This window comes from Triticum urartu, chromosome 6 (genome assembly GCF_003073215.2).
Source record: "Triticum urartu cultivar G1812 chromosome 6, Tu2.1, whole genome shotgun sequence".
Lineage (NCBI taxonomy): Eukaryota > Viridiplantae > Streptophyta > Magnoliopsida > Poales > Poaceae > Triticum > Triticum urartu.
In genome coordinates, this window is record NC_053027.1 from 179,375,449 (window position 1) to 179,447,004 (window position 71,556).

At 45.5% G+C, this 71,556-nt stretch overlaps 3 protein-coding genes and 1 long non-coding RNA gene across 9 annotated transcripts; 1 reads left to right on the forward strand and 3 right to left on the reverse strand.

Annotated features, from left to right (window-relative positions):
* Positions 1-11,105: 11,105 nt before the first annotated feature.
* On the reverse strand, positions 11,106-14,344 carry LOC125512176 (ultraviolet-B receptor UVR8). The gene is made up of 4 exons (XM_048677255.1): positions 13,724-14,344; positions 12,885-13,101; positions 12,492-12,804; positions 11,106-11,969 (listed from the first exon to the last, which is right to left on the reverse strand). Exons 1-4 carry the CDS (start codon positions 14,041-14,043, stop codon positions 11,485-11,487), a joined length of 1,335 nt encoding a protein of 444 aa, XP_048533212.1. The 5' UTR covers positions 14,044-14,344; the 3' UTR covers positions 11,106-11,484.
* Positions 14,345-14,499: 155 nt separating this feature from the next.
* LOC125512178 (chlorophyll a-b binding protein 8, chloroplastic) lies at positions 14,500-15,823 on the reverse strand. The gene is made up of 3 exons (XM_048677260.1): positions 15,556-15,823; positions 15,399-15,460; positions 14,500-15,301 (listed from the first exon to the last, which is right to left on the reverse strand). Exons 1-3 carry the CDS (start codon positions 15,682-15,684, stop codon positions 14,683-14,685), a joined length of 810 nt encoding a protein of 269 aa, XP_048533217.1. The 5' UTR covers positions 15,685-15,823; the 3' UTR covers positions 14,500-14,682.
* A 148-nt stretch (positions 15,824-15,971) lies between these two features.
* On the reverse strand, positions 15,972-34,562 carry LOC125512177 (dehydrodolichyl diphosphate synthase complex subunit NUS1-like). Of its 6 annotated transcripts, none has more exons than XR_007285236.1 (8): positions 34,134-34,556; positions 33,374-33,701; positions 18,555-18,622; positions 18,242-18,422; positions 18,027-18,123; positions 17,752-17,847; positions 16,349-16,507; positions 15,972-16,112 (listed from the first exon to the last, which is right to left on the reverse strand). XR_007285236.1 is itself a non-coding variant. In XM_048677257.1 (7 exons), exons 2-7 carry the CDS (start codon positions 33,678-33,680, stop codon positions 16,426-16,428), a joined length of 831 nt encoding a protein of 276 aa, XP_048533214.1. In that variant the 5' UTR covers positions 33,681-33,701; positions 34,134-34,555; the 3' UTR covers positions 16,250-16,425. The 6 variants fall into 6 exon arrangements, 4 of the variants coding, with proteins under 4 accessions (XP_048533214.1, XP_048533215.1, XP_048533216.1 ...); XR_007285237.1 differs by having other exon boundaries at positions 15,976-16,095; XM_048677257.1 differs by lacking the exon at positions 15,972-16,112 and having other exon boundaries at positions 16,250-16,507; positions 34,134-34,555.
* Positions 34,563-35,326: 764 nt separating this feature from the next.
* On the forward strand, positions 35,327-38,804 carry LOC125512179. Its single transcript, XR_007285238.1, has 4 exons — positions 35,327-35,521; positions 36,937-37,043; positions 38,163-38,261; positions 38,423-38,804. It is a non-coding gene; the product is annotated as an uncharacterized LOC125512179 (long non-coding RNA).
* The last annotated feature ends 32,752 nt before the right edge of the window (positions 38,805-71,556 follow it).

Sequence of the window (71,556 nt, forward strand, 5' to 3'; positions counted from 1 at the left end):
GCATTAAAATTAATAAACATTGGATGCAAGCATGAGCAGGATATAATCCACCATGAACATAAATATCGTGAAGGCTATGTTGATTTTGTTTCAACTACATGCTTGAACATGTGCCAAGTCAAGTCACTTAAATCATTCAAAGGAGGATACCACCCCATCATACCACATCATAATCATCTCAATAGCATGTTGGCACACAAGGTAAACCATTATAACTCATAGCTAATCAAGCATGGCACAAGCAACTATGATCTCTAATTGTCATTGCAAACATGTTTATTCATAATAAGCTGAATCAAGAACGAGAGACTCATCATATTTACAAAAACAAAAGAGATCGAGTTCATACCAGCTTTTCTCATCTCAGTCAGTCCATCATATATCATCATAATTATCTTTCACTTGCACGACCGAACGGTGTGAATCATAATAAGAGTGTACGTGCATTGGACTAAGCTGGAATCTGCGAGCATTCAATAAACAGGAGAAGACAAGGCAATATGGGCTCTTGGTTAAATCAACAATAATGCATATAAGAGCCACTTCGACAATTTAATTATGGTCTTCTCCTACTGACCCCCAAAGAAAAGAAAAGAAATAAAACTATTTACACGGGAAAGCTCTCAATAAGCAAAAGAAGAACGGGAAATATTTTTGGGTTTTCTTTTTAATTATTACTACTACATCAGAAAAATAAACTACTATTAATTTTTTTGGTTTTTCTTAAGGTTTAACAAACACACAAAAAAAGCAGGAAAAAGAAACTAAACTAGCATGGATATTACAGTGAAAGAGTATGAGCACCGACATCTAGCAATGAGTGTGTGTGAACATAAATGATGTCGGTGAGAAATACGTACTCCCCCAAGCTTAGGCTTTTGGCCTAAGTTGGTCTATGCCCACGGCTGGCCTGGCAGATATCCATAATAATAATTATTGGGGTCGTATTGTGATGAGTAAGAATAGTTGGGATCATACTGATGTGCAGCGGTTATCGCCTGCTGAGCTGCAGCGTGGAGTCGAGCTGCCTCCGCTCTCCTCTCGTACTCTTCTGCTTCCTCTCTGGTAATAACATATCTTCTTTTTGTCTGTGAATCAAAGAAGGCAGGAGCAGGGAGAGTAATACGGAAAACACGTTGTTTATCAAAAATCAAACAATATAAGAGAGGTGATTCAGGCCTCTCGACAAACTGGTGCGAAGCCATAGAGTCATAATCTAAATATGCAGGAGGCAACTCCGTATCACCCTCACGAATGTCTATCTCAAGAAAATGAGCTAAGCGGGTTGCATAAATTCCTCCAAAGAAATCTCCATTATGTCTATTATGATGCAAGCTACGAGGTACAATGGCTCCCATATGATAAGATTGGTCTCCTAACACATCACTCCTAAGAATGCTAAGATCAGGGACACATATGTGACATGCTTCATCCTTAGCATTTATGCATCTACCGATGAAAAGAGCAAAATAATGTATAGCAGGAAAGTGAATGCTCCCTATGGTAGCCTGCGTTATATCTCTAGATTCCCCCATAGCTATACTAGCAAGAAAGTTTCTAAATTCAGATTTAGGGGGATCCCTAACACTACCCCATGATGGAAGTTTGCAAGAAGAAGTGAAATCCTCTAAGTCCATGGTATAAGATTTGTCATAGAGATCAAACATGACTGAAGGAGAATTACGCGAAGATGAATACTCAAACCTCCTCACAAATGAACTTGTGAGATCATGATACTGGGGGCATTTGTTAGCCTCAAAATCCTCAAGACCGGCATTGCGCAAATATGCTTTGGATTCTTCTTTAATTCCCGCACGGTCCATAAAATTTTCTGACGGCCATTCGCAAGGCCGTACCAGAGCGTCTCTTGGTGGATCCTCGTCAGCATCGCGCATAGCAATCCTGGGTCCTTGCTTCTTAGAGGAACCACCTTGGAACATCTTCCTAAGCATAATGTCTTTCTTTGAGAAATTCTGAAATTTTTAGTAACTTCAAACAAAAGTGAACCAACTTCAATAAAACTGATAGCAACTACTCCTACAAGTGCCTAGAGCCTATATCAAGCATTAGAACTACTTGGAACCATATAAATTTGACATGCAAGCTCACGAACATGGTCACCTATGCAGCACAAATTTGCAAAGAATAAAGCACTAGAACAAAAACTAATTGGACCAATGGAGGAGTCACATACCAAGGAACAATCTCCCCAAGCAGTTTTGCGAGAGGTGCTTTGAGCAAGGAGATCGAAAATCACAGCAAAAGTGGCTGGAACTCGTGCTTGAGTTGGTTTTTCGGGTTTGTGTGAGACAGAGGAAGAAGATGGGTGCTGGGATAAGTGGAGGAGGGCCACCGTGGGCCCACGAGGCAGGGGGCGCGCCCTAGAGGGGGGGCGCCCACCACCCTCGTGGCCAGGTGGCAGCTCCTCCCGCGGTAATTTTTCCACAGTAAATCCTCAAATATTCCCGAAAAATCATATTAAATTGGCATGGCATTCTGAGGACTTTTATTTTCGGGATATTTTTATATTGCACGGATAAGCCACGAAACAGACTGAAAATACTATTTTTACTTTATTTAATATAAATAACAGAAAGTAAAAGTGGGGTACAGAAGTTTGTGCTTCTAGTTTCATCCATCTCATGCTCATCAAAAATAATCCACTAACAAGGTTGATCAAGTCTTGTTAACAAACTCATTCCGATAATCATGAAGCCGGAGAAATTTCGAATAACACTAAGTTACCTCAATGGGGATATGCACATCCCCAATAATAAGAATATCATATTTCTTCTTGACAGTAGGAAGAGGAAATTCAAAACCTCCAAATATAATCGATGGAATTTTTCCAATAGAGTTGATACTATGAACTTGAGGTTGTTTCCTCGGGAAGTGTACCGTATGCTCATTACCATTAACATGAAAAGTGACATTGCCTTTGTTGCAATCAATAACAGCCCCTGCAGTATTAAGAAAAGGTCTTCCAAGAATAAAAGACATACTATCATCCTCGGGAATATCAAGTATAACAAAGTCCGTTAAAATAGTAACGTTTGCAACCACAATAGGCACATCCTCACAAATACCGACATGTATAGTAGTTGATTTATCAGCCATTTGCAAAGATATTTCAGTAGGTGTCAACTTATTCAAGTCAAGTCTACGATATAAAGAGAGAGGCATAACACTAACACCAGCTCCAAGATCACATAAAGCAGTTTTAATATAATTTCTTTTAATGGAGCAAGGTATAATAGGTACTCCGGGGTCTCCAAGTTTCTTTGGTATTCCACCTTTAAAAGTATAATTAGCAAGCATGGTGGAAATTTCAGCTTCCGGTATCTTTCTTTTATTAGTAATGATATCCTTCATATATTTAGCATAAGGATTTGTTTTGAGCACATCAGTTAATCTCATACGCAAAAAGATAGGCCTAATCATTTCAGCAAAGCGCTCAAAATCCTCGTCATCCTTTTTCTTGGATGGTTTCGGAGGAAAAGGCATGGGTTTCTGAACCCAAGGTTCCCTTTCTTTACCATGTTTCCTAGCAACAAAGTCTCTTTTATCATAACGTTGATTCTTCGATTGTGGGTTATCAAGATCAACAGCAGGTTCAACTTCTACATCTTTATCATTACTAGGTTGAGCATCATCATGAACATCATCATTAATATTTTCATTAGGTTCATGTTCATTACCAGATTATGTTTCAGCATCAGACATAAATATATCATTTGGATTATCAGGTGGTTCAGCAATAGGTTCACTAGAAGTTTGCACAGTTCTATCATTTTTCTTCTTCTTCTTTTTAGAAGAACTAGGAACATCAATATTATTCCTTTGAGAATCTTGCTCGATTCTCTTAGGGTGGCCTTCAGGATACAAAGGTTCCTGAGTCATTCTACCAGTTCTAGTAGCCACTCTAACAACATAATCATTTTTCTTACTATTCATTTCATCAAGCACTTCTTTTTGAGCCTTAAGTACTTGTTCTACTTGAGTGGTAACCATAGAAGCATGTTTGCTAACAAGTTTAAGTTCACCTTTAATATTAGCCATATAATCACCCAAGCGTCTAATCATATAAGCATTTTCTTTTAATTGTCTACCAAAATAAGCATTGAAGTCGTCTTGCTTAAACATAAAGTTATCAAACTCATCCAAGCACTAACTAGCAATTTTAGTAGGAGGAACTTCAGCTTTATCATATCTATAGAGAGAATTTACCTTTACTACCTGTGTCGGGATATCGGGATCAGGAGGTTCTTCAGTAAATAAAGAATTAAGATCATATGTTTCTTCAACAGGCGGTGAATTAAGACCATGTATTTCTTCAATAGGAGGTAAATTATTAACGTCTTCAGCTTTAATACCTTTTTCTTTCATAGATTTCTTTGCCTCTTGCATATCTTCGGGACTGAGAAATAGAACACCTCTCTTCTTCGGAGTTGGTTTAGGAATAGGTTCAGTAATTGGAGCAGGAGTTGGCTTAGGAGCTGGCTCAGGAGGTGCCCAATTATTTTCATTTGTCAACATATTATTCAATAGGATTTCAGCTTCATCCGATGTTCTTTCCCTGAAAAGAGAACCAGCACAACTATCCAGGTAATATCTGGAAGCATCGGTTAGTCCATTATAAAAGATATCAAGTATTTCAGGTTTTTTAAGAGGATGATCAGGCAAAGCATTAAGTAACTTGAGAAGCCTCCCCAAGCTTGTGGGAGACTCTCTTCTTTAATTTGCATGAAGTTGTATATTTCCCTCAAAGCAGCTTGTTTCTTATGAGCAGGGAAATATTTAGCAGAGAAGTAATAAATCATATCCTGGGGACTACGCACACAACCAGGATCAAGAGAATTAAACCATATCTTAGCATCGCCCTTTAATGAGACGGGAAATATTTTGAGTATATAAAAGTAACGTGATCTCTCATCATTAGTGAACATGGCAACTATATCATTTAACTTAGTAAGATGTGCCACAACAGTTTTAGATTCATAGCCATAAAATGGATCAGATTCAACCAAAGTAATTATATCAGGATCAACAGAGAATTCATAATCCTTATCAGGAACACATATAGGTGAAGTAGCAAAAGCAGGGTCGGGTTTCATTTTATCTCTAAGTGATTCTTTGTTTCATTTAGTTAATAACCTCTTAAGCTCATATCTATCTTTGCAAGCTAAAATAGCGGCAGAAGATTCCATATCAAAAAGATAGCCCTCAGGAATAACAGGCATATTTTCATCATCACTATCATCATCATATTCAGATTCAATAATTTCTTTTTCTCTAGCCCTAGCAATTTGTTCATCAAGAAATTCACTAAGGGGCACGGTAGTATCAGGCATAGAAGCAGTTTCATCATAAGTATCATGCATAGCAGAAGTGGCATCATCAATAACATGTGACATATCAGAACGAATATCAGAAGCAGGTGTAGGTGTCGCAAACTTACTCATAACAGAAGGTGAATCAAGTATAGAGCTAGATGGCAGTTCCTTACCTCCCCTCGTAGTTGAGGGATAGATCTTGGTTTTTGGATCTCTCAAGTTCTTCATAGTGATAAGCAGATATAAATCCCAAGTGACTCAAAGAATAGAGCTATGCTCCCCGGCAACTGCGCCCGAAATTAGTCTTGATAACCCGCAAGTATAGGGGATCGCAACAGCTTTCGAGGGTAGAGTATTCAACCCAAATTTATTGATTCGACACAAGGGGAGCCAAAGAATATTCTCAAGTATTAGCAGCTGAGTTGTCAATTCAACCACACCTGGAAACTTAGTATCTGCAGGAAAGTGTTTAGTAGCAAAGTAATATGATAGTGGTGGTAGCGGCAACAAAAGTAAAGATAGAAAAAGTAATGTTTTTGGTATTTTGTAGTGATTGTAACAGTAGCAGCGGGAAAGTAAATAAGCGAGAACCAGTATATGGAAAACTCGTAGGCACCGGATCAGTGATGGATAATTATGCCGGATGCGGTTCATCATGTAACAGTCATAACATAGGGTGACACAGAACTAGCACCAATTCATCAATGTAATGTAGGCATGTATTCCGAATATAGTCATACGTGCTTATGGACAAGAACTTGCATGACATATTTTGTCCTACCCTCCCGTGGCAGCGGGGTCCTATTGGAAACTAAGGGATATTAAGGCCTCCTTTTAATAGAGAACCGGAACAAAGCATTGGCACATAGTGAATACATGAACTCCTCAAACTATGGTCATCACCGGGAGTGGTCCCGATTATTGTCACTTCGGGGTTGCCGGATCATAACACATAGTAGGTGACTATAGACTTGCAAGATAGGATCAAGAACTCACATATATTCATGGAAACATAATAGGTTCAGATCTGAAATCATGGCACTCGGGCCCTAGTGACAAGCATTAAGCATAGCAAAGTCATAGCAACATCAATCTCAGAACATAATGGATACTAGGGATCAAACCCTAACAAAACTAACTCGATTACATGATAAATCTCATCCAACCCATCACCGTCCAGCAAGCCTACGATGGAATTACTCACACACGGCGGTGAGCATCATGAAATTGGTGATGGAGGATGGTTGATGATGACGACGGCGACGAATCCCCCTCTCCGGAGCCCCGAACGGACTCCAGATCAGCCCTCCCGAGAGGTTTTAGGGCTTGGTGGCGGCTCCGTATCATAAAACGCGATGATTTCTTCTCCCTGATTTTTTCTCTCCGAAAGCAAATATATAGAGTTGGAGTTGGCGTCGGAGGGCATTCAGGGGGCCCACGAGGTAGGGGGCGCGCCCTAGGGGGGGCCCACCCTCATGAGAAGGGTGTGGGCCCCCTGGTCTTCATCTTTGGTGAGGATTTTTTATTATTTTTTCTAAGATGTTCCGTGGAGTTTCAGGTCATTCCGAGAATATTTGTTTTCTGCACATAAAACAACACCATGGCAATTCTGCTGAAAACAGCGTCAGTCCGGGTTAGTTCCATTCAAATCATACAAGTTAGAGTCCAAAACAAGGGAAAAGTGTTTGGAAAAGTAGATACGACGGAGACGTATCAGGGCGCAACCCTAGGCCTGAGGATCGTGCTACTTACACTCCAGGCATGTCCTCTACTGCACGGATCCCTTGTGGTAAGGCCCAGTCTATTGGCTCTGAGGCCATCTTTTCCAAGGGAGAGAAGAAGTCATTGTTCAAGACCTTGAGCAACATGTTCAAGATGTGTTAGTCAATTCAGCGTCGTCAGATCAAGGAAATCAACAAGGAGAAGCTTGTTCGGCGTGAGCAGAAGGCAGCACGGGCTGCTGCTGGTGAGGAGGTCGGTCCAGGTTCTGAGGACGTCGACAGTGAGGCCACTTCTCGGTCTTTCCCAATGGCCGGGTGGCATTTTGATGATGATGATGATGCCTCGAGTGCTCCTCCTCTTGTCTAGTGGGTCTTGTGTCGCCATTTGTCTCCTTTTTGTTGTCTTGATGACAAAGGGGGAGAAGTGGTGTCGTGTTTCTCGCTGTTGGTTGGTTTTAGTTGGCTTGAGATACTCTTATTTCCTTTCCGTCTGTGTGGTTGTGAGCCTCTAGCGTTATTGTGAGACTCTAGCTTTATTATTGAACCGTGCTATTATCCTCGTATGCTTATTGGGCCTCACATTATTTTCTCACCATACTGTGTCATGAGATCTAGGCACCGTTATAGGTTTATTTTGATGAATCTCATGACTTATCAATAATGATCTTGGTCGAACCTCCTATGGGTGTACTAGATGCATTCTTGTTTTCGGGCACACATATAGGGGGAGCTATCATGATCATTATTTATTCCATGGCCTTCTATCTGTTTATCCTCTTTGCCATGCTCTAACCACGTTGTCATCAATGCACCAAAAAGGGGAAGATTGAAAGTGCTAATGGCACTTAAGCTATTTTGGTGTGATGAAAATGTGGTTAGTTGAACTAATATTGGTTGCTAAAGTTTATCTCAGGTTATTGGTTCTAAACGCCCGCGATGGAGATGTGTGACCCCTCATTTCAAAAAGGACAAAGACGTGGTCTTTCGACGCTTCGAAGGTTTAGTTTTGGTTTGCTTCGAGTCGTAGGAAATACCGCACTATTAAGAGGGGTCTGTGTGGACAAATGTTGTGTGGGAATGCCTTTGCCGAGCCTTACTCTCTTACCCTTCCCACTCCAACCACCTCATATGAACCTAGTGTGTGTGCTGTGGTACTCAGAAAGTTGCAACAGTAAGTTACTGGGACCCCCGTGCGCACGGGGTACTGGGTAACTCTCTGGGTACCCCGTGCGCACGGGGTCTTTTGACCCCCGCGCGCACGGGGTGGTGCGATTGTCTCTGGATACCCCGTGCGCACGGGGCTGACTTAGCCCGTGCGTACGGGATCCAATGGGCAGAAATCCCCACCCTCACATGAACACTATAAAAAGGGCCTTCTTCCTCCTCCAACCCTTAACCCTAATGTCTTGTTGAGCTCCACCATTGCTACACCCCATTTTGCTCAATACTCTCAATCCCTCCACCCAAACTTGTTGAAACTTTGGGGATTGGGAGAGCAAGACCCGATCTACAACTTGACCAAACCAAATCGCGTTCCCCGCAACATTTCTTCCCCATTGACTTATTACTCTTGGAGCTTGGGCTCCTAGGCGGTTAGAGGTTCCTCCGGAAGCTTCCTTACTTGTGGTGTGCTCCGGAGAAGTTTGTAAAGATGTGGTGGTCGCCTTCAAGACCAACCCCGAGTGGTTCGAGGCTCATCCGTTGGGGGTGACTCGAAGGAGAATACAGTGAGCCTTTGGTGGCATTCCGCAAGCTTTGGCTCCGGCACCGCTCCAAACGGAGATTAGCTCTTCCCCAAGGAAGAGTGAACTTTGGGTTAAAATCCGCGTCCTCGTCTCACTTGTGGTTAATCCTTTCCCGCACCTTTCTTTGTTGTTGTATGCTTGTTGGCTTGCTAAGTAGTTTGTTGCCTAGCTTTTCTTCTTGGAGCTTGCTTGTCATATAGGTTGCATTCACCTAGTTGCATATCTAGTGAACTCTTTTATCCGCTAAGCCTTAAAATCCACAAGAAAGATTAAAATTTGTAGTCTCCTATTTACCCCCCCTTCCTCTAGTCGACCGTATCGATCCTTTCATACGTATTATATAGTTCTAGTTGGCGGTGGCAACAAACGGAGTTGCACATAGTCTGCTAGGCAGTTGGCCGGGGCAACATACGAAGTTGCACATCTCACATACCAGGATAGATGGATGGTGAAAACTCCACATTCATGAGGGTAGTGAAAAGTTGCATATAGACAGGGTGGTAAAGTTGCACATCCGACTAGTAGGGGATGGTGTGGATCGGGTGCTAGCAGAAAAACTACACATCCATAAGGAATACAAAAGAAAGTTGCACATCACTGTTAGATAGTTGGCCATCACAGCATATGAAGTTGCACATCTACTGCTAGGCAGTTGGCTGATGTAGTAAATAGTGAAAGCACATCCACGGCTAGGAGGAAAGTTGCACGTCAACTACTAGCCAGTTAGCCTCGGCAAGAGACGAAGTTGCACATCTCACTCCAAGAGGGTAGTTGGGGGGTGGAGGTGCCATCAGTAAAAACTGCATGTCCACAGGATAGGTGCGAAGTTACACATCCACTGCTAGATGGTTGCACAAAATAGGTATTAAAATTTCATAAAAAAAATTATCGAAACATACCCATGCGGGATATAGTTTCGAAGAGCACGTCGCAATGATTTCAATGGTGGAAACGGATCTTAATTCGGATTCGTGGTTTAAAAGTTATGGCTTTTTAAAATCCATAAATCGTGAATTAAATGCTAGAAAGTCATCCAAGCCATGCAGTAAAAAAAGTCACAACCGAATGCATGTGGATCATTTAATGAACTGTTGATGAGTCGATTTCGTTTAGCCAGTTGAGACCATAAAAATATTTCCTAATCAGATGGAGGAGACAAATACTTTTCAAAAAGTCTGGCTGCTGGGAAGCGTTAGCGAGCCAACGGCTGCTCGCTAAACGCGTCTTTCTTTCTTTCCTTTTTTATTTCTTCTCAACCTCAGGCGCTCAAAAAAAAACTCTTCTCAACCTTTGCTAAAAAGAATAATCTCTTTTCAACCTTTGTTTTACTTCTGTTTTCAACCATGTGATATTGGATCTTAAATGTCTTTTTTTTTTGCAGGAAAATCTCTTCCTATTATAAAAATGAAAAGGAGATAAGTATTGTAATCATTGGTGGTGATACTTACGTTTACCCCCAACAACAGGCAGTGGTGCCAACAGAAAGTTGGGGACGGCTGATGAGACTGCTTTGAAGTAGGGATCTAGCTACCCGGCTTGTTGGGCCTTATCGTTGCCAAGAACCCCTATTTCCCTATGAGAAACTTAGGTTACTTCTTTTCTAGAGCATACAGATTGCACTTTGTTTACTCCTTTGTTCAAAAGTACAAGCACATTTTTATTGGTCAAGTTTAAAGTTTGATCATGAATTCGTTTTTCAAATACATTGCTAGTCGTCGCAAACAAGAAAAGAATGCAGTGCTAGCAGTTACAAATCGCAACTAGAAAAGAAAACACTATTGAATACAAACGCTATTGTATCGATGTTTTGTGAAGTAACATGCATATCATTTCCTTATGTTTGTCAAAACTTGAAGTTGGACAGTCAAAATTATGCAATATACTCCCTTTGTTTCAATGTAAGACGTTTTTTGACACCGCATTTTGAGACAGAGAAAGTATTTATTAATGGTGGGAGTACTATGCATGGCAAGTAGTAAATCTCCATGGTCTTTGAATTGAGCTAATGGCTATGCTCTCAAATTTTGATGGACATCACTAGCTATGGCAATATGTTCAAAAATAATTACACGAACAACAACAATGTAAAAAAGATACCAAAGTTCAAAATTTATCACTATACAACACCACCTTGTAAAAATGTTTTCTTATGGTAAGAAAGTGCTTATTACACCATTCAAAACACAATTTTCTGGATATCAAAGAGTTTGCTTACTTAAAGCTTTTGAATGTAGAACAATTACATGATAAGATTTTTTTTAACAAACCAACGGTACTACTTTTACTAGTCCATTGGAGAGCCGAGATGTTAGCAATAGAACATTCACAACAGGATTTAAAAGTATGTACATGTAAACAGACAAGCTACAGAATTGCACAGGAGGAAGCCTGGGAATGCACATGAACTATCTCAACATTTTCCCTTCAAGACCAAAAAACCCGTCAAACTCCAGTATCACCACCAGAGATGATGCTAACACAAATATTTACCATGATGGACGAGCATAAATACATGGGAAACATTACATGGAAGTGAAAGGTGACAGACACAATTCTGAAAGCGTGTGAGTACTAGTTAGCATCATAAGTTCATAACTATGTTTGAAGATCGCATCCAGTTGATAGCAAAACTGTTCCAGTGACTACTGCAACAATCAATATCCTTCCCTAAAGAAGCAGCCCAGCCTATTCTTTAACCAATATGAGATTATGGTCCATCCCTGTGGCGACTTGTAAGACCTCTACTCCTTCCAAGGTATCGATGAGACAAGGCTCTGCCTCATCCATTGAACTGCCCAAACCAAGTCTGCCATTTCGGCCAGATCCCCAAGCCCAAACTTCTCCGTTCGACATGAGAACAATGGAATGAACACGGCCAGCTGCAGCTGTTATTGGGTTCTCACCAACCAGATAGTTGACTAGTGCTGGGGCATCCTCTTGACCAGGTCGTCCAAGCTGGGAGCTGCAGTTCCATCCCCATGATAGAATACCAGTTTTAACATTGTCAGTGCCTTTGGTTGATATATGGCACAGAGCAAGCGAGTGGCCAGCACTCGCTGACACAGAGAATGGGATGTAGCTTATGTCGACGGGAAGCAATTTGGCCCAGCCTGACTTCCTACCAAGTTGTCCATAAGTGTTGTCTCCACCACTCAGTACGGTGCAATTAGCTGGTTAATACGTAAATCACATGAGAGGAATATAAATATAACGGAACTGAAAACTCTGACACCCCCCAAAAGGTACAGTTTTAGATGATTGTTGTTCATTTGTCCAAAGCTGTGCACTCCTAATATAATATCTCTGTTTTGGTGCTCATGCATTAAAAAAATCTCCGTCATACTACATGCCCAAGACTTTATGCTTTCACAGCAGCCCAGCTCCTAGTTTTCTATGTTAATACAATGAACGAATCAAATAAGAATAGTCAGAAAGAATGCTGGTGCTTGAAAAACCTGATGCAAATTGGCAATATATATTTACTATTCATTTCTGAAAATATAAAGCTGCTATTTCCAAGTTTGAACTCATTATGAATACTAAAAAAAACAAATATTGCAGATGCAACAATGCCCTACGTCTTATTAAACACTACTGCCTTCAGAGAGAGAGAGAAATAAGTACAGCAGAAACATTATGCATAGCAAGTGCGCATAAGAGCTTCAATTTTGTAGGTGAAAAGAAATACTCACAGCAGAGAATCAGGGAATGATCAAGCCCACAGGAAACATCAGACACGTCAAGATGAGTCACTTCATGAACAAGAGAAGGTTCCCAGATGATGGGCATATTGTCCTCGCTCCGAATTTTGTCGACAACCATCTTTTCAACAGCCTCCAACATTGAACTTGAATAGTTATCCTCTGTTTTCCCAACGTATTCTTGTGGAGAAGGTGCTTCGGTACTTTGACCCATATCTCCTAACCTTCCATTTTCTGAAAACCCCCAACCGAACAGCCCTCCATCCTTTGTCAGTGCCATGGCATGCCCCCATCCAAATGATACCTACCATTTTCGCTTCATTAAAACATTGCCTCACTAGTAAGTAGCATCCAATTAGTTCATTTCAGGGCAAAAGTTATCACCTTAACAACATCGTAACCAGCAAGGGCCTCCACTCTAGAAGGCATTGTGGCCTCCACAATGTCTTTGCCAAGCCCAAGTTGGCCACGCTTTGATCTCCCCCATACCCATAACGAGCCATCGCACCCAATTGCTGCGGAAACAACACCTGAAGCGGATACAGCTCGAACTTGAACATTCTCCAATCCTCTCACCTGTTCTGGATTGCTCCAAGTATTCCTGTCATTTAGCAGAATGGTAAAGCATTGCACCTATACACTTGGTAAGTGTTAAATAACACCTATGAATAACACAAATAATAGGTTGAGGTTTTGAGCTACAATTTTAACTCATGCCATTGGCTAGTATTTTATTTAAGGCTAGCATGGGCAAGAAAAATATGGGTGCATCATATCAGTTTGGTTGATGTATGCTTTCCATGTTAAGGTTTGAATGCTCTGATCAGAATATACTCAATATGAAAGCTGAAAGCAGTGCAAGGTGTGCGCGTGCGGCATACATCAGCAAGTGGCCACGTTATTATATTTCAATAAAGAAGTGACCACGTTATGTGAGCCATTCTTCAGCATCTTTGTTATGCTGGTAGCACTGAACAAGCACATCACTGTTGCTCATTATCTGGGCCAGAAAGAAATGGTGCTGCATATACTGGAATAAATAATTCATCGCTTTGGCATGAACTCATACTGGCATACATAACCCCTATCATGATACTCTGCAGACTTCAGTAAAATTGCAATGGGTATAATTGATTTAGGTAAGTGACACCAACTCATTTAGTTCAATTCATATACTGATTCGCCCCGAAGGGCAGAGGAGATGGGGAGGAGGGTTAGATCACCTCGGGGCCTGGAGCCCGCGGCCGAGCTGGCCCTCTTGGTTGCGCCCCCACGCCCAGACCTCCGCGGCAGAGGATACGGCGAGGGAGTGGTAGTGTCCGGCTGCGACCGCATCGACGGACGGCGGGAGGGAGGGCACGGGCGTGGGGACGTAGACGTCCGCGGCCGGCGCAGGCTGGCCCACGGCCCCGTGGCTGTTGTCACCGAACGCGTACACTACGCCGGAGCGCAGCGGCGGAGGTGTCCCGCCCGCTGCAAGCGCGGATAGGAGGCAGCGGCGGAGGCGGGAAGCGCAGGGGCGCGCGCGGAGGAGGGGAAGCATCTGGGCAGGGCAGCCGTCGAAGGGAGGCGAAAGAAGACGGCGACGGCTGAGTCGCGGATGATCTAACCGTGGACCGGTGAAAAGCTGGCCCTATTCCAACGCGTTTCTTGGCCCGGCCCAATTTAAGAACTTCATCACTGTAAGCATAGAGCCACGGAGTTTATTTGTTTTTTCTGCGGGAAGAGCCACAGAGATTTGCATACTGTGATAAGCCTTTTCCCAAAATGCACGTGTATTTTCTTACAGCAACAATTAACTTTATTTTGTCAGAAAAATCACATATACTACTCAGTACTCGTAGTTTTTTTTGTAAAATAACCCTTTTTTTCATGAGAATTATAAAGAAGATGCAATAAGGCCGCTGTCATCATAATCCAGCCGCCCAATTGCACGTACGATATGATCAGATGAGGGCCAGGGAAAGAAAGGCGCAGAAGTTGGTTGGTGAAGATGATGAGAGATGCAATGCACTAATTTTCATAGCACGATATAAATATTACAAGCATGCACGCAGCACGCGTACAAATTTACATTTTACACCCACCCTCGCATATATACCTCTCGCACGCTCACGTTTCCCACGACGACGGGTACCATGCACAGGACGACGATGCTCGGATCGGATCGGATCGATTTCGCCTAGTGGAACTTGAGGCTGGTGAGGATGTTGTTGTTGACGGGGTCGGAGAGGTGGTCGAGGAGGTTCTGGAAGGGCCCGACGCCGGTGAAGATGGCCTGCAGGGACATGCCGAGGAAGGCGAGCATGGCGAGGCGGCCGTTCTTGATCTCCTTGAGCTTGAGCTCCTTCATCTCCTTCTCGCTCTTGGTGCCGAACCCGAGCGGGTTGAAGATGGGCCCGCCGGGGTAGGCGGGGTCGCCGGAGCCACCGAGGTACTTCTCGAGGCCCAGGAAGTACTGCTTCCCCATGGAGCCCGGGTTGTACCAGTCCTGGAGCCGCCGGTGCTCCGCGAAGCCGATGAGCGCCATCTCGAACACGAAGAGCGTGTAGGGGTCGGCCCAGTACTGGTAGGTGCCTGCCGGCGGGATCGCGCCTGCCTGGAACCACGGGATCGCCGTCTCCGGGGGCACCAGACCCACCTTGCCCAGGGCCTCCGGGGCGATCATGCCCACCACCCCCATCATCGCCGTCCGGCCGTTGAAGATCTCGCCGTAGGCCAGCCACCTGGGCTCGATGAACCCGCCGGTGCCCTCTGGGTCGGACAGCCCCAAGGGGTCGAAGCCAAAGTCACCGGGCAGCCTGCAAAGCACAAAACCCAACACCTCCTAAATCAGCTTCTCTCTACCACACTGCCAATACACATACACCAGGTGTAATATGTTGCCCCGCGACTTACGTGCCGTCGAGGTAGGTGAGGGACTGCTTGGACGCAAACCACAGCTGCCTGTTGTCATTTTGCTGAAAGAGAAGAAGAAGAAGAAAGTTAGGAACTACTCCAGCTAGCTCTCATCAGATCAAAAGAGAACATGCAGCATGGCTAGAGTCGAACTGACCTTGGCAGGGGGGCTGGAAGATGCCCTGACGACGAAGGGGGACTTCCGGGAGGAAGACGACCTGGAGATGGAAGACTGCAGAGGCCTCCCCAGCAGCTGCCTCCCAGAGAGAAGACCCTGGGCCGCCATTGTTCCTGCAAGCTCCTCCTCCTCCTGCTCCGAGAGATGAGGCAGGCGTGGTGTGTGGTACAGACTGAGATGAAAGTGTGTGCTCCAAAACTCACCCACTGCTACAAAAGGAGAGAGGAACGTGCGCCTGAGGCTGGGCGGGGGTGGGGCCAGGGCAATCTTATTCCGATGTGAGGTGGAGCCTCAGCGGATGAGGGCATCTGTGGACCCAGTAGAAGCCCGCCATGTGGCGGGTGCGCTGGGATAAGGAGGCTGCCACCTGGCCTCTCATCAGCTGAGGCTGCTTAACTGCATTCCCTTGGCTCAGATTTTTCAGCAGCTTGTGGACAGCACAGACAGTTGCAATTTTTGTGTCTGGCTAGAGAGTATGCATTCCGTGGGATACGAGATATCATGGTTGCCCATATGAGCCTATCATGTATCACCATCTGGATAAGGGGATCTTTCGGATTACTAAATCACCAAATTTCTTCAATAAATTAATACAAATATATATATATATATATATACTTTGGCGGTTAATATTGTGTGCGGTGATACGAGACCAAAGTGAATTTTCACAAGGTAAAGACAATTGGATCTTTAATTCTCCACAAAACAATCACTGTGCTGCCAGTCTGTTACATTCTGATGAAAAGATAAATATGTTGGATGAGGTTTGTACCTGTATGTTCTACAGGTAACCCATTTGATCCAAACAAAAAGGAAGCACAGTGTATCCGCCAAGACTACATATTGTAGTTAATAAACTTCAGCCCGCTCCAGAAGTACACATTTTACATAACAAAATGGGTGGCTTTCTTGTCTCCTCTCATTTACCTGATAGACAAAAGGTTATAGTTAGTTAAGGTGATAATACAATTTACTAAAAACGGACCAGATTCTGATACTTATGCATGGCACTGTTGTTTAATCAGATCTGAAGACCACTAATACAAGAAATTCCCATGAAAAACTATGACAGTGCAATGCCTCCAAAAAAAGAGATATCAGAACTTGGTATGGAGTATCTTTGCAAATTAGAGGCACAAACACTTTGGTGTGTTTGCTTTATGCCTAAGGTTGCCCTGCCAAACATTGGATGGCTAGCCAATTTATTTTTTTCAGATTTTGCTTCCCCATTTGTTGGCCAACATTGGCTAAAAATTGATCTGGAATTGGCAAAGGAGCATTGGCATGCCAAAATGTTGGTAACTGTCCAAAAATAGATTAAAAAAATCATGGGCAAACAATGTATACGGTATGCTTTGGTCACAAAATCCAAACATTACCCTTCGGGACATGTAATCAACCATTCAGACTGTGACAGGTTGATGGATTTTGTTGGAAATTGGCGGCACGGGAGGATGTCAAGATCATTTGGTCTATCTGTAGTATGTACGGAGTTATGGAGGATGAGAAATTATATGATTTTTTGGAGGAAGATTTTGTCAGATTTTATAACTCTAGTATATATAGGATTAAGCCAATGATGTGGTGATGTGAAAAATTACTGAAGAATACAAAGACAATGTTGGTGGCAGTGATAAGCTAAAATACTAGTAGAACCTGAATCATCTGAACAGACTTCATTGAGGCATGTTGCCTTCGAAGTGTGGATTTGCGGGTTGATATGTTCTGGTAGTTTTCCTTTTCTTGTCATCTTTGTTTCTGCCGATGGGTTTCTTGATACAAACTATTTGGTTTGTTTTAGTCATCGAACTTGAGTTCTGCCTGATGTAGCTTCTAGTTTCTCCTGTTTAAGCTTGATGGCTAAGCTGATGTCCACAGTTTCTAATTACACTTGTGCGTTTGTGTATTTCCAAACCCCTGGAAATGACACTAAACATTTCTATGTATATTTGTTTGACAGGGCTGGCAGAAATATAACAAAAAAAAAGGTATGGAGCACTGATCAATTTCACCAGTTCCTATTATGTAAGCATCTTATGGAACATGTACAAAATGTTACAAACTGAATCTTGCTAACATGCCTGTACACTTCAAGTACAGAAAATTTTGTGTAACCTACGGTGAAGGTAAAAACTAAAGAGCTTTGCTGCAGTACAGTCGAAATTGCCAAGCTGAAATATGGGGTTACCATAATTTTGATATTTGTGTGAGAATCGATGCAAAGCTTTCACAATAGAACCGTATTTCATTGATTTCAACGAGCCCATATGCCTGCACACACAACAAAAAATAATATTTCAGTAGTAAAATAAAATAAGTAACTTCAGTAATGTGCAATAAGCATAAACCAGTGAGCGCACATGATCCCCTCACCCTCAGGTGGAATGATTTTTGAATGTGATTTGAGCATGGAAACTAGTGAGAATTGTATAAATGGAAGAAAAATTTACATAATCTCTGTGAAACGTAATCTCCATGCAGGAAATCCTAAATGACATCTAACAGGACCGTACACAAGAAGAAGATCAGGTTCTGGCCCACCACTACCTAACGAAAAGATTGGAACAGTAAGTGTTCTTCCAGAATTGCAATGTACAAATTCCTAACTGAGAAATGAATATGGTAAAATGCAATAACTGGGAGGAGATAATTTTTCCAAACTTACCTACTTCTCTCAGTGCACAAACCATGTCAGCTTCTGTAAATGCATTGTCAAGTTTATTATGCCCATGAGTGTTGCGATTGCAGAAGTCTGAGCACAGTAAGTTTGCTGCTTTAGCAATGCCTTCCTTGCCATCAGAACCAGAAAGACACTCTATAGCCATCCCCCCATGTGCACTAAGATCCTACAGGCTCACATGAATGACATAATAGTTATAAGAGTGATAAATATACTAATCAAAGAACAGACAAAGATTACCATAGTCCATATCTTAGACAGCAAATGGGCCAACAGAATTCTGCATTAAGCAACTTACTAAATTAGTTCTTGAGTTCTCATCTCTTGGGGTTTTGATACCAGGTTTAAGCCATTCCTTCAGTACTCCTGTAGAGCATTGTCGAATGGTCAGACATATCTCTCTGCACCGTTGATTGTGCAATAGTAAGTGCGAGGAAACTGAGAAGTAACAGGAAACATGGTACTCATCTTGGCTTTTTTATGTTATACCAAAATGATCTAATATGTTTGGAGACATGTTTCCTTTCCTTTTTAGTTGGATGTTAAAAAGGTTCCAGGTTTAGTTATTTTCTCCTTTCAGTATCTGATGCACAACTCAAATTGTCCAAAGTAGTTTCATGCACAACAACAACAACAAAGCTGTTATGGCGCTGCTAGAAGGAGAGCGCGAGAGGGCCCGCTGGGGGCCTTTTGCCCACGGCCGGGCAAGATGGAAGGGATTTCCTTCTTAATTCTTGCTTGATTAGATTGATACATCTCCTCCTCTTATATAGAGAGGTTTACTTGACTCCCCAGCAAAGCTTACTTGACCCCTAAGCAAGTGACCCTTATCTCTAATTAACCCTAAGACTAACGGGCTATACCGCCAGCCCAGGCCCATTAGGCCCATTACGGACTCTAACACTACACCCCATCTGGGGAGTCAAAAGGGCCCCCGGCCGGCCCTCTTGCGCCCTCCTTCTAGCAGCCACATAACAATCTAGTGTTAGAGTACATAATGGGCCTAATGGGCCTGGGCTGGCAGTCGTTAGTCTTAGGGTTAATTAGAGATAAGGGTCGCTTGCTTAGGGGTCATGTAAGCCTTGCTTGGGAGTCAAGTAAACCTCTCTATATAAAGAGAGGAGATGTATCAATCTAATCAAGCAAGAATTAAGAAGGAAATCCCTTCCCTCTTGCCCGGCCGTGAGCAAAAGGCCCCCGGCCGGCCCTCTCGCGCCCTCCTTCTAGCAGCGCCATAACAATTTGGTATCAGCTAGCTTCGGTTCGATCATGTCTTCACCGCTGCCGAACCCGTCTCTTCTGCTGCCGGTGCCGGGATCCTCCATCGCACCCGCCCCCGCCGTCCTCACTCCGGAGGAGGTGTCCGGGACGCTGCGGGACCTAACCCAGGCGGTTCAGGAGATCCGCCTGTTCTTGGCCGGGTCCTACGGGCTGCGCCGCCCATCGCCGCCACCGCGCTCGCTGGGCCGCTGCAGCCTGCAGCTGCCATCCACCGCCACCACTGCCCCGCCCTGGTTGTAGTGGCAGTCGCCGCTCCTGGCGGCCTCAGCCGCGCCCGGCGCTTCGCCACAGCAGCCGCCGCTACTGCCCCAGGGCGTCCCGCCGCGCTCGCCGGGCCGCTGCAGCTGCCATCCACCGCCACCACCGCCCCGCCCTGGCTGCAGTGGCAGCCGCCGCTCCTGGCGGCCTCCGCTGCGCCCGGCGCTCTGCTACAGCAGCCATCGCCGGTCAGCTCCAGCCTCACATCGACCGCGCCGGCGGGAGTCCTGATCCACCAGATCAAGTTCCCGCCGTTGCCATCACCGCTTTCCCAGGATGTCCCCATCCGACAGATCAAGTTTCCGCCGTCGCCGTCACCGCTTCCGGCTTGGATCACTACCCGCCACGTGTCGGCGGCGGTGAGGCTGCAGGCTGCTGCGCGTCGGCGTGTGCGGGAGATGCGTGGTCTGCAGCTGCCGCTCCTCCAAATTGCCCTTCGCTGCGCAAAGGACCTTGATCTCGTCCGCAGCGTCGGGGATCTTGGGCATGCGGTTTCCCCCACAAGCGGCGGGCATGTTGTTTTTCCCGCGGGCAGCGACCTCAAAGTCTGCGACATCGGCGGTTGGGGGGGGGGCGCACCCCTCCTCGTCATTCTCCATCGCAAGCCCTCCACTCTTCCCTGTGCGATGCAGACCAACAGCCGTCCGGCGGGGAGAAGACAGTGTGTCACCGACAGGAGCACACCACGTAGCACCACTGCATTCCGTCGCCGGCTGCCACGACGGCGCCTCTGCTGGTCGCTCTTGCGACCACTTCCAGGTGGCCATACACATGCACTCCTTTTGTTCAGGTGGTGTCCATGGGATCTAGGTGGCTGTACACGTGCATGTCCATGTGCGGATGGTGTCCACTTTTTGTTAAGGGGTCCAAAATAAAGCGTCCCAATCCATTTCAGGTTGAGAGTAATAAAACAAGCCAAGATGAGTAATAAAACAAGCCAAGATGTAAAAGGCTTGTTTTTAGGCTGCAGCTTGAGGACAAACTGCATGTCCAGGTAGGGTGTAGTGTTAGAGTACGTAATGGGCCTAATGGGCCTGAGCTAGCAGTATAGCCCGTTAGTCTTAGGGTTAATTAGAGATAAGGGTCGCTTGCTTAGGGGTCAAGTAAGCTTTGCTGGGGAGTCAAGTAACCCTCTCTATATAAAGAGAGGAGATGTATCAATCTAATCAAGCAAGAATTAAGAAGGAAATCCCTTCCCTCTTGCCCGGCCGTGGGCCCGGCCCTCTCGCGCCCTCCTTCTAGCAGCGCCATAACAAAAGCCTTCCAATTTCAAACAAGTTGGGGTAGGTTAGAGTTGAAACCCATAAGATCTCGAAACTGAGTCATGGTTCTGGCACGTGGATGGCTAATTTTCACGTAGCCCTGTCCATAACTAATTCTTTGGTAATATTTCAGCCCTTCAAGTCTCTCTTAACGGACTCCTTCATGTCAAGTTTGGTCTACCCCGACCTCTCTTGACATTATTAGCATGCTTTATCCTTCCGCTATGTGGCGGTGCTTCTGGAGGTCTACGTGGTATATACCCAAACCATCTCAAACGATGTTGGATAAGTTTCTCTTCGATTGGTGCTACCCCAACTCTATGACGTATATCAACATTCTGAATCCGATCCTTTCTTGTGTGGCCAAACATCCATCTCAGCATGCACATCTCTGCTACACCGAACTGTTGGTCATGCCGCCTTTTAGTTGGCCCACAGTTTGCGCCGTACAACACCACGGGTCGAATCGCCGTCCTATAGAACCTGCCTTTTAGTTTTTGTAGCACTCTCTTGTCACATAGGACACCTGAAGTTTGGCGTCATTTCATCCATCCAAGTTTGATTCGATGGCTCACATCTTCATCAATATCACCATCCTTCTTTAACATAGACCCCGATAATGGAAAGGTGTCCTTATAACGTACCATGTGCCCATCAAGGCTAACCTCCTCCTCCTCGTGCCTAGTGGTACTGAAACTGCACCTCATGTACTCAGTTTTAGTTCTACTAAGCCTAATATTCAGTTCCAAAGCCTGTGATGCGGAGCATCCCAAGGTCATCCCCATGGACCTACCTACGTCCCCTACGACGCCACTTGGGCCAATGACAAGAGCCCGAGCGAAGGCTATCGAAGATAAGGTGAACTCTCTCCTCTCCGAACTTACACTTTCTATGCATGAGACATGGCTACTACCTAAGTCCGAGTTGTTGTGCATGATTAGGTACCAAAAGGACCCTTCCGGAGATGCACATGAAGATGTACAAGTCCCCAAGTTCACAGATGAAGAGGAACGCCGAGAGAAGAAGAAGGCAGCTCCAGAACCCGGACATCCGGCCCCAAGCCCGGACATCCGGCCGCTGAAGACTTCGACCACAACAGCCTACCAGCCGCCGCGCATCTACAGGCCCCAGACATCCGGCCCCAGCCTGGACATCCGGCTCGGCCCGGAAATCCGGCCTCGAGCCCGGATATCCGGACACCACCTTCCCGAGAGCGACATGGCCAGCTTCACCAGCCCGGACATCCGGCCTCCACAGCCCGGACATCCGGCCCTCCGCGAACGCCCAGCCATCCGGCCCCGCGTGAAAGCCCGGACATCCGGCCCGACGCCCGGACGTCCGGCCTCCCTGTCTGCGCATAGTGAAGGGCCAAGGCCCATGTACCCCTTCTACCCCCCTAGACTATATATACTCCACCTCGTCCAACTTTCTAGGGTTAGCAAAGGATTAGCTCATATTTCGTGTGAGAGCTTTGCTCATCCACTTGGTTACCTTCTCCTCGGAGATTCGAGCCTCCACCGGAGAAGATCCCCCAAGCGGATTCAAGACCCCTTTTTAAGAAAGAACTCAAGACCTCCTTTGGAGAAGAACCGGCTACCGTGTACCGTCCGTTGTTGACTTTGGATCTTGTATCTCCTATCGTGTTTCGAGGATCTAGCACTTGTGTAATCATTCTTGTTGGTTTGAGTGTCTTTCTTGTGTTTTCCCCGTGTTTACCCTCGTTTCCCTCCTCATGTTCCTCGTGTTCATCGCGGGATCCGCTCCTTTCGTGAAAGATCGGCCGATTAGGGTTCCTACCCTACATCATCTTGGTATCAAGAGCCACGTTGATCACGATTTCAGAGCCTCCCCGTTGTGTTGCTAGCCTAGTTTTGTTGATTTTGTCCCTAATTCAAAAATTCCCCCACAAAAATAGCCCCAATTTTTTTTTGTGATTTGCTGGTGTGATGAAGTTTTGTTGAATTTGATCCACGGATTTCGTGTGTTGCAGGTAGATCTAGCTTTCCATCCACTTTTCCCCTGATTTCTGAATTTATTCAGAAGTAATTCGTCGAGATCGTGCACCCTTTTCTTATTTATCCGAAAAATACTAAAAAATATTATAAAGTGCAGCCGGATAGATCCAATCTATTCTTGAAATAGACAACTCGCACACACTCCCTTTCCAAAAATCCATAAATTTCTCTAAATTTTGCCTGTATTTGACCTCTCCTCGCGTCGATCTTCGAATCCATCCACAGATCCAGAGCCCGGACATCCGGCCCGACAAGCCCGGACATCTGGCACCCCGGACATCCGGCCCCTGACAGCACCACTTCCTTTCCACCGCCCGTTTTCCGTCCATTTTTCGCCAAATTTTGTTCCGGTGCCCACATATACTTCCGCATACCTCCACCACTTCTGCATAGCACCACCATATACCACATACATAACCACCGCTTACCAACTCCAACTCCGACAATTTTGGTCCAATTTTGCTTTGAGAATTTGAGTTGCGGTACCGTGTCCTACTTGTGTTTCGGCTATTTAGGTACGGTTCGACATCAACATCACCGCCGCACATCTTCGCCACGGACGCGTCATCAACAACGACCACCTCGTCTACATCTTGGTATTCGTGCCACCATTTTGACACCATACCGTCCACAAGAAACGGTAACCTCATCTTGGTATTGGACATATCACTCTTGCCATTACATTGATAGCCATCATAGCCTTACTCCTTTGCGTTGCTTACCCATCGAGACTAGCCATTGAGTATTGCCGGCAATGAGACTTGTGCACATTAGTGATCATACTTCCCATAGCATACATACATCATTGTTGCATATCTTGGTATCATCTCTTGTGTCACAAGGTTGTCATCGCATACACAATTGCTATCTTGGTTCGTCAAGCATTGCATGAGAAAAGAGCTCAAACATCAAAGAGCCAAACAAGCTTTTAAGCAAAAGGGAAAGATAAGCAAAGAGCTTTTAAGCAAGAACCATAGCATCATACAACATTAAGATTGTCATATTCGATCATCTTGGATCATCGCATAGAAACACCTTGCATAGAGCATACTTGGGATAGAAGTCGTTGCATTTTTGCTTAGTAGGTTGTGCACAAGTCTTTGTATACGCCTATTGTGCAATCGTGCTAGCGTCTCTCTAATGTTGTGCAACGAGAGCATTTTTGTGTACTCCACATTTTGGCTCACCCTTGGTTGCACGACCCCACTTATCTCTTTGCGTGTGTGTTTCCGTGTACCTTATATTGCTTGGTCTACTTGTTGCATTGCAATCTTGCGAATCTTTTCCAACATTATTGAAGCTCACTTACAATTGTATCAAATTTTGTGCCACCATCCTAACCAAGCTCCACCATAAGCTTTTACTTGTGTAGGTGTGAGAAACCGACAAGAATTGGTATCAATTGTGCTATTTCCTTGTTCACATTGGAGTGATCATTGATCCACTTTCAACTTCGGTCAAGGTACATTTGGTATTCGTTCTTCTCTTTCTACCACTCACTTTCTTCTCTTGGAATGATGGATAGGCCAAGTACTTCTACCAACCCACTCTTCATTGAGCACGACGACATGAACTCCTACGTCACCAAGAGTCACCTCTTTGATGCACAACGTGCTTTGCATCAAGAGCAACAAGCAATGAGTGAACGCATCGACAACCTCGCCGCCGACTTGCGACTCTCCGAGCAACGTACAAGGGACTACTTCGACCACAAGCTCGACGATCACAAGCAAGAGAATGACGCAAGAATGGACGAGATTCACGCTTTGTTGCTCAACCGCTCTTCTTCCACTTCGTCCTCTACAAGGAGCCGTTCAAGTCGACACTCCGACTTCACCCTCTCCGGCTCAAGTACACCGACATCGAACACTCTACGCCGTGCCGCGCGCAACGATCGTCAAGCAAGCCTCAATCCTCTACGCGACACCAACTCTCAAGAGCGCCGACAACGTCAAACCCAAGAGGCTTTTGCGCTAGCACGAGAAAGACAACGACAACACCAACATGAAGAGGAAGAGCGCACACGTCTACACCAAGATGCACAAGATGCCAAGGCACAACGCCAAGAACAACAACTCCGTGAAGCTCAAGCACTTGAGGCACAACAAGCCCCTCCAAGATTCAAGTTGAGCCGTAGCCAACCGAGGCCGACAAGCTCGTGAACATGAAGAAGCACTTCGCGAAGAAATTCAAGAACGAAGATTTCAAGCTCGCGTGCATCGTCAAGTTCCTCAAGTTCCTCCTCGAGCTCGACAAGCTCCTCCACAAGCTCGCCAAGAACATCACGTTCATCAAGAGCATGACGACAATGGAAATCCTCCACGACAAGAGCAACATGAGGTTGACAACCCTCCTCACCAAGAGCGACACGAGCTTGACAATCATCAACAACATGGGCGTCATCATCCCCGACCCCAACACAATGAAGAGCAATGCTACGGCAAGCTCAAGTTCACCATTCCCAAGTTCAACGGAAGCAACGATCACGAAGAGTATCTTTCATGGGCATTGAAGGTCGACAAAATTTTCCGTTTGCACAACTATGACGAAGGGAAGAAGATCGCAATGGCATCCCTTGAGTTTCAAGACTATGTCCACATTTGGTGGGAACAAGTTATCGACCGCCGAGAGGCAAGAGGTGAACCACCCATCACTACTTGGGCACAAATGAAGGATGTCATGAGAGCACGCTTCGTGCCTACCTACTACAACCGCGACCTCTTCAAGAAACTCCAACTACTCAAGCAAGGAACCAAGAGCATTGAAGAATACTACAAGGAGATGGAGATTGCCATGATACGAGCCAATGTCACGAAAGATGATGAGCAAACAATGGCACGTTTCTTGAATGGACTCAACCATCCTATCAAGAAGATCGCCGACTTCCAACCATACTCGAACCTCATCAAGCTAGTGCATCAAGCTACAAAAGCGGAACGTCAAGTGCAAGACGATTTCAAGTATGCCAAGTTCTCATCCAAGTCCTACGGCTTCTCCAACACCCAAGCTTCAACGACTCCAACACCGTCTACCAAGCCTTCTACTAGCAACATCGACAAGTCGAGTTCCAAGAAAGCTTCGTCAACTTCAAGTCATCCTCCTACTACAAGCAACTTCCCGAGAGCTTCATCATCATCAACCCCCACCGATGAGACCGTCAAGACAAGTTCCTTCAAATGCTTCACATGCGGAGGCCGAGGCCACAAGTCCTATGAGTGCACCAACAAGCGGACCATGATCCTCAACGACGACGGCACCTACGACTCGATGAGTGAAGGCGAAATGGATGCTCTTGAGCAAGTCGCCATGCACCGGCAAGTGAACGATGAAGAGGAACAAGTCTTTTGCGATGAAGATTCAAGTCCCGCTCTTGTTGTCTCCAAGGTCTTGACTCTCCAACATCACCAAGAAGAAGACCAAAGATGCCATATCTTTCACACCAAGGCCGGCATCAATGGACACTCCGTCAAGGTCATCATCGATGGAGGGAGTTGTCATAACCTCGCAAGTGAAGAACTTTGCTCCAAGCTCCAATTGCCCAAGACGAAGCACCCCCATCCATACAAAGTGCAATGGCTTAACGACTCCGACACTATCCAAGTCGAGCATCGAGTACAAGTCTCCTTCAAAATTGGCGCCTACGAAGACACCTTAGAGTGCGACATCGTTCCAATGACCGTTTGCCACCTTCTCCTTGGACGCCCATGGCAATTTGATAGAGGAGTCATCCACAACGGCCGAACGAACCACTACATCTTCAAGATGAAGGGCAAGGAGTACGTACTTCCTCCCATGTCTCCAAGCCAAGTTGTCGCCGACAAGCAAGCCACCCATCATGGAGATAATAGTGACAGAGCGAGCCACCAAAAAGAGAGAGAGCGCCACAAGCCCAAATCGAGCGCCTCCACGATGAGTGAAAAGAAGAACTTAGTCCTATTTGCCACCAAAAGTGAGATAAGAGGAGTGTGTGAGAACCCATCTAGTGTCCTACACTACGTCCTTTTGTGCAAGGACAATGCACCACAAGCTAACACCTCTCACACTCTTCCTCTAGTGTTGTCTTCTCTTTTGCAGACAGAGCACCATGATAAATCTGAAGAGCCTCTTCATAAGCCATTACCTTCTCATCATAAGCACGATCAGCAGTCTCATCAGCAAGCTTAGCCGCATCCTTGGCGGCCTGATTAGCATCCGGAGCAAGAACTAGTGGAGTCGGCGGAGTAAGGGCCACCGGAGGAACTGGACGTGGCAGACAACAGACCTCGCCAGAAAGAACACCCCAGAGACGGATGCCACGCATGTGAATGCGCATAAAGCCAGTGAACTCGGTGTAGTTAGTACCATCGAAAATCACCGGACAGCGAGGGACAGCAACATAGCCCGATGCAGCAGACATATCTTTTTTTTAGCAGAGATCCAAAATCAGCAGAATCCGACGAGAGCAGCAGAGGCGAGACCACTAGCTTCCAATCGGCAACAGGACGGGATCGGGGGAGCAGCAGGCAGTCGATCCAGACCAAGGGACGGCTGGGAGCTGGAGGCAGCGGCGGGATCCAGCAGGGGCCTATGCGAGTCGGGACAAGGGCGAGCTCGAGCGGGAGCGTCCTTCTCGATCGGGGAGGGGCTGCGAGCGATCCTTATAGGATCGAGAACGGGAGAGGAGGCCCGATCCGATCCAGGACGGGATCCGAGCGGGACAAGGAGATCGAGGCTGCGGCCTCTATCGGGAGGAGAGGCGGATCAATCGCACGAGTTGCAGCGTGCAAAAAAGTTGACCTAGCTCTAATACCATGTTAGGAATATGCAACTTGTATTCCCATGAGGCCATAGGCCGATATATATACATGTACAGATGTGAAACATATGCAGGAAACCCCTTATACAACGGGATAAATACAAAGGGGTACATGACTTATAATATAACTCTAACAAACGCAAGAGAAGCGCCCCATAACTTACTTTAGTGAGAAACTCTCCGGCGCGCAACTCAATCACCCCATCTATGACAAAGAGCTATATGCTTTAGTCCGCGTTTTGCATGAATGGGAACACTATCTTCACCCTCATGAATTTATCATTCATACCGATCATGAAACGCTCAAATATCTTAAGGGCCAAACCAAGTTGAACAAGCGTCATGCTAAATGGAGTGAATTTATTGAGTCTTTTTCTTATGTCATCAAGTACATTAAAGGTAAGGAAAACATTGTGGCGGATGCCCTTTCCCGCATATGCATGCTTGTTACTCAACTTGAATTGGATGTCATTGGCTTTGAGCATATAAAAGACTTGTATGAGCATGATCCTACTTTTCCTACTCCTTATGCCAAGTGTTTGACGCACACCTCTTGGGAACGCTATTACATCAAAGATGGATATCTTATGAGAGCTAACAAGCTTTGCATCCCCGAGTCTTCTCTTCGTTTGTTGCTTTTGCGGGAATCTCATGGAAGAGGCTTAATGGGACATTTTGGACGAGACAAGATGTTTGCGACGCTCTCAAAGAACTACTATTGGCCCAAGATGTTTCGTGACGTCAACCGCTTCACCAACCGATGCTCTACATGCCGCAAAGCTAAGTCTAAAGCTCAATCCCATGGCCTTTACATGCCTCTACCAATTCCATACCAACCATGGGAAGATATTAGCATGGATTTTGTACTTGGATTACCTAGGGCTCGCAATGGAAAGGATTCGGTATTTGTCGTTGTGGACCGTTTCTCAAAGATGGCACATTTCATTCCTTGCAACAAGATAGATGATGCTTCACATATTGCAAACCTCTTTTGTAGGGAAATATTGCGTCTACACGGAGTGCCAAAGACGATCGTCTCGGACCACGACGTCAAGTTCCTAAGCTACTTTTGGAAGACCCTATGCGCCAAGCTCGGAATCAAGCTACTCTTCTCCACGGCTTACCATCCGCAAACCGACGGCCAAACGGATGTGACAAACCGCACACTCTCCGCTCTACTTCGAGTACTCATCAAGAAGAACATCAAGGAGTGGGAGGAGTGCCTACCTATCGCCGAGTTCGCCTACAACCGCGCAAGACACTCAACAACCGGCAAGTCCCCCTTCGAGGTCGTCTACGGATTCAACCCTTTGTCCCCATTGGACATTCTCCCTCTACCACTCCAAGAGCGCATCAATTTGGACGCAAGTGCACGTGTGACTCATCTCAAGAAGGTGCATGAAGATACAAGACATACTATCGAGCGCCAAGTACAACGACTTGCGACCAAGCTCAACATCAACAAGCACCCCATGATCTTCAACATTGGTGATCTCTTGTGGCTACACCTTCGCAAGGACCGCTTTCCCCAAGAACGCAAGTCCAAACTTCGACCACGAGTGGACGGACCCTTCAAGGTGCTTGCACGCTACAACGACAATGCTTACAAGATCGACCTCCCCCGCGACAAGTACAACATGAGCGATATCTTCAATGTCAAGGACCTCTCGCCCTTCCATGGTGATGAAGAATTTGATCCGAGGACGGATCTTCCCCAAGAGAGGGGAGATGATGTGGAGCATCCCAAGGTCATCCCCATGGACCTACCTACATCCCCTACGACACCACTTGGGCCAATGACAAGAGCCCGAGCGAAGGCTATCGAAGATAAGGTGAACTCTCTCCTCTCCGAACTTCCACTTTCTATGCATGAGACATGGCTACTACCTAAGTCCGAGTTGTTGTGCATGATTACGTACCAAGAGGACCCTCCCGAAGATGCACATGAAGATGTACAAGTCCCCAAATTCACGGATGAAAAGGAACGCCGAGAGAAGAAGGCAGCTCCAGGACCCGGACATCCGGCCCCAAGCCCGGACATCCGGCCGCTGGAGACTTCGACCACAACAGCCTACCAGCCGCCGCGCATCTACAGGCCCCGGACATCTGGCCCAGCCCGGAAATCCGGCCTCGAGCCCGGATATCCGGACACCACCTTCCCGAGAGCGACATGGCCAGCTTCACCAGCCCGGACATCCGGCCTCCACAGCCCGGACATCCGGCCCTCCACGAACGCCCGGACATCCGGCCTCGCCAGCCCGGACATCCGGCCCCGCGTGAAAGCCCGGACATCCGGCCCGACGCCCGGACGTCCGGCCTCCCTGTCTGCGCACAGTAAAGGGCCGAGACCCGTGTACCCCTTCTACCCCCTAGACTATATATACTCCACCTCGTCCAACTTTCTAGGGTTAGCAAAGGATTAGCTCATATTTCGTGTGAGAGCTTTGCTCATCCACTTGGTTACCTTCTCCTCGGATATTTCGAGCCTCCACCGAAGAAGATCCCCCAAGCGGATTCAATACCCCTTTTTAGGGAAGAACTCAAGACCTCCTTTGGAGAAGAACCGGCTACCGTGTACCGTCCGTTGTTGACTTTGGATCTTGTATCTCCTATCGAGTTTCGAGGATCTAGCACTTGTGTAATCATTCTTGTTGGTTTGAGTGTCTCTCTTGTGTTTTCCCCGTGTTTACCCTCGTTTCCCTCCTCCTGTTCCTCGTGTTCATCGCGGGATCCGCTCCTTTCGTGAAAGATCGGCAGATTAGGGTTCCTACCCTACATCAGCTTGTCTCCAACTTTCTATTAATCCTCGTCCCACTATCAGCGACTAGCACCACCTCATCCACAAAGAGCATACACCATGGGATATCTCCTTATATATCCCTTGTGACCTCAGCAAAGCAAAAAAGATACGGGCTCAAAGCTGACCCTTGGTGCAGTCATGTTCTGATTGGAAAGTCATCAGTGTCTCCATCACTTATTCGAACACTTGTCACAACATTATCGTACATGTCCTTGACGAGGAATGTAATTTGTGTTTCTTCAAGGCCCACCACATGGCATTCTGCGGTATCTTATCACAAGCCTTCTCCAAGTCAATGAACACCATATGAGGTCCTTCTTTTGCTACCTCTATCTCTCCATAAATTGTCGTACCAAGAAAATAACTTCCATGGTCGACCTCCCAGGCATGAAACCAAACTGATTTTTTGTCACGCTTGTTATTCTTCTTAAATGGTGCTCAATGACACTCTCCCCCATAGCTTCATTGTATGGCTCATTAGCTTAATTCCACAATAATTAGTACAACTTTGAACTTTTCTCTTATTCTTGAAGATTGGTACTAATGTACTCTTCACCATTCTTCGGGCATCTTGTTTGTTCGAAAATGAGGTTGAAAGGCTTAGTTAGCCATATTGTCACTATGTCTCCAAGGCATCTCCGCACCTCAACTGGGATACAATTAGGACCCGCCGCCTCACCTTACTTCATCCTTTTTAAAGCCTCGCTGACCTCAAACTCTTGGATTCGTTGCACAAAATGTCTATTGGTATGATCAAAGGAGTTGTCCGGCTCAATGACAGAGTTCTTATTCTCTCCATTGAACAATTTGTTAAAAGTACTCTCTTCATTTATTCTTGATCTCCTCGTCCTTCACCAGGAGTCGATTTGCTCCATCCTTGATGCATTTGACTTGGTTGACATCTCTCATCTTCCTACCTCGGATCTTGGCCATCTTATAGATTTCCCTTTCGCCTTCCCTCATGTTTAAACGCTGGTAGAGGTCCTTATACGCTTCACCCCTTGCTTCGCTCACAGCTTACTTTGCAGTCTTCTTTGCCACCATATACTTCTCTATGTTGTCCGGACTCCTATCCAAGTATAGGCGTCTGAAATAGTCTTTCTTCTCCTTAATAGCCTTCTGGAAATCATTGTTCCACCATCAAGTGTCTTTAGCTTCGCTTTGACTTCACATATTGTTTGCATCATCTCCTTTCTCCCAAGAGCCCTCCTTAATAAACTTCTCCTTGAAAGCCTGAGTTGCCTCCCTCTTGAGCTTCCATCACTTTGTTCCAGCGATTTTGGAGCGCTTACCTTGCTGGACACATACCCGGAAGAGGAAGTCCGCTACGAGAAGTTTATGTTGAGGGACGACACTCTCTCCATGTATCACCTTACAATCTAGGCAAGCACGTTTGTCTTCTCTGCTCGAGAGGACAGAATCAATATTGCTAGTGTTAACCACTACTAAAAGTCAGTAGATGGGATTCCCTCTTTTTAAAGAGGGTCTTGCTACGATCATGACGTAAGCTAAAACAAAGTTTAAGACATCCTCTCCTTGATTCCTGCTGCCATAACCAAAGCCCCCGTGCACCCCTTCAAAAGCTGTGTTAGATGTACCCACATGGCCATTGAGGTCTCCTCGTATGAAGAGCTTCTCGCCAATAGGCCCACTCCTAACCATGTCCTCCAGTCCTTCCCAAAACTCCCTCTTGGTGCTCTCATTGTCTTCTGGGGCATACGCGCTGATAACATTGAGAACTAAGTCCCCAACGACCAGCTTGACCAAGATAACCTAGTCCCCTTGCCTCTTGACGTCCACCACTCCAGACTTGAGGCTCTTGTTGATCAAGATGCCTACTCCATACTTGTTTGTAGTTGTCCCCGTGTACCACAACTTGAAGCCGATATCCTCCACCTCCTTCGCCTTATGTCCCTTCCATTCGGTTTCTTGGACACAAAGGATATCAATGCCTCTCCCCACCGTTGTATCAACAAACTCCTGTAACTTACCGGTCAGAGACCCTATGTTCCAGCGACCTAAGCGGATCCTACTTGGCTCGGCTAGCTTTCTTACCCTTCGCACTCGTTGAATCAAATGCGAAGACCCTTGCTCATTTTACACTACACCCGAGCATCGATGTAGAGCGCCACTAGGGATGTAACGACCTGATCCTTGCTCACTTATCACCGTATCCAGATCAAGGTACGGCGCGCCACCAAGGGAGTGACCGTCTGGCCCTTACCCATTTAACACCACACCCGGGTCCCGATATGGCACGTCGCTAAGACGGTTATGCCCCAAAGATGTACTTTTGGGTTTCATCTCCATCAGAATGGTTGAGTTTTTATGTTGGCTCGCCAAGCCTATCACAACACTCTTCCTTTACCTGGGCAACATAGGCGAAGTTTCAAAGTAGTTTCATGCAAAATACATAAAATTTGAAGGCTGTTTTTCCCACGGCGCGGATTTATGGAAGATGACTTGAAGGGAAAACTGTTAAAATAAAGCAGGACGCACAGTTATTAATACCGCATATTGTTAGTAAACTTGTTTTTTCTTGTTCTTTTCTCACCGTCAAAGCCTCAAAGGCAAGCACTCTGCCACATTATATTGAGAAAGAAAGAGTTCTATGCTCAGGTAAGGATAGGCCAAGAAGACTTGAAAAGAATAAGATCATATGTACTCAAACAAGTAAGCATGTAAAGCAAATGTTCATAAGCACACCTTCAATGTCATAGAGAACTACATACTTAACGCCAATAGTTGATAACCACCGTAAAAGTTGCTTGATCTTCAAAACATTATTTGCTTCTCTGCTATCTACTACAACGCCCACGTAATTAAGTCTTTCAAAATGAAGATCTCGGTACTTGGGCAGCAGCCCAGACGAAATAAGATAACATTCTAGATTATCACTCAGATGCGACCACAAATCAAAGAGGCTGACCAACAGGTGGACGAGGTGCCATAGCAGGCCCAAGATGAGCTCTACAATCGTGGATGGCCAAGATATCTGCATTTGGCCAACCATAAAAGTACCATACACACTTCCCTGAAAATTCAACACGAAATTACTGACATCAGTAGTTGCCTCCTGTAACTTTACCAGATGAAGGTTACGAAATAGCATGATATTAACATACATTAACATATCCGATGCATTCAATGCTAGAAAAAAAACACATGGCTGATGCACTCAGTTTGACAATGGACCTGCCATGTTCCAGAGAGAGCCAAGACTCCTTAACGGGAGCCACGAAAATTATGACGCCTAAGAATGCCTAAGAATGGCACGGCAGCACAGCTACGATTAGACAAGTAAACAAGTTTTAAAGCTTACTATCATCCCCGTGCCCTTAAATGGTGCCGCAATGCAATGGCGTGATGTGACAGGGGCAGATCTAGAGTGTGCGCCTGCACGCCCCAGAATTTGTGGAGGCCAGTGGGGTTTAAACTGAATCACTGGATGAGAAAAGGCTCATACCTCAACCAATATCCAAGATCACGGACCGGGTGAGAACAGCGGGAATCGATGTACGAGGCTTGGGTGGTCAGGTACTCAGGGGTGCCCTAGATTGGGGCATCAGTCCCGGAAGGAGAGATTGGGAACTACAGTGCTCACAGCGAAGAAAAGAAGTAGGGTCCGTCACCAGATCAATCCGAGCCCGGGGCCGGGCAAACCTCCACCCCCAAGCCAGTCCTGTAGAGCGAATGAGAAGGAGAACTGAGAGAGACGGTGCCGTCAGAGCCTAGTTGCCGGCGGCGGCGCGAGGAGAGGTGGGAGGAAGAAAGAAAGAGGGAAAGTCACTTCAATTTCGCCTGCCTGAGTTCAGAGTTCAGACTCCCAGCTCGTTGATAGCTTGACAAAGCTCGATAATAACTACTGTACACAGTAGTCTATTAAAGAAGGAAAATGTTTGCCTTCAGCCGGCCGATCCCGTGGGAGCATCCTTCGTCTACTTCTTGTGACACATGTCTTGTGTGGGAGTATGGGTCCATCTAGTTCTTTTTTCTAATGGTTATGCGTTACGCGTGTGTGAGAAATCAAAATGTTTTCTGCAACGTCTATGTTGCAAGAATTTCTTTCGCAACGACTTTCATGTTGCAAAAAAGTGAAAAAATGCAACATCACCAGCGAAAGTTGCCCGTGTCCGACCATGCCGCCGCATGCCGATGAATTTCTGCTGCAACGACACAGTTGCAAAATGGCGACGACAACGAGGACGGTGTTGCTGCGACATCATTTTTTTGTTATAATTTTTTTGTGCAACAACATCCATGTTGCATAAGTCATTTTCACAACATTATCTATGTTGCAAAAAAAGTGAAGACGGGTTTTCTTTGCAACACAATCTCTGTTACAAATGTTTCTGCAACATGAGCTATGTTGCAAAAAAAATGAAACACAACCTTTGTTGCAATGGTGAGGAAGGACTGAGTCGTTGGATTGTGTCGGACCTAGTGGCTGCTGAGGCGGCCGATCTTTTAAAAAGATTAGCCGGCCGATGCGTTAAAGAAAGGGAAATCTTAACTGGCCTACGTCAGCCAGGAGCCAAGAGCCAGCGAACGCCCATCATACCACAAGTTCCATGCGGGTGCCACATCAGACTGCCGGAGCAGTTCGCTCGAACATGGCCACAAGCAAACTGCTTCCGCACCTACCCCCGCACGAAAAAGTGCAGTTAACCCCCCACCCCCAATTCATTCCATTAGTCAGTTTCATCCCCCACCCACCTATCTTCTCCCTTCCTCACCGCTCCCTCTCATCGCAGCGATTCCGGTGAGCGGGCGACGCTTTTCCCACCAAGCCCAGCCGCTCGTCGACGGTGAGGGCTTCATCCACCACGGGCGGCATTATTGCCGGCCATTGAGGTACGTGTTCTAGATCACTGGTTGTCGCGGGCGAGTGTTTTGTGCCCTATGGTTGTTTGCTTGAGGTAGTTGCGATGGTGTCCATGGCGGAAGCGGATGTGCCCATGGCGGAAGAGGCGGCTGGAGTAGTTAGAGTTGTCGCTAGGTAACGATGAGAAGGGATAGAGAAGGTGGCGTGGTGGGCTTGCTATCGGGGCTAGGGTTTGAGCACTCACATCCCATGTGGTCTGCCGGGTTGCGCCAGACGTGTGTGGTGCGGCAGCAGCGGCCGCGGTTGCCATTACTTCGACATCGGCGACGGGTGGTGTTCTGTGGTGCCGTATTTGCCTTTGGTTTTGGGGGTGGCAGTTTTGGGTGATTTTTTGTCGTAGATCTGTTTTGGTTGACCAGTTTGGTGCCTTTTGTGTAGTTTAGTGTGTAGGGATTTGATGGTGGAAAATGCCATGTGTGTTTGTTGAGGGTATGCGGGGGTTGAGGGGGAAATGCCATATGATTCTGTTTATAGTTGGATTTTTATAGTTTGGTGAAAAATATCATGTTTGTCCTTTTTTGTGTAGTTTAGTGTGGGGATTTGACGGTGGAAACTTCCATATGTGTTAGTTGAGGATATGTGTGGGGTTGAGGGGGAAATGCATGTGATTTTATAGTTTGGTGAAAAATGTCATGTACGTCCTTATAGTGGGTCTTTTTAGGGTGGTTAGGTGCATGTGTGTATAGATGTTTTTGTTGTTTGCGGGGAGGTGAGGGGAACTGCCATGTGTGTGTGTTGTAGATGATGTTTTTTGGGATGAAATTTGTCATGTGATTTACAAGAGGGATTATTTTGGGGGGAATGTCATATGTGTTGTAGATGGTTGTTGGGTAGAGAGAAAATGCCATGTGTGCTTTTGTAGATGGTATTTTTTTTGTATTATAACTGCTTTGTGGTTGATTTGGGGTGTTGTTTCTCAGGAGAAATGACATGTGTGTATTTAGAGTGTGTCTACTTTTCAGGGGGTCATAGTTGTTTATGATCTTCTTATGGGAACTGCCTTTTTTGTTTCTAGATGGTGGCAATTTTAGATTAAAACTGCCATGTGGTTTATTTTGGGATTGTTCTTTTGGGGGAAAATGTCATGTGTGCCCTTAGAGTGGGTCTTTTAGGGGGGATATGCGTGCACAGAGTTTTTTTTTTATATTTGAGGGAAACTACCGTGTGTGTGTAGATGGTGGTTCATTTTTGGATGCAAAGTGCCATGTGGTTATATAGTCAGATTTTATTCGGGGGGAAATGCCATGTGTGTCCTTAGATTGGTTCTTTTTAGGGGGAATAGGTGACATGTGTGTACCCATCTTGTTTAAATTATTTTTTGTGTATGTGTCCACCTGCCTGACGTGGTCCTTTGTTGTTGTTGTTGTCCATATTTTCTTTTCAGGTTTTCGATTTTGTAAGATGGTCGGAGAGGATTTGAACAATGGTGTTGATGATTGCATGGATATCTCAGGTAGATTGCATTGTGGCGTCAATAATCCCCCAAACGAGGTATTCCTTATTTCCCAACAACGGAGATCATCAAATTTCCTGTCGTCCGTTAACACTATATTTCTCACTTTGTCGCCACTAAATGTCTTTTTTTTGTATGTGTTACATGTTGATGGCATTTATACCCCTTCTTGAGTTGCATTTTCACACCTTAATGGCATTGGTAGTTTTACATGGTTGTTTGCATGTTTTATGCTAGGATCACTTTTTATATTTTGATGGTAGTTTTTTTACTATAGTTTGCATGGAATTTAAACCTTTTGTTGATGATGGCATTTGTAATGGTAGTTAAATGGCAGCATATATGTTTTAATCGTGTACTGGTTGGCATTTTCACATCATAGTGCCATTAGTAGCTTTTTTGATGGCATTCTTAAAACGTCATTGCTACCATCACAATTCTTGATGGTGGTTTACGACTACTCTGTGCCAATCTTTCTTGGCATTTTTGTATACTGGCACGATCGTATCATAAGTTTTTTATGGCGGTTGTAGTTGCATGGTTTGACCATACCATCAAAGCCGTTTTCACGACAGACAAGAAGTCAGATGGATCCTTTGGAAAGTTAGATGTTACTTCATTTTTGGTTGTGCCATTTTTTTCACTTACCTCCTTGGGGGCATTTTTTGGCATACCCACTCCCTCCTGGATGGCATCTTTCATATTTGTTAGATGGCATTTTCTTCATACCTTGAGTGACATTTTTTATGTAGAATAAATGATATTTTTATTTTTGTCAATATGACAAATATATATATATATATATTTGTGTGTGTGTGTGTTTAGATGGCATTTTGGTTTTCTTACACATGTTGGGTTGCTTTTTTCATTTTTTTATGGATGGTTTTGTGTTCACACCTTGGATGGCATTTTTTGTTACACATTAGTTGGCATTTTTTATTTTTGTCATCATGGCAAGGTTTTCATGTTTAGATGGCATTTTCATATATGCTAGATCGCATTTTCATATATGTTGGATAGCATTTTTCATATTTGTTGGCTGGCATCTTTTCATACCTTGGATGGCATTTTCTTTAATCTACATGGCATTTTTCCAATAGATGGCATTTTTGTTTATGCAATGTTTTGGTGTTAATTATGTGTCATTTTTGTTGCAGTTTGCCTCAAAGCATGCTATCAACCTCAGTCTTTTTGGCGGTGCGGCAAATTTCAACAAGTGGATGGATGTGAATGTGAGCCCATCTTTCCCTCCTCGGGTAAGTTTCTTTGGGTTTTTTTCTATTGCCATGAATTTTTTCTACTGGTGTTATCATGACCAACATGTTTTTTCGACATATGAAATTGTGAGCTACATGGAACTAGATGCGTCGTGCTATGCTGAGTGTCATCCTTCTTTCTTCCTTGGTTGTTTTTGCAGACCAGGAGTAAAGTCAAAAATCTCATTGGTGAGTTTGCGTCTGGCATGAGCTCCAGACTTCGAAGCAGTTCCTGGAGGATAGTGTGAAGGGTACCCTCAATAAGTACAAGCGGAAGATTTGATTATTGGGAGATTTTGCTCTTACATTCTTTTTTACAAGGGAATGTAAGGTACTGCTCGCTTTCTTCATATCTTTTTACTGCACTTTTATCGTCATTGCACCTCATGTAGTTGAAACATAGTGTTCTTTTTATGTGTGCCATTTTATTAGCCATAACTTTGATTTGTAATGACTAATTTAGTGTGTCCTACACATTTTCTAGAGTGTGATAGTAATGGGACATTAATGTGTGTTAGTAATGGTATAGATGTTTTCGGTGCATCTCTTTTTTTCCTTCGATGTTATGTTTGTTTGTTTTTTGCGGGAGATGAGATGTTTGTTTATCTATGCATTGTTTCGTATTTAGATTATATAGTGGCAGTCTGTGCCCAAGTATCCACAATTGCTCAAACATAAAGCGCCACAGTTTGTTTGCTGAAAAATGCCACACCCCAACTCGACAAAACTTGCATTCTTTAGGTGGTTTTACATTTTTTGCCTTTTTTCATTTCACGTTGTTTTGCAAAACCATGTAATAATGAAGCGAATTTTGCATATACATCCATGGCAGTTTCATTGGCACTGGTATGCGTCGGTGCTATACACACGGTTTTTAACCCCTTTCCGCGATGGCATTTGGAACCGTCGCCAAGTGAGTGTGGGTGATAGGGGGTCCTTCCCACACGACTCAGAAACCGCCGGGGATATGGAGCCATGATCCAGAGTCCTTGCAAAGTGTAATCGTGTGTGATGCAACACAAACTAAATTCTTTCGCACGTGTGGGATCGGTGATTAAACGCTTCTAATGACACACTGAAACCAAACGGTGTGTCATAATGAACCGTTTGGAAACAGTATGTAAGGCACATGGGCCAAAATATGAACTATGTGCGATACGTGCCCCCATCGCACACGAGTTTTCTGCAGAACCCGTCTGCCATGCAATATTCCATCGCACACGTTTCCCAACAATTACCATGTGCGATAATATTCTATCACAAACGATTCAGGAGCCCCTTTGCACACATACAAGTTCCGCAGACCGTTTGTGATTTATTGTGTATCACCGACGGTTGCGGCAAGAGTGATGTGTGCTTTTCGTTTGGGATCCCACATGTTTCCTGAAAAAATTATGACCGGGATTGTATTTTACATTGGGAACGGTTTACTCTGAGCTCTCATGTGTGATATCGTGATATCACAAACGGTTTCGGAGACCCTACGCACACGTAGTAGCGCTGTAAATCGTTTGTGATCTGCTGTGTATCACCGACGGTTCCGCTATGATTGACTCATTTAGTTCAACCATGCGCAGAGCAATTGCCAGGTTAAAACAAAAATATCTCATTTTGAATCGGCATGCAAAAAGCAAATTCACCGCAATATTCAATTGAACAAATAGTGTCCACAGGAAGAACATTCATCAGATTTCGCAACAATTGTAATTGAACATATGTAGCTAAATTCCAATGATTTGTCCACACATATATGCATTACATAATTAGCCATAGTGTACGAAATACGATGACCTCATCAGATGGAAAAAATGGATCCATGCGTATATGTTTAGCATCTAACTCTTACTCAATGTTTCAGGAGAACGCATGCTGAAATCTTCATCATCACCAGTGAGATTGATGTAGTGATTCAGGAAGAAGTCGCTGATAAATCTCCAAACCATCAGCAATTCACCAGTGGGAGTGATTCAGGGGTCCTCGGTTCTAAGATGAGCTGCAGTATTTTTAAGATCAAAATGTGCCATATGAGTGGAGTAGAAGATATTAATTAAGATAGACTTACTGGTACTAATTCACGGGGATCTTCACAACTATCAGCAGATTTACAGATGGAGATCATGTGTGTGCAAACATAGTATCCACAAAGGTTGGTCCCTGCTTGTTGCCGGGGACACTGATTTTTTTTATCCAGAATTAGTCATGTATTTGTCCTATTAGGAACAACCTAACTTGTGTTAGATGTATTTTTTTTCTTTGGACAGAAATAGAAAGATGTTTATTTAGAAGTTTGAACATTTGACTAGCGTAGGAAAAGGTATTTGCAGACTATTGGATAAATTTTCTGAAAATAACGGATTTCGGTGTGTTGCTGGAGAAACAATCTCATGCTGCAGAGGTAGTTCCCTCTTGAACAGGTTCCCTGGTTTAGCTTTCCACAATGCGAGCACACTTCAAATGAAGATGAATTTTGATAATATCAATTATTGAACCAGATATAAATGCAAATTAATTTCCACATCATAGAATTCAATACCTATCCATGAATTGCTGAATATGCGTCAGATCCTGAGCGTTTGTTGACTCTCTGAGAGAATCCATGTAGTAAACTACGTTTTTGTTTGGAACAATGAATACCAATATCCAATGATTGCTACATATTAATAAAGTCATGAACTTATGAATTATGTCAAAATTTGAAAGACAATCAGTGTATGCATGGTTGTTTACTTGACTTTCGTTCATGATATGGCCAGAGAAATGATTCTGCATGGGACGTGTTTTCGAAGATACAGACAACCATTTTAATGGCCCAGTCCCGTAGGTCCTTACCATCTAATGTTGTGCCATTTGCTAATGCATGATCTATGAAATACACACTCTCCCTTTTTCTTCTCTGCGTGTTCAATCCCCTGAGAGGAATAAAATGCAGTTAGCTGTTTATCATTTACAACCTTGTATGGAGAAGTTGATCAGAGTTTGTTAAGTACTTACAAAATCAGGCATCTAATAAGAATGGCATCGAGCTCGTTGAAGTTGAAGAATAGATGTAAGTCCTCAAAACTCACATTGATGGAACCAGCATCGTGTCAGAAATGATCTCTGTTGTAGTGAACTAGTAGACCATGATGATCTACTAACATTTGATCCATGCAATATTCATGTATCTCGCGGCAACTGGAGCTGCACTCATCAAAGTATTCGCCAACAAGAAATGGCTGGCCATGGATGTAATTGCGTGCTTCAAGTATGGATGGTTTACTTTTAGCAAGCAACAATTCTACTTCTTCATCATTCATGCCGTCAGAAATAATATTACTCCCGGATTCGAACAACCTCTGTTAATTTGGTTCTAGGCGATGAGTGCTTTAAGTAAGAGGCAATCATTCTCCTTCCTCTTCGCTCTCCCACCGCGCTTCCTCGCGGGTGTAGCCTTTTTGGCCGCTTCCTTCTTGGTACTTGAAGCATTTCTGGCAGAATGTCTGGTTGGCTCCAAGGTAGACTGCCGAGTAGACGGTGAAGCTTCGACGGGCTGCTTAGCAGACGGTTTATCTATGCCAGACCACTAAGCTGGCGGTGCTGCTGTGATGGACTTCTGGGCTGTAGGAGCAGAGGCATCAGACTGCTGACCATGCATTGAAGCTATGTCGGGTTTCTGCGCAGGTGGTGTCAACTTATCGGTGTGCTGAGGAGGCCGTGCCAACGCGTTGGTTTGCTGAGCAGGAAGTGCTGATGCATTGGTATGTCGATCACGTGGCTGCGGACCGACGGACTAATGAGCAGTCTGTTCTGGACCTACAGACTGCTTAGCAGGCGGTTCTGAAGCATCAGACTGCTTAGCAGTCCGCTCCACCAGGTTGGTCTGCTCAGCATGTGCTGTAGCTAGGTCTCCCCCCGCTACTTCAGTGGTCGGCATCTGAACCGGCGGCGTATCTTCAATAGTTGTAGGCCTTGCCACTGGCTGCTCTGGGCGGAGGACGACATGGCCTGTACGGCACAAAGTCGGGCCGGCTGATCACAGGTTGATGCATCAGCCGTCGGATTACGAGTATTAGGTTCTTTGGGGGAAGCACACGAGAGTTGTTGTGGCAAGGAGTGTTGGAAATATGCCCTAGAGGCAATAATAAATTGGTTATTATTATATTTCCTTGTTCATGATAATCGTTTATTATCCATGCTATAATTGTATTGATAGGAAACTCAGATACATGTGTGGATACATAGACAACACCATGTCCCTAGTAAGCCTCTAGTTGACTAGCTCGTTGATCAATAGATGGTTACGGTTTCCTGACCATGGACATTGAATGTCGTTGATAACGGGATCACATCATTAGGAGAATGATGTGATGGACAAGACCCAATCCTAAGCATAGCACTAGATCGTGTAGTTCATATGCTATAGCTTTTCTAATGTCAAGTATCATTTCCTTAGACCATGAGATTGTGCAACTCCCGGATACCGTAGGAGTGCTTTGGGTGTATCAAACGTCACAACGTAACTGGGTGACTATAAAGATGCATTACGGGTATCTCCGAAAGTGTCTGTTGGGTTGGCACGAATCGAGACTGGGATTTGTCACTCCGTGTAAACGGAGAGGTATCTCTGGGCCCACTCGGTAGGACATCATCATATGCGCAATGTGACCAAGGAGTTGATCACGGGATGATGTGTTATGGAACGAGTAAAGAGACTTGCCGGTAACGAGATTGAACTAGGTATTGGATTCCGACGATCGAATCTCGGGCAAGTAACATACCGATAGACAAAGGGAATTGAATACGGGATTGATTAAGTCCTTGACATCGTGGTTCATCCGATGAGATCATCGTGGAACATGTGGGAGCCAACATGGGTATCCAGATCCCGCTGTTGGTTATTGACCGGAGAACGTCTCGGTCATGTCTGCATGTCTCCCGAACCCGTAGGGTCTACACACTTAAGGTTCAGTGACGCTAGGGTTGTAGAGATATTAGTATGCGGTAACCCGAATGTTGTTCGGAGTCCCGGATGAGATCCCGGACGTCACGAGGAGTTCCGGAATGGTCCGGAGGTAAAGAATTATATATAGGAAGTGCTATTTCGGCCATCGGGACAAGTTTCGGGGTCATCGGTATTGTACCGGGACCACCGGAAGGGTCCCGGGGGTCCACTGGGTGGGTCCACCTGCCCCGGGGGGACACATGGGCTGTAGGGGGTGTGCCTTGGCCTATATGGGCCAAGGGCACCAGCCCCAAGAGGCCCATGCGCCAAGAGAGAAAAAAAGGGGAGAGTCCTACAAGGGGAAGGCACCTCCGAGGTGCCTTGGGGAGGATGGACTCCTCCCCACCCTTGGCCGCACCCTTCCTTGGAGGAATGGGCAAGGGATGCGCCTCCCCCTCTCCCTTGGCCCTATATATAGTGGGGAAAAAGGAGGAGCAAACCAATCTAAGGCCTGGCGCCTCCCTCTCCCTCCCGTGACACATCTTCCTCCTCCCGCAGCGCTTATCGAAGCCCTGTTGGAATCCCGCTACTTCCACCACGCCGTCGTGCTGTTGGATCTCCATCAACCTCTCCCTCTCTCCTTGCTGGATCAAGGCATGGGAGACGCCACCGGGCTGTACGTGTGTTGAACGCGGAGGCGCCGTGCGTTCGGCACTTGATCATCGGTGATTTGAATCACGACGAGTACGACTCCATCGACCCCGTTCACTTGAACGCTTCCGCTTAGCGATCTACAAGGGTATGTAGATGCACTCTCCTTCCCCTCGTTGCTAGTCTCTCCATAGATAGATCTTGGTGACACGTAGGAAAATTTTGAATTTCTGCTACGTTCCCCAACAAGGAGAGCGTCACCGGTTGAGGGGCGACATTGGTTGCTCTTGGCGGGGCTTCAGGAATCTCATCGATGAACTCTATTTCCTTTCGTGGCCACTGGATGTGATGTAACAGTGTTTCTCCCAAGGTCCTTTGCTCATCAAAGTCTCCTAGGACATTCTTCAGGGAAAATTCACTGTATCCAGGCTTTACTTCAGTCACGTAGCACTTCACACAACCCGGCTTCAATGGCACATTGTCCAACAAGAGTCCCTCTTCCAAGAAGGGTGGGAAAACCCAGGCTGTTGCACATTTTTAATGTACCTTCATAATGTGTAAGCACGCCCTTCAGTATGTCTTTCATTCCAGATAAATCAGATATAGCATCATCATGAGCAGCTGCAATCTCAGTGTCGCTGGGGTCAGCTGATGCACAACTACTCTTGTGCGGTGTTGTCGCGCAATAAGAAGCATCCTCCATGCCCGCCTCCCCTCCCATCCGCTGGCTATCTGTCAATGTTAGAGTCTTCTGCATCATCATTGACTCCTCAATATCCTTTCGAACAGTCGGATACATGTCCTTCCTCAACCTTTTGTACAATTCATTCTGCTTGATTTCACTCCTTGCTTTTTTCATCATGAGCCTTTCTCCTTTGCTGAGTGTGAAAGCCCTCTTGTGCGGGACATTAACACCTATACCCCTTGCACGGCCAGGGGGCTCTCTTGTTTCCAGAGCATCGGACAGAATGTCACATGGCCCTGAGTTCCTATAGAACCTCCAGGGATCTTAGAAGCCTCTAACATCACTTGATACAGTTCTTCATCACGTGAGTTTTCAAAGTAATAAGTTCCGTCATCACGCCTCCTTGCACGTGCTTGCTACCTCTTGAGCATGCGTTGGTTTTCCCTTGAAGAGGAAAGGGTGATGCAGCAAAGCAGCGTAAGTATTTCCCTCAGTTTTTTGAGAACCAAGGTATCAATCCAGTAGGAGACCACGTGCGAGTCACCTCGTACCTATACAAACAAATAAGAACCTCGCAACCAATGCGATAAAGGGGTTGTCAACCCCTTCACAGCCACTTGCAAGAGTGAGATCTGATAGAGATAATAATAATAAGATAAATATTTTTGGTATTTTTATGATATAAACTGAAAGTAAAGATTGCAAAATAAAATAGATTGCAACTTGTATGATGGAAAATAGACCCGGGGGCCATAGGTTTCACTAGTGGCTTCTCTCAAGATAGCATAAGTATTACGGTGGGTGAACAAATTACTGTCGAGCAATTGATAGAATTGAGCATAGTTATGAGAATATCTAGGTATGATCATGTATATAGGCATCACGTCCGTGACAAGTAGACCGACTCCTGCCTGCATCTACTACTATTACTCCACACATCGACCGCTATCCAGCATGCATCTAGAGTATTAAGTTCATAAGAACGGAGTAACGCCTTAAGCAAGATGACATGATGTAGAGGGATAAACTCATGCAATATGATATAAACCCCATCTTTTTATCCTCGATGGCAACAATACAATACGTGTTGTAAGATTGAACCCAAAGCTAAGCAGTTCTCCCATTGCAAGAAAGATCAATCTAGTAGGCCAAACCAAACTGAAAATTCAAAGAGACTTGCAAAGATAACCAATAATACATAAAAGAATTCAGAGAAGATTCAAATATTGTTCATAGATAATCTTGATCATAAACCCACAATTCATCGGATCTCGACAAACACACCGCAAAAGAAGATTACATCGAATAGATCTCCAAGAGAATCGATGAGAACTTCTGTAAGTGCATCTAGTGCCACCCCTAGTTGGTTTTGGAGTATTGACGACAAACCTAGTTGATGGACTAATGTGTTTGTGAGAATTGCAGGATAACACAGGTAGAAGTCCCTCATGATTCGGTTTTACTACCAGAGATGACCCCCAAAAATGTATGAAGGCATTGAAGTCAAAGGTGGTATATGAAGATATTCACATTGAAGACTATGACAAGAGAAGACACAATATGAAGCCAATGGAGCTCGAATACTTAGATCTTTCGTAGTTCCTTTTCTTTTGTGTTGAGTCATAGGAACCACCGTACTGTTAAGTGGGGTCCAAGATAACCAGTCAGAATGACTGAAGTGATGCCTAAACCAAAAAAAACCAAAAACCTATGTCTTCGAGTGAAGACAATGAGAGCGAATCTTGTCCAGAGTCGGACAAGTCAGCTTTGCTTGTAGCCCAAGTAAAGTTGCCGTGTGAGTTTGAAATCTGACCGTTGGGACACGTGTCAGTTCCTTAGTGACCCAGGGTCATTTCGGACAAATCAGGTTGGGTTGCCAAGTGGCTATAAATAGCCCACCCCCTACAACCATAAACGGTTGGCTGCTCTGATTGAGAGTACGGCTTTTGTCGTTTGAGAGCAACCCACCTCGAAGCCTTTGAGAGAGAATTCCTTGCGAGGATAAAGCCCTAACCACCAGAGCCAGAGAGAATTGGGCATCACTTAAGTCTTCTTGTCTGTGTGATCTGAAGACTTATTACACTTGAGGACTGTGCATCCTCCAGCGGTTAGGCGTTGCGTTCTGAGCATCCAAGAGACATTGTGGATTGCCGGTGAACGAAGTCTGTGAAGGTTTGGGAGTCTACCTTGAAGACTTACCGGAGTGATTGGGCGAGGTCTATGTGACCTTAGCTCAAGGAGAATACGGTGAGGACTGGGTGTCCGGGACTGTGTGTCCTAAGGTTTAAATACCTAGCCGCTCCAACCAGACGTACAGTTGTCACAACAACTGGAACTGGTTCAACAAATCATTGTCTTCAACGAGTCACTGGTTTCATCTTCACTTCACTTTACTTACTGTTCCTCCTTGTGAAGTCATTGTATGTTTGCTCTATCATTTGTCTTCATTGAGTGACTGCGTGTTCTGTTTGGCTTCACAATATCTTCCTACCTGATCCTTACTACCTAGCTGCTACTAGTCTTTGTGCTTTCACTTCATTGAATACTTGACTATGGTTTGCCTAGTGTAGTCTACCTTCCGCCGCATGGTAATAGGTTTAATTTTATTGTTTTTCTTCAAAACTCCCATGTTCTGAAGACTTTCATAAAAATCGCCTATTCACCCCCGTCTAGTCGATATAACGCACTTTCAATTGGTATCAGAGCAAGGTGCTCCCTTGTTCTGTGTGATTCGGTTTAACCACCTGGAGTTTTAGCTATGTCGACTGCAGGGATAATTAAAGTGTCCGCTGCGTGCCCCGTCTTTGATGGAACTGAATATCCCTACTGGAAGAATAAGATGCGTATGCATCTTGAAGCCATTGACGTCGACCTATGGTATGTCGTCGAGAACGGCGTTCCCAAGGCTGGAGAAGGTGTCACTGCTGCTGATGTCAAGAAATTCGTTCAACTGGACTCTACTGCCAAGAATATCATCTGTGGTCATCTGACCAAAGGACAGTATGGCCGTGTGAGTGCTTTGAAGACATCCAAGCTGGTCTGGGACTGGCTCTCCAAGGTCAATGAAGGCATCTCAACCCAGAGAGATCAGAGAATCAGTGTCCTTCGCAACCTCTTCAACCGCTTTAAGCGAAATGACAATGAGAATGTCCAGCACACATTTGACCGACTCACTGACATCACAAATGAGCTTCAAGCCCTCGGCGCCACTGAAATTACCAAACATGAAATCGTCAAGACGCTGCTGAGATCACTTGATAGTTCGTTTGACATCCTGGCCCTGATGATTCAAGAACGTCCTGATTTCAAGACACTCGATCCGTCTGACATACTTGAGAGGCTCAACACACATGAGTTTCAGCTTTCGGAGAAAAGAGAGATCTACGGTCCAAACTATGGGCGAACTCGTGCCTTGAAGGCAAAAGCTGTCTCCTCATCTGAAGAAGAATCTGACAGCAGTTCTGATGATCCTGAAGACATTGGAAGGGAACTTGCTATGCTTGTCAAGAAGTTCCAAAAATTCACCAGGAAGAAAAGCTTCAGAAAGTCTTCCTGATCAAGTTTAAGGAATGATGAAGCTCCTGCTCATGACTACAAGAAGAAAACATGTCACAAGTGCAAGAAACTTGGCCACTTCATCTCTGAGTGTCCACAGTGGGACAATGAGAACAAAAAGAAGAAGAAGAGCAAGGAATATGACTCTGACGACAAGAAGAAGAAGAAATACTCAAAGTCTTCTTCCAAGTCTTCCTCAAAGTCTTCATCACACGAGAAGAGCTCATCTGGCAAGGCACGTGCGTTTATTGGCAAGGAAATGGATTCAGAGGAGGAGTCTGCTTCTGAGGAGGCGGAGGTGGAGTCTGAGGAGGAATCCGACTCAGGCGTCGCAAGTCTGGCTACAGCATACGTTGCCAAGTCCATCTTCAACATTGAAGACAATGACTTCATCACCGACATCGATGCAAATGACAAGGACTACTCTGCTTCTACCTACTGCTTCATGGCACGCGGTGCCAAGGTAAACACACGCACTACTCACTATCAAACATCTAGTGACGATGACTCTGATTGTGGTTCAAAACCTAGCTACAAAACACTTGCTAAAATTGCAACTGAACAACAGAAAGCTATGGAACATATTCAAAAACTGTTAGACAGAAGCGATGATCTGTTAGGTGCTAAAATGACTCGATATGAATCCTTAATTGAAGACATAAAAAATCTTCACGTTAAGTATCAGGAACTTGAAAGTCGTCATGAGACTCTCTCAACAACTCATGAAAAGCTTTCCTATGATTATCTTCAAAGGAAGCAGGATCTTGAGAAATTGAGAGCGGTTCATGAAGATCTTCAAACGGAAAACGAGTCACTTCGTGCCAAACAAATCAGTCCCGCTCAGGAAGGATTTGAACCACCCTGTCTTAAATGCATTGAGCGTGATAATGCTACTTCTGTTGCTGAATGTTCTACTGCTACTGCTGTTGCAATATCTTCAACTGTTGATGCGATAACTAACCCCTCTGTTGAGGATACCACCGCTATTGCTGATGAGAATGCTAGGTTGAAGACATTGCTTGAAACAGGGATGTACAAAAGTGTTCAAGGGCATCAGACACTATGTGATGTCCTCAAAAGGCAGATTCTGAACCAAAACCCTAGGAAAGAGGGTGTTGGGTTCGTAAGGAAAATAAATGCAGATGGCTCTTACTGGAAACCTGAGCAGTACCCCAAAACCACATGGGTTGCTGCAAAGGAACCTTCAGCAGATCTATCCAATTTATCTGGCTTCACTTGTGCTAACCCCATTATCATTGATGAATCCTTTGATGCAAACTATAAACTGTTTAAGAATCAGAATGGTGAAGTGTTTGCCAGGTACATTGGTACTAACTGCAGGAATGGACCGCCTATGAAGAAGATCTGGGTTCCAGAAACGTGTCTGGAAGATCTTCCTGTGAATGTCTTCATGAGACCTCACATGAAGAAGACAAACCTAAGACCAAAGGCATCATACGGTCCAAAGGCTTCATACAGACAGAGGACTCACCTGAGTCGCACTAACGCAAATGTTTTGTAGGGAAACCATACTCAGGCATATGAATATGAGAGCGGTTCATCAAACTGCCATGTTCATAAGACCAAGAACTATTCTGCTTATTCTTATGAGTACTATTATCCGCCTGCAAGACTGTTTGCTAAGGCTTCAAAGCCAAAATTCTCAGATGCTGCACTTAGACTTATTGCTTCTAAGCCACCCTTGAAGATGTGGGTGGTTAAGAAGGGTTAACTCTCTTTTGCAGGGAAAGGTCTCCAGCAGAAAACCAAAATCGTCTGACGCTATTGCTGGGGACCTTAAACATCTTGTAGGGCGCAAGATCAAATTCCCAAATGGTCTTACTATGTACTTCGTACCTGAATCGCTTGCTACTCTCCCTATTAGTCCTAACCTAGATCTAAGCTTTCATAACCCACTGGTTCGTCAAATGTTTTTGCTTCACAATGCTCTTGGTGAAGCCTATCCCCCTAACTGCACTGTAGGGTACGACACCAGCGTCTTCAGAATGGATTATTGACAGTGGGTGTACAAATCACATGACTGGCAAAAGAAGTCTTCTTATGGACTCAACCTTACGTCCATCCAACAAGAGCCACATCACATTTGCTGACACTGGTAAAAGTAAGGTATTGGGTCTAGGTAGAGTTGCAATCTCAAGGGATCAACACATGGATAAAGTCATGCTTGTTAAATCCCTTGGCTTCAACTTAATGTTTGTCTCAATGCTTTGCGATTTGAACATGATCGTAATGTTTGGAAAATATCGTTGCCTTGTACTAATGGAATCTGACAAGTCTCTAGTGTTTGAAGGGTATCGAAAAGATGATTTGTACGTGGTAGATTTCTCAGCATGGCCACAGCTTGCAGTATGTCTTCTAGCAAAGGTTTCAGAATGCTGGCTCTGGCATCGGAGGCTTGGACATGCTGGCATGAGGAACCTCCACACCCTTGCGAAGAAGAAGCATGTCATAGGCATCGAGGGCGTCAAGTTCAAGAAAGACCACTTATGCGGTGCCTGTGAAGCAGGGAAAATGACGAGGGACAAACATCCCTCGAAGACAATCATGACCACTACTCGACCCTTCGAACTGCTTCACATGGATCTTTTCGGTCCCACTCATTACTCAACTCTAACTACTACTGCTTGCCTCTATGGCTTCGTTATTGTTGATGATTATTCTAGATATACTTGGGTGCACATAATCCTTTACAAGACTGAAGTGCAGGATGTCTTCAGACGCTTCGCCAATCGAGCTATGAACAATTTTGGCGCCAAGATAAAGCACATCAGAAGTGACAATGGCACTGAATTCAAGAACACTGGCCTTGATACATATCTTGATACCTTGGGCATCACACATGAATTCTCAGCCCCGTACACGCCACAGCAGAATGGCGTCGTCGAACGCAAGAACAGAACACTAATTGAGATGGCCAGAACGATGCTAGATGAATACAAGACCCCAAGAAAATTCTGGCCCAAAGCCATTGATACTGCATGTCATACAATCAATCGTGTTTATCTTCACAAGCTACTGAACAAGACATCTTATGAGCTCCTTACTGGCAAGAAGCCAAATGTCAGTTACTTCAGAGTATTTGGCGCAAGGTGCTGGATCAAAGACCCACATCACACCTCAAAATTTGCACCAAAAGCACATGAGGGTTTTATGCTTGGATATGGAAAGGATTCGCATTCCTACAGAGTCTTCAATCTCTTTCATTACAAAGTAGTTGAAACAGTGGATGTGCGGTTCGATGAGACCAACGGCTCACAAAGAGAGCAGCTGCCAAGTGTGCTAGATGAAGTTCCATCCAGTGAATCAATCAAGCTAATGGGAACTGGAGAAATTATACCTTCTGAAGCTCATCCTGAAGAAGAACTTATCATTTCAGCACCTGATCAACATGAAGACAATGCTCAGCCTGAAGACATTCCTTCCAACAACGACAATGAACAGCAAGAGCAAAGTCTTCGCCCTGTACATCCTCGCGTTGCCAATGAAGTGCAGATTGAAAGAATAATCGATAGCATCAATGCACCTGGTCCACTCACTCGTTCAAGGGAAACTCAGCTAACAAATTTCTGTGGGCACTTCGCATTCGTCTCAATATCAGAACCCAAGAAAGTTGAAGAAGCCTTCATGGAACCTGAATGGATTCAAGCTATGCAAGAAGAGCTTCAACAGTTTGAGCTGAATAATGTATGGGAGCTGGTTAGGTGTCCTGATCCACGGAAACACAATATAATAGGCACCAAATGGATATACCGCAACAAGCAAGATGAGCATGGTCAAGTTGTCAGAAACAAAGCTCGTCTCGTTGCTCAAGGATATACTCAAGTGGAAGGCATTGACTTCGATGAAACATTTGCTCCTGTGGCTAGACTTGAAGCCATACACATACTGCTGGCCTATGCAAATCATCATAACATACTTCTGTATCAAATGGATGTGAAGAGTGCCTTTCTCAATGGCAAGATTGAAGAAGAAGTGTATGTTGCACAACCGCCTGGCTTTGAAAATCCAAAACATCCTGACATGGTATACAAGCTCAACAAGGCACTGTATGGCCTCAAACAAGCCCCTCGGGCCTGGTATGACACACTCAAATACTTCCTGAAGAGCAAAGGCTTCATACCTGGTTCCCTAGATCCCACTCTTTTCATGAAGACATATGATGGTGAACTGTTTGTGTGCCAAATATATGTGGATGACATTATCTTCGGCTGCACCAATCAGAAGTACAGTGAAGAGTTTGGATATATGATGCAAGAGCAATATCAGATGTCCATGATGGGGGAGATGAAGTTCTTCCTTGGTCTTCAAATACGACAACAACACAATGGCATCTTCATATCTCAAGAGAAGTATCTCAAGGATTGCCTAAAGAAGTTCGGTATGCAAGACTGCAAAGGCTTCACAACACCAATGCCAGCCAAACATCATCTGGGTCCTGACAACAATGGTAAAGAGTTCGATCAAAAGGTATACCGCTCCATGATTGGTTCTTTACTTTATCTATGTGCATCTAGGCCAGATATTATGCTTAGTGTTTGCATGTGTGCTCGATTTCAAGCGGCACCAAAGGAGTCGCATCACTTAGCTGTGAAGCGAATTCTTTGATATTTGGCTCACACCCCAACTCTAGGATTATGGTATCCAAAGGGCTCAGAGTTTGATCTGGTTGGATTCTCGGATGCTGATTATGCGGGTGACAAAGTTGATCGCAAGTCTACATCAGGCACATGTCACTTTCTGGGACGATCACTTGTATGTTGGTGTTCAAAGAAGTAGAACTGTGTATCTCTCTCCACTGCTGAATCTGAATACATTGCTGCTGGATCTTGCTGCGCTCAGCTTCTGTGGATGATGCAAACACTCAAGGACTATGTCATTCATCTGAAGCAAGTGCCACTTTACTGCGACAACGAAAGCGCCATCAAGATTGCCAACAACCCAGTTCAGCACTCGAAGACAAAGCACATTGAAATTCGTCATCACTTTCTCAGAGATCATGTTGTGAAGGAAGACATTGATATCATACACGTCAACACTGAAGAGCAATTGGCAGATATCTTCACCAAGCCCTTGGATGAGAAGAGGTTTTGCAAGTTACGGTGTGAGCTAAATATCCTGGAATCCTCAAATGTCCTATGATCAGGCACACATCCTAACCCTTATGCATATTGATGACTTAGATGTGCAACACACGAAGTGAAGTATATCTTCAATCAATGAAGACATACATTCTAAGTGTGAATACATTAATGTGGAATTTGACTTCGGAGCGCCACGATAATTGTGCGCCGTGTCTGGGTCTAATACTTCCTATATGGTGGGTAACGCCACCACCAAACGTTCTATTTTGAAGTGTTTCACTCATGGCGTTACCTTGCAATGTCTTCACATTTGGTTTGGCTTCGAACTCAACATATTTTCATGATTATCTTCACTATGTTGATTATATATATATATATACATGCTAGTGTTCTGTCCTCTACAACATTCACTTATAGCTATGTCTTCGTGTTGAATCTTTTGAACTAAGTGAATGTGATCGGACCCCAACTTCTCTATGCTTTCTATCTCAAACTCTATCTCTCCAAGTCATATGCATTCTATTGAAACTGTCGAATGTCTTCTCTGCGTCCTTGTCAGCAGAAGATACAGAGACAACCATTAAGTCCGTTTTCAATGCTCCTTCCTCCACATGAAATCCGGAGAAGTAGGAACGACCACCCAACAATCCAGGCGTGCGTGGGACGTGGAACAAACCCCAAAATTCCGCATACTGGCCACGTGTTCCTCAGATGCGAATCGCCAGGGGCACCTGTGTAATAGCACAGTGCCGCCCTTATGCCTATAAATACACACTCACAACAGTAATTATCTCTTCTTCCACCCTCGCACGAACCCTAGCGCCACCGCTAGCTCTCGACGACGCCGGCGACGAAGCGCTTCGCTGCCGCAACCTCTCCGACGCCGTCTTCACGCCGACCGCGGACATCGTCCTCTCCGCCGTCGCCGTAGGTGTCCTCCGTCGCCAAGTTAGGGCATGGAAGACTGAACTGCTCGGCCTCATCTCCCACTCCGTCTAGCAGTTCTCAGTGTGGTAAATAAAGCTCCCTTTTACAGCACTGTTGATCCTATTGATCTGTCACTTTCTACCACAAGCAGTTTCTGTTCACACAAGCTAGATCTCTCTTATACTGCATCTCATAACATGCCTAGTATATTCACTTGTGCTTCACAAAGTAGTTAGATTCCTCACTTGTACTGATCTGTGGATTCGTACAAATCTGGAACCAACTTCTTATCTATGAGTGAATGTCTTCGCACGATGAGGTCAATGTCTTCTGAACTGATTTATCTTCAAAATCTTCTGAGAATGCATATGACCTCTTCCCCTTCCCTCGCACCTTAATGCTGTCACAGGTACATGTCCGTGGGAGAATCCTTTGGTTCTCATAGTCTGCATTCATTTGCAGAATTCTTACAGCATCACATAAATTCTCCTGAAGCCAGTTCCTGTTGGTCCAGCAAGAGAAAGCCGTTGAAGCCTTTGAACGTCTTGAAGCCTTTCAAGTTAAAGTTTATGGCTTCAGAGAAAGCAGCAAGGAAGGGGGGCAGACAACATCGTGGCGGAACATCCAGAGATCTGCCTGATGAACTCACAGAAATGTATAAGACAGATCCTGAAGAGGATTATAGTCAGCGCAAGACCCGAATCCAATGGATTCGACGCTATTGGGCAGAACAATGGTTCAAATACCGCTTCACAACCCAAGAGTATGCTGAGAAAAGTGCCATCAAAAGACCGTGGGGAGACATCTTATACAAGAACCTTATACCCAGGTCCATAGATGAAGCTATTGCCCAAAACTTCTATCCATGCATGGTCCGTGGGCCACAGCCTGATGATGCACATCCGTCGTCACTACTCTGGTGTCGTGACGACAATCTGTTCAAGCGCAACTTCCAGTTTGCCCAAAACTCAGCGAAGCAGAACAAGAAGAAATTTGGGTTAGGCTTCAACCCTGGTCCCTCAGCACCAAGGGCAGATGGCACACGAGAAGCAGAACCCAATGTCATCGGTCCGTATGCCAACCTTGAAGGCCTCATCACCTACATCTTGGTTCAAGGGACTGCAGTGAATGAGCCTGCGGCTGACACTGAGTCTGATGACGCACCTGCTGTGCCGAAGCCAAAGCAGTTGAAGAAGCCAAAAGCTTCAAAGCCAGCCCCTTCACCAAAAATCTCAAGGGCGAAGCCATTGGCAACTACACCTCCTGAAGACAGTGTGCGGTCTAAGGATTTATCACGCGTCTCCAAGCCCCAGAAGGCAAAGATGCCTCTGTCTCACACTGGCAAAGAGCTAACAGCTGCTGCCATCCTGCGCAATGACGACATTGATCTGTCAAGTGATGAAGATCTTGCCGATGACGCTCTTGAGCAACTCATCAAGAGCAAAGAAGAAGCATAAATCTTCAATGATCTGCCTCTCTTTGATGTCACCATCATCCACAACTTCATTGACGAGTGGTTCGACACGCCAAACATCAGCTTTGAAGATCTGCAGCTACCTATTGGCCTCAGTGTCGCCTTCCAAGGCGCCATTGCTTCAGAACTTGCTATTGCCCAGCGCATTGTTGAACTGAAGCAGAAGATTGACTATGAAAAGGCTCAGTTCAAGAAGCATATGGCCAAGCTCAGCGTGCAAGAAGTGAAGAACTTCAAGACAATGATGCACGAGCTCAAAGAAGCCTTTGTGAAGAAACGTGCAGAAGCTCAGGATTCGCGTGAGCGCATGAAGACTCTGGCTGACAGATGTGTGCAAGCCTATAATGAGGCTGAGAAGCGCAAGGCACTTGGGCGTCCTGGCATCGACCCCAGGATGGCCGCAAAGAGGAAGAAGAAGCCTGCTACGACTGAAACTGATGCACCAAGGCAAGAAGCAGTTCCGATTATCTTCCCACCAAGAATGACTGGCTCGAAGCCAAAGAGCCGGTCAACAGCTTCAGAGCTCAAGAAGACAAGAACTGCTGAGGCTGAAGCCAGGAAGAGGAAACACTCTGAAGCCTCTCCTACTACCCCCACCAAGAAAAAGAGAAAGACCAAGAAAGCTCGGGCTGCTCCCATAGAGCCCATAAATAGTTGAACCCATTTCTATGGTTCATCCTGACGCAGAACGCCAACTGACAGTTCATGAGCCTGCTTCCACAGAGGCTCCTGAAGCTGAAGACATTCCAACAGCTGATCCCATCACTGCTGAAGACATTGGTCATCACGACAATGTAGAAGATGATGCAGTCCTTCCTCAGTTAGAAAACAGCGAACTCATCAGTATTGGTCGTCCACTGACGCCAATTGCACAGGATGCTTCATGGGCGGATCGCCCACAAGAGGAAGAAGACTATGAGGCCCAGCCCACTCCACCTCCACAGGCGTCGTCTGCGTTCCGCAGGCTTCGCAAAGGTCCAAGGCCTCAAGTCTCTGCTGAAGACATTCCGGCTGCATCAGCCGCAGAAGAAGAAGTACCTCAAGATCCCACTCCCCTGCTCCACCAAGAAGCAGTTCTCTAGGAGAATGTGCCTGTGACCAACCCTCCAGCTAGTCAAGTGGAGGATGAAAATCTTGAGGCTGCCACAACCGACAACGAAGCTAATGTGGAGCCCTCCCCAGCAAAAGCTTCAGAAGACAGCGAAGCCACTGATCCCGCCACTTCTGTTCCTGAGTCTGCTGCCGGTCCCCAATTCAACTATCATGTTGAGCACAGGCCTCAGGTCCAGAAGCCAATCCCAAGACCGCCAAGGTTTCCAGGTCCTGCATCAGCACCTGGCTCCTTCAACATCAATGGCTTCAGGGCAGACAACACGTTCTTCGATAGCTCCAGGAACCCCTACTCAAGGGAAAGGATATCATCTGATCGGTTCTGGAGCTATCCTCAGCGAAGCTATTACTCTTGCATTCTTTACAACCAAGGTTGCATCTTCCCACACAAGCGCCTTGACGTTGAAGCTATAGCTGGTCTGCCCTGTCTAGAAGAAGCGTTGGATTGCTTCAAGCAAGTGGGTCTGCTGCAGTTTGTTACTGATGAAGAGCATTGGAATGAAGAGCTGCTGCTACAATTCTATGCCACACTTCACATCAAAGGGTATAGCAGAGATCCGAAGACTTGGGTTCTGGAGTGGATGACTGGCAACGTTCATCACGAAGCCAATGCATTTGACATCATTGAGCTCACTGGCTTGCCCACTCCTGGCGATCTCTTCGAGCAAGGCTGTCAGCTGCATGCTGAAGCTATTGAGAGCATCTTTCAGCGGCCAGAACCTAATATGAGTCAAATGCTCAGCATGATGAAGCCATTGCCTCAAGATGCTGCGTATCCCACAGAGTTCTTCGTTGAAGACCTTGAGTACCTGCCCAGAACCATCTATCACATCATCAGGCAAACTCTTTGGCCTATCAAAGGGCACTCTCCAAATGCCAAGCTTCAGGGTGCAATGAAGACTTTGGTCTTCTATATACTTAATGGCAAATGCTTCAATGCACAGGACTTCTTCGTACGCCAACTTGCTGCATCAGGCATTGATCTGTTTGGTTTGAAGTTCTACGCCCCTTGGGTCATGCGGCTGATCAAGCTACACTCCGCCATCTCGTATCAGCCCTCAGCCCGCAACCATCGGATCTTCTTGCCTGACGTGGACATGTCTACTGAAGCCATATATTCTGAGCCTGCCAAGCAACCACTAAGTCTTCAGAATGCAGAACATCAGAGTTTTACTCAGAACATTGAAGGCGTTGAAGCAGTTTCTCGGGTGTATCCTTTGGCTGGCACTACACGTGCACCACACCCTGCTTCAACTGAAGCCACTGACAGTGCCACTGCTCCAAGACCCAAGAAGCGCACTCATGTTCTCAATGACCGAGAGCTTCTTGTGGCTCTACATCAGAAACAAGATAGGCATCATGACTGGCTGAAGCGTCAGATGAAAAGCCTCTTGGTGGATGTTAATCGCACTCGAAATCTTGCCACCAAGAATGCGTTTGTTGCCCATGAAACCTGTCGCCGCACATGGAAAGGGCTAACGATGATGCTTTCTGAAGCTGATCTTCAAGAGGATGGCTTCATTGAGAGATTCAAGTTTGACTCCACACCTCCTCGAAGGGCTGTGCTGCTAGGAACTCCATCCCTTGAAGACTTTGAGTTCTCTTCCTCTGCTGCCACAGTCACTGCCAGGATTATTGAGGAAGAAGACGATGCTACTTCACCGCCATATCCTTCAGCACCTCCAAGCTCTTCTGCACTGCCAAACAACACCAACAACCCTGCTACTTCACCTACTCCTCATGGGAACGAGTAGAGGCTCTATGTCTTCAAACCTTTTTGATCATTACTGACAAAAGGGGGAGAAGCATATGAGATTGATAGTCTTCAAGCGGGTCCATATGTGCGGGTGCCTTATATTTTGCTTCGTGCTTACAACTCTCATTTTTGCTACATTTGGTTCTTATGAGTTGTAACACTTAAACTAGACGGTCGTCTACTACTTGTTTTGCGAAGATAAATTCCGCATGTGCGACAATAAATTCCGCACTTAGCTCATTCTGCAGACGTCCATTTTCCATTATGCATGGCATTATCTTCATATACTTTCACATGCATAGTGGATTGTCATCATAAGTTGAAGTGGATCTCCACAAGTATCACCTGCCATGTGCATTTGCATTCCAAAAGCAAATTAGCTTATATGCACATCTTCAGGGGGAGCCCTTGCAACTTATGAAGACAATTCCTTATCCTTTACAGTTTCACAGATTATATTCCCCGTTGAAAACTTCAACTAGTTTGTCATCAATCACCAAAAAGGGGGAGATTGTAAGTGCATCTAGTGCCACCCCTAGTTGGTTTTGGAGTATTGACGACAAATCTAGTTGAGGGACTAATGTGTTTGTGAGAATTGCAGGATAACACAGGTAGAAGTCCCTCATGATTCGGTTTTACTACCAGAGATGACCCCCAAAAATGTATGAAGACATTGAAGTCAAAGGTGGTATATGAAGATATTCACATTGAAGACTATGACAAGAGAAGACACAATATGAAGCCAATGGAGCTCGAAGACTTAGATCTTTCGTAATTCTTTTTCTTTTCTGTTGAGTCATAGGAACCACCATACTGTTAAGTGGGGTCCAAGAGAACCAGTCAGAATGACTGAAGTGATGCCTAAACCAAAAAAAAACCAAAAACCTATGTCTTCGAGTGAAGACAATGAGAGCGAATCTTGTCCAGAGTCGGACAAGTCAGCTTTGCTTGTAGCCCAAGTAAAGTTGCCGTGTGAGTTTGAAATCTGACCGTTGGGACACGTGTCAGTTCCTTAGTGACCCAGGGTCATTTCGGACAAATCAGGTCGGGTTGCCAAGTGGCTATAAATAGCCCACCCCCTACAACCATAAACGGTTGGCTGCTCTGATTGAGAGTATGACTTTTGTCGTTTGAGAGCAACCCACCTCGAAGCCTTTGAGAGAGAATTCCTTGCGAGGATAAAGCCCTAACCACCAGAGCCAGAGAGAATTGGGCATCACTTAAGTCTTCTTGTCTGTGTGATCTGAAGACTTATTACACTTGAGGACTGTGCATCCTCCAGCGGTTAGGCGTTGCGTTCTGAGCATCCAAGAGACATTGTGGATTGCCGGTGAACGAAGTCTGTGAAGGTTTGGGAGTCTACCTTGAAGACTTACCGGAGTGATTGGGCGAGGTCTATTTGACCTTAGCTCAAGGAGAATACGGTGAGGACTGGGTGTCCGGGACTGTGTGTCCTAAGGTTTAAATACCTAGCCGCTCCAACCAGACGTACAGTTGTCACAGAAACTGGAACTGGTTCAACAAATCATTGTCTTCAACGAGTCACTGGTTTCATCTTCACTTCACTTTACTTACTGTTCCTCCTTGTGAAGTCATTGTATGTTTGCTCTATCATTTGTCTTCATTGGGTGACTGCGTGTTCTGTTTGGCTTCACAATATCTTCATACCTGATCCTTACTACCTAGTTGCTACTAGTCTTTGTGCTTTCACTTCATTGAATACTTGACTATGGTTTGCCTAGTGTAGTCTACCTTCCGCTGCATGGTAATAGGTTTAATTTTATCGTTTGTCTTCAAAACTCCCATGTTCTGAAGACTTTCATAAAAATCGCCTATTCACCCCCCCTCTAGTCAATATAACGCACTTTCAACTTTGTATTGAGATCCAAAGAGAGAGAAGAAGCCATCTAGCTAATAACTATGGACCCGAAGGTCTGAGGTAAACTACTCACACATCATCGGAGGGGCCATGGAGTTGATGTAGAGGCCCTCCGTGATCAATGCCCCCTCCGGCGGAGCTCCGGAAAAGGTCCCAAGATGGGATCTCTTGGGTACAGAAGGTTGCGGCGGTGGAAATAGGGTTTCGTGGTGCTCCTCGATGTTTTCAGGGTACATAGGTATATATAGGAGGAAGAAGTAGGTCAGTGGAGCCACGAGGGGCCGACGAGGGTGGAGGGCGCGCCCAGGGGGTAGGCGCGCCCCCTGCCTCGTGGCCTCCTCATTGATTGCTTGACGTCCACTCCAAGTCCTCTGGATCACGTTTGTTCCAAAAATCACGCTCCCGAAGGTTTCATTCCGTTTGGACTCCGTTTGATATTCTTTTTTTGCGAAACACTGAAATAGGCAAAAAAACATCAATTTGGGCTGGGCCTCCGGTTAATAGCTTAGTCCCAAAAATAATATAAAAGTGTATAAATAAGCCCATTAAACATCCAAAACAGAATATATAATAGCATGGAGCAATCAAAAAATATAGATACGTTGGAGACGTATCAGTGCTCGCAAGTAATCTGTGGCGTGTTCGCCCCTGATTTCACTAAAGGTCGATTGCCCACCTGCCGCTACTACTTCTTTGTCCTCCTGGTCCCATATCGGTTTCATGCTGTAGTATCCTGCCACACCCATACGGTGGGGGTGTATGTTCTTCTTCTGAAGTTCCGATTGCTTGGCACTCTTGTCAGCAAACTCTTTAGTTGCCCTGACCCTTTTGAATTCTACCCAGTCTGCCTTTCTAATTTGGGGGTATGCGGGGATTGGGTCCTTGCCTTCACTCAAGTACTTCTTGTATAACACGTGCTTCCAGTTTCTCTAAGCATCCCTAGCCTTCTTCAGTGCAGCGTGTTCCACCTGCATTCTTCACTGCTCTGGAACGTTGAAGTGATCCATGATCTGCTGAACTATCCTTCGCTGTGTTTCTGTGTCAGCCTTTCGAAACCCCGGCAGATTAATGTTGAGCCTTTCCCTCCAACAAATCCACACACACTCCTGAACCTCGTGTGTGCTTTATTTGGTTTAGTTGGAGCCCAAGACTTTAAATCGATCTCGGTTACTTCATATATACCTTTACACTACTGCAGGATGCTGCTAACGCAACACTACGATCAGAGACCCTTCGACGAAACTGTGTGCGATGCTATAATCGCAAACGGTGGTGTAAAAAGCCGTCAAAAAGGTGCAAAATGTTTGCAATGGAGGATGCATCAAACACGGTTCAGATTTTAGTTGCGTGTCTGATTCAGGGCATACGGTTCAGTTCAATTAACCATTTTCGATGAGGAGGAGCAAAAGAAACGGGCAGCCAGATGAAGGCGTGTGCGATGTACCACATACGATTCACTCGGATGAACTGTTTGTGATTAGGCAACACAAAAGAAACGGGTAGCCAGATGAAGGTGTGTGCGATATACAACATATAGTTCACTCGGATGAACTGTTTGTGATTAGGCAACACAAAAGAAACGGTCAGCAAGATCAAGGTGTGTGTGATTGAGGGCATACGCTTCAGAAGGATTAACTGTTTGCGATTAGGCAATAGAGCAGAAACGGGTAAGCCAGATCAAAGTGTCTGCGATTGATGGCATACACTTCACATGGATGAACTGTTTGTGATTAGCCACAACAAACTGAAACAGTTAGATAGATCAACATGTGTGCGCTAGACGGGCACACCCATTCTAATTAAAAGAAGCGTGCGCGATGGTAATAACGAGCGCGCATGGTTGTTGGAACAAGACGTGTGCTGACATTGCCTATTGCGGTGCACCCTATGGTGCAAACACCACGTACGCGGCCGAGAAGGCGTACGTGCCCACGTTACGCCTTCCGGGAATAGTGCCGCACTTATAACCTCAGTAAATTTTGAGCATGCGTCCCGTCACAATTTTTTTAGAAGACCAGGGAGGCCGTGTCCCGTCACATTCCAAATTGCAAACCTGTTCACACCGATCAAAACCTAAACGGTTTCCCACTTAGGAGCGTATTACTATGCGGTTATAAATACTACTACTCCAAGATGACTGCACATTCCTCATCAACTCCTCATCCACAAAATGTCAAAAACAAACAAGTCATTCATCATCGTTCCCTTGCGTCTGCCATGGCCAGCGTGAGTTCTGGGTCGAGAGATTGCCACCAGGGAGAGGCGAGCCTGGAAGCGGAAGCACGAGAGATGTCCCACCTCGCCGCGAAAGCAGCCAACATGTCCCGCCGCACGGCCGTAGCAGCAGAGAGGTCCCGCCGCGCCGCAGAAGTAGCACGAAGGACCCGTGATACGTTTCCAATGTATCTATAATTTTTTATTGTTCCATGCTATTATATTATCTGTTTTGGATGTTTAATGGGCTTTATTATGCACTTTTATATTATTTTGGGACTAACCTATTAACCGAAGGCCCAGTGCAGATTGCTGTTTTTTTGCCTATTTCAGTGTTTCGCAGAAAGGGAATATCAAACGGAATCCAAACGGAATGAAACCTTCGTAGGATCGTTTTTGGAACAAACGTGATTCAGGAGACTTGGAGTGGATGTCAAGGAAGCAGCGAGGTGGCCACGAGGTAGGAGGGCACGCCCAGGGGGGCCAGGCACGCCCCCACCCTCGTAGGCCCCTCGCAGCTCCACCGACCTACTTCTTTCGCCTATATATATACTCATATACCCTGAAAACATCCAGGAGCACCACGCAACCCTATTTCCACCGCCGCAACCTTATGTACCCGTGAGATCCCACCTTGGGGCCTTTTCAGGCACTCCGCCGGAGGGGGAATCGACCACGGAGGGCTTCTACATCAACACCATAGCCTCTCCGATGATGTGTGAGTAGTTTACCTCAGACCTTCGGGTCCATAGTTATTAGCTAGATGGCTTCTTCTCCTCTTTGGATCTCAATACAAAGTTCTCCTTGATTCTCCTGGAGATCTATTCGATGTAATTCTTTTTGCGGTGTGTTTGTCGAGATCTGAAGAATTGTGGGTTTATGATCAAGATTTTCTATGAACAATATTTGGCTCTTCTCTGAATTCTTTTATGCATGATTTAAATATCTTTGCAAGTCTCTTCGAATTATCAGTTTGGTATGACCTACTAGATTGATCTTTCTTACAATGAGAGAAGTGCTTAGCTTTGGGTTCAATCTTGCGGTCTCCTTTCCCAGTGACAGCAGGGGAAGCAAGGCATGTATTGTATTGTTGCCATCGAGGATAAAAAGATGGGGTTTATGTCATATTGCTTGAGTTTATCCCTCTACATCATGTCATCTTGCCTAATGCATTACTCTGTTCTTATGAACTTAATACTCTAGATGCATGCTGGATAGCGGTCGATGTGTGGAGTAATAGTAGTAGATGCAGAATCATTTCGGTCTACTTGTCACGGGCGTGATGCCTATATACATGATCATGCCTAGATGTTCTCATAACTATTCGCTTTTCTATCAATTGCTCGACAGTAATTTGTTCACCCACCGTAGATTATGCTATCTTGAGAGAAGCCACTAGTGAAACCTATGGCCCCCGGGTCTATTCTCCATTATATTATTTTCCCATCAACTAGCTATCTCTATCGCCATTTATTTTGCAATCTTTACTTTTCAATCTATACAACAAAAATACCAAAAATATTTATCTTATTATCTTTATCAGATCTCACTTTTGCAAGTGGCCGTGAAGGGATTGTATAACACCCTCGATGCGACTATATCTCCTACGTGTCGAGGCACGACTTAGAGGCATAATCGCATTGAAGGCATATGTCCCAAGTTAGGCAATCTTCATAACATCCCATGTAATATAAATCATAAAGGGGAGATAACATAGTTGGCTTACACTTGCCACGTCAATCAAGTATATAAATAACATTACATCATCCAAACACTCATGGCCCGACTACGGCGCCAAAATAAAAGATAACCCAACATGCGACACGGTCCTGATCAACACCAACTGGGCACTACTACTGATCATCAGGAAAGGAAACATAGTAACGTTGAGAGTCCTCGTCGAACTCCCACTTGAGCTTGAGCGCGTCACCTGGAGCGGAATCATCAGGCCCTGCATCTGGTGTAATAGTAATCTGTGAGCCACAGGGACTCAGCAATCTCGCACCCTCGCGATCAAGACTATTTAAGCTTATAGGAATGGCAAGGTAAATATATGTGGAGCTGCAGCAAGCGACTAGAAAAATATGGTGGCTAACTTATTCACAAAAGAGAGCGAGAAGAGGAGGCAAAGCGCGAGCAAGAAACTAGAGAACAACCTACGCAAACATTACTCCAACACCGTGTCCACTTCCCGGACTCCGCGAGAAGAGGCCATCACGGTAACTCACTCAGTTGATTCATTTTAGTTAAGTTAAGGTTCAAGTTATCTACAACCGGACATTACCAAATTCCCATTTGCCCATAACCGTGGGCACGGCTTTCGAAAGTTCAAATCCCTGCAGGGGAGTCCCAACTTAGCCCATGACAAGCTCTCACGGTCAACGAAGGAATAGACCTCCTCCCAAGACGTTCCGATCAGACTCGGTATCTCGGTTCTTCAAGACACTTCGACAGGTTAAAAAAAGACCAGCAACGCCGCCCGAATGTGCCGACAAATCCCGATAGGAGCTGCACATATCTCTTTCTCAGGGCACACTCAGATTGTCTAAACTTCCGGTAGGCCAGCCCAGAGTTGCCCCTGGTAGCCACCGGCGACTGACAGTTTGGACCAACACTCAGAGGAGCACTGGCCCGGGGGGGTTTAAATAAGATGACCCGCGGGCTCCGGAAACCCAAGGGAAAAAGAGGCTAGGTGGCAAATGGTAAGACCAAGGTTGGGCATTGCTGGAAAAGCTTTAATCAAGGCGAACTATCAAGGGGTTCCCATTATAACCCAACCGCGTAAGGAATGCAAAATCCGGGAACATAACACCGATATGACGGAAGCTAGGGCGGCAAGAGTGGAACAAAACACTAGGCGAGAGGCCGAGCCTTCCACCCTTTACCAAGTATATAGATGCATTAAGATAACAAGATAATATAATGATATCCCAACAAGTAAATAAATGTTCCAACAAGGAACAGCCTTCAATCTTCACCTGCAACTAGCAACGCTATAAGAGGGGCTGAGCAAAGCGGTAACATAGCCAATCAACGGTTTGCTAGGACATGGTGGGTTAGAGGTTTGACATGGCAATTTGGGAGGCTTGAAATCAAGTGGTAGGCATCATAGCATTGGCATAGCAAAAGAGCGAGCAAACTAGCATAGCAAAGACAATAGTGATTTCGAGGGTATGATCATCTTGCCCGCACAGTTGTCAGAGTTGACTGGATCCTCGAAAGCAAACTCAATGGGCTCCTCGTTAGCGAACTCGTCTCTCGGCTCTACCCAAACAAGACAAACAAGCAACAAGGACACAATCAACCACGTGCAAGGATCAAGCAATATGATGCAATGATGATATGCTATGCGGGAAGCGATTGGGGATGCAAAATGCAAGATATGACAGGAAATGCAAGAACCTGGTCTCAACTTGGAAAAACAAGTGTGCCACTGGAAATATGAGATGAAATCGCTTGAAAACGATATAAATAACGCCGGAATCGGAGTTACGGTTTGGAAATGGCAAGCGATTCAAATATGACACCGGTCTGCGATTTACAGCAAGTAGCCATCTAAATGCAATGATATGAACATGCTACAGCACCCAAACATGACAACAAAATACATGGCAGGGATGCATTCAAGATGCTTAACAAAAGTCTAGCACTGAGCTACGGCCAAATCATCCATTAACAGGTTCAAACAAGCATGACAAAAATGCATATGGTAAACAGATCTCAGACTTAGTGAAATTAACACTTGTCTGGAATTTCAGATCAGGTAGCACTCTTCGGAGCAACAAAACTACATGCTACAGGACCTGAACATGGCAAAGTAAAGCATGGCATGGAGCTACTCAAAGAGCTTAACAAAAGTCCCTTAGTGACCTTGAGCCAAAAAGGACCAGAAAATACAATCGCAAGCATGTGAACATAGCAAAAAAAATAATCAGTTTTCAGACTTAGTGAAAACTGGCGCATGCTGAAAACAGATATGAAGTAGGCATGTTTACGAGCTCGATGCACTCACTACGGTGCAAGTCATGACAAGATAAGCATACATCTATCAAGAACACACAAAATGCAAGCTAGACATGGCAAGAACAATGGCACAGCATGCACGGATCAACTACAACATCATCGGCAAAATTGCAAACAAGTTGACAATCTGCCCAGATTTACAAAGTAACAAAAGTAGAGCTCGATTGACTCAATCTAGGTTGCTCCATAATTGCAAACAAAGACATGGATGGATAGAGCACTACAGGATTGACAAAACATCCTTACTGATCATCCTCAAAAGAGGCACAGATCACTAGGAAACAACATGAACATAAGGCATCATGAGATAAACAGCTCAAGGACTTAGTGGAAATGCTAAGTCCGTGAAATCAGAATTAGCAAGTGCACCACTTTGCAAGCTTGTGCTAGTCACCACACACATCACAAAAATACATGGGTTGCACCTCTGGAAAGATGACAAAACCCTTAACAAAACATATGTAGAGCATCAGGGCATATCATGCACACATTAATCATGGCAAAAATGACAAAAAGCTAAATGGAGTAGCAGATCTGACAATTATCTCAAGTAGCCCTCTTCTAATAGCATTTCGGGCATCAAGATGAACTCAAATGAAAATGATGCAATGGAATGAAATGATGTACTCTCTGAGATGAACATTTTGATATGCTATATGCATGAATCGGAGCTACGGATGCGGAGATATAGCGCGATGAAGTTTGCAAAAAAAATAATGGGAGAGGGGGAAAGTCAACCCTAGGGATTAGATCTGAGATCCGGCCCGATCTACTATAGCGCTGCACGCGGCCCGAGGATGACCGTCACCGGAGAAGAAGCGGCCGGCGGGGCGAGGTCGCCGGACCGGCTGGACGGAGCCGGCATCGGAGAGGAGGCGTGGAGGAGCACGGCGGCTCCGGGCGGCGGACGGTGCCGGATGGGGTCGGAGGTGGCCGGCGTCGGTGGCGCGCGGCCCGCGGCGGTGAGGTGGCGGCGGAGGCGGCCGGCGACGAGGTGGAACAGGGCGGCGGGCGGAGGAGCGGCGGCTGGAGCTCGCCGGCTCGGGCGAGAGAGGCGACAGGCGGCGGCGTCAGGAGGAGGACGGCGCGGGGAGGCGGCGGCCGACGTCGGGCCCGCGGGGGCTCTCCTCGGGCCGAGAGGGCCGGTGCGGGAGCGGGAGGCGGCGCGCCACGTGGCACCACGCCACTGGCTGCGGGCGGTGGTGGCGATGCGTTCGGTCGGGGCGGACGTGTCCGGCCGGCGCAGGTAGAATTTTAGGGTTTTCGGGGGAGAAGAAGATCCGGATTCGGAGGGGTCTTTAAATAGGCATAGAGGGAGCTAGGAGAGTCCAAATGAGGTGCGGTTTTCGGCCACGCGATCGTGATCGAACGATCTAGACGATGGAGAAGGCTTAGGTGGGTTTTGGGCCAAATTGGAGGGGTGTTGGGCTGCAACACACACGAGGCCTTTTCGGTCCCTCGGTTGACCGGTGGAGTATCAAACGAAGTCCAAATGATACGAAACTTGACAGACGGTCTACCGGTAGTAAACCAAGGCCGCTTGGCAAGTCTTGGTCCAATTCGGAAATGTTTAATCCCCACACACGAAAGAAAGCTAGAAATGACCACCAGAGGAGAACGAAGCGCCGGAATGCAAAACGGACAACGGGGAAAATGCTCGAATGCATGAGACGAACACGTATGCAAATGCAATGCACATGATGACATGATATGAGATGCATGACAACGATAACAACACACGGAGATAAAGACCCGAACCCGAGAAAATAAATAACTTAATGCCGGAAACGGCAAGAGTTGGAGTACAAATTGGGAAAGTTACATCCGGGGTGTTACAGATTGACAACCCCTTTATCGCGTTGGTTGCAAGGTTCTTGATTGTTTGTGCAGGTACGAGGGACTTGCATGTAGTCTCCTACTGGATTGATACCTTGGTTCTCAAAAACTGAGGGAAATACTTACGCTACTTTGTTGCATCACCCTTTCCTCTTCAAGGGAAAACCAACGCATGCTCAAGAGGTAGCAACCCGCCGCGCCGTGGATGCAGTAGACTAGTCCGGTCGCACCGCGGAAGCAGAGGAGATGTCCCGACGTGCCGCGAATGCATCAGAGATATCCTGCCGCGCCGCGGCGACTTGGGAAAATGTGTCGCGGGTAGGCGACGACTCTTACATGCACATGCGTGCCCTCGTCGTTAGGCAGATGGATCAAATCTCCAGGTGGGCGAGGTTGCAGGATGACCTGAAAGCCTCATTTGAACAGTCTACCGACGTCATCCGGCAACTAAATGAGAGCAATGTGAAGCTCCGGGCCGAGCACGACCTGCTGAGGATGAAGATCGTCGGAAGTGTAGAGCAGCAGGAGCAGACCACTGCCTTGTTAAAGAGGACAGGCGTCATCGTCGAGAAACTTATGGACGAGAATGCCATGCTGCGCATTGAGCGCTGAAGGCTGGTGGAGGAATCTGTGGATGCTCTCAAGCAGCATCTTGAGGACAAGAAAGAGCTCGTTGTCGCTCGCCGCGGAGACTAGTTCCCGCGGCCTGCAGCAACGCATCAAGAAAGTAGAAATCATCGAGCCAGATCATTGTCTTCCTTCTTCTTTTGCTCTTGTGTATTTCGGGCGTTGCCGCATGTGGCTTTTTTACTTATGTTTCTAAATATGTAAGACAATTATTATCCAATGTCATCGTCCTTATATTCATCATTCTTGCTATAAGTCGCAGTCGATGCTATATAGGTCCGTCGGTTCTTACATCAAGATCCGTGCAAAACTTTATTTTCATATTTTCATTTTTCTCTTAAATCTTAGTCCAGTGAGACATATAGCCACGCCGTAGAACAGGTGCTCGGGCGCCATTAATGGAGACGTTGGGAGGGAGGTGCGTGGCGGGTAGCGGTCAAAGGGCTCTCCTCCCGATGAGCACGTGTAGGGGTCTGATCGCATGCCTCCCGTACTCAAATAGCTACCCCGCATGGCACCTCCTTGCCAATAAAAAAAGGGATGCGTGGTTGCATGTAATTGGTAAGTCGAACTCCCATGGTTTCAAGAATACTTGTGTTTCCGATTTGTAACGTGACATCACTTGTTCCAAAATGGCTTTGTTGATTGTTAATGTGTGCGCCTTCGCAAATCGGACAGAAAAATTACCACAGCATGTTGGTGCCATGTCATGAGACCATGCCGAGTTTCATGATTTTCAGGTGTGTTTTGGAATTACAGGAATTAAAAAACCAAGTTTCTCAATCTTTCCGGCCGAGCCACGACGCCCAGATGTTTGAATTTCACTCACATCTCTTGCATGAGACCTAGAAATTAACCCAAGGACACACATGTGATTTTTCGAACAACTTTGGTCCAATGGAGCCTGTGCTTGTAGTTCAAATTTGAATTGTGCACATTAAATGCCCAGAAACTCAATTAATGTATAAAAAATGTCAAATGAAACCGGAGTAATTCCAAAATTTAGCATGATACTTCTATTTGGTCTAATATGGCTATGTAAAAAAAATTAAGGCGGGAGAAGGCAGTGTACGTATGTCGTTTTGCACACGGAGGTGACACGTTCCCTCTCGGAACCACGAGCCTTCTTGAGGGAAGCTCCGGTTTGCAAGAAGTTTACACCAAAGCTTGTCCCAATCCGGCCAAAAATATTACCGCAACATGTTTGTGCCATGTCATGACACCATGCCAAGTTTCATGATTTTCAGGCGTGTTTTGGAATTACAAAAGTTAACAAACCAAGTTTCTCAATCTTTCCGGCCAAGACACGACGCCCAGATGTTTGAATTTCACTCCCATCTCTTGGATGGGACCTAGAAATTCACCCAAGGACACACATGTGATTTTTCAAACAACTGTGGTGCACTAGAGCCTGTGCTTGTAGTTCAAATTTGAATTATGCACATTAAATTCCTAGAAACTCAATTAATGTATAATAAAGGCCAAACGAACTCGGAGTAATTCCAAAATTTAGCACGGTACTTCTATTTGGTCTAATCTTGCTATGTAAAAAAATTAAGGCGGAAGAAGGCACTGTACATATGTCGTTTCGCACACGGAGGTGACATGTTCCCTCTCGGAACTACGAGCCTTCTTGAGGGAAGCTTCGGTTTGCAAGAAGCTTACACCAAAGCTTGTCCCAATTCAGCGAAAGAAATTACCGCAACATGTTGGTGCCATGTCATGACACCATGCCAAGTTTCAGAATTTTCAGGCATGTTTTGGATTTACAGGAATTAAAAAACCAAGTTTCTCAATCTTTCTGACCGAGCCACGACGCCTAGATGTTTGAATTTCACTCCCATCTCTTGCATGGGACCTAGAAATTCACCCGAGGACACACATGTGATTTTTCAAACAACTTTGGTGCACTGGAGCACGTGCTTGCAGTTCAAATTTGAATTATGCACATTAAATGCGCAGAAACTCAATTAATGTATAAAAAGGGACAAACGAAACCGGAATAATTCCAAAATTTAGCACTGTACTTCTATTTGGTCTAATCTGGCTGTGTAAAAAAATTAAGGTAAGAGAAGGCAGTGTACGTATGTCGTTTCGCACACGGAGGTGACACGTTCCCTCTCGAAACCACGAGCCTTCTTGAGGGAACCTCCGGTTTTCAAGAAGCTTACACCAAAGCTTGTCCCAATTCGGCCAAAGAAATTACCGCAGCATGTTGGTGCCTTGTCATGACACCATGCCAAGTTTCATGATTTTCAGGCGTGTTTTGGAATTACACGAATTAAAAAACCAAATTTCTCAATCTTTCCGGCCGAGCCACGATGCCTAGACATTTGAATTTCACTCCCATCTTTTGCATGGGACCTAGAAATTCACCCAAGGACACACATGTGATTTTTCAAACAACTTTGGTGCATTGGAGTCTGTGCTTGTAGTTCAAATTTGAATTATGCACATTAAATGCCTAGAAACTCAATTAATTCATAATAAAGGCCAAACGAACCCGGAGTAATTCCAAAATTTAGCACGGTACTT

What these genes read in the sequence shown, in the direction of transcription:
- LOC125512176 (XM_048677255.1), bottom strand. Translation starts at nt 14,043, where the DNA reads ATGCTTCCCCTCCTCCGCGCGCGCCCCTGCGCTTCCCGCCTCCGCCGC. An exon ending in CGCGGGCTCCAGGCCCCGAG is followed by an intron (nt 13,102 to 13,723) that starts GTGATCTAACCC and finishes GCTAAATGACAG; the next exon opens with GAATACTTGGAGCAATCCAG. An exon ending in TCATTCCCTGATTCTCTGCT is followed by an intron (nt 11,970 to 12,491) that starts GTGAGTATTTCT and finishes CGTATTAACCAG; the next exon opens with CTAATTGCACCGTACTGAGT.
- LOC125512178 (XM_048677260.1), bottom strand. Translation starts at nt 15,684, where the DNA reads ATGGCGGCCCAGGGTCTTCTCTCTGGGAGGCAGCTGCTGGGGAGGCCT. An exon ending in CTTCCAGCCCCCCTGCCAAG is followed by an intron (nt 15,461 to 15,555) that starts GTCAGTTCGACT and finishes CTTCTCTTTCAG; the next exon opens with CAAAATGACAACAGGCAGCT. An exon ending in CTCACCTACCTCGACGGCAC is followed by an intron (nt 15,302 to 15,398) that starts GTAAGTCGCGGG and finishes TGTGCTTTGCAG; the next exon opens with GCTGCCCGGTGACTTTGGCT.
- LOC125512177 (XM_048677256.1), bottom strand. Translation starts at nt 33,680, where the DNA reads ATGGTTGGCCAAATGCAGATATCTTGGCCATCCACGATTGTAGAGCTC. An exon ending in AGTTCTCTATGACATTGAAG is followed by an intron (nt 18,623 to 33,373) that starts GTGTGCTTATGA and finishes AATGCTCTACAG; the next exon opens with GAGTACTGAAGGAATGGCTT. An exon ending in AGAACTCAAGAACTAATTTA is followed by an intron (nt 18,423 to 18,554) that starts GTAAGTTGCTTA and finishes GTGAGCCTGTAG; the next exon opens with GATCTTAGTGCACATGGGGG.